Source organism: Pecten maximus, chromosome 9 (assembly GCF_902652985.1).
Source record: "Pecten maximus chromosome 9, xPecMax1.1, whole genome shotgun sequence".
NCBI classification, from domain to species: Eukaryota; Metazoa; Mollusca; class Bivalvia; order Pectinida; family Pectinidae; genus Pecten; species Pecten maximus.
The window spans coordinates 14,071,253-14,131,600 of record NC_047023.1 but is presented as its reverse complement, the minus strand read 5'-3'; the positions used below and the strand labels follow the sequence as shown (position 1 = coordinate 14,131,600).

At 37.6% G+C, this 60,348-nt stretch overlaps 1 protein-coding gene across 2 annotated transcripts; it reads left to right on the top strand.

Annotated features, from left to right (window-relative positions):
- Positions 1-21,847: 21,847 nt before the first annotated feature.
- Positions 21,848-56,536, top strand: LOC117334176 (acetylcholine receptor subunit alpha-like 1). Of its 2 annotated transcripts, none has more exons than XM_033893648.1 (5): positions 21,848-22,316; positions 38,273-38,317; positions 45,191-45,300; positions 50,076-51,075; positions 55,266-56,536. In XM_033893648.1, exons 1-5 carry the CDS (start codon positions 22,122-22,124, stop codon positions 55,431-55,433), a joined length of 1,518 nt encoding a protein of 505 aa, XP_033749539.1. In that variant the 5' UTR covers positions 21,848-22,121; the 3' UTR covers positions 55,434-56,536. The 2 variants fall into 2 exon arrangements, with proteins under 2 accessions (XP_033749539.1, XP_033749540.1); XM_033893649.1 differs by lacking the exon at positions 45,191-45,300 and adding an exon at positions 43,718-43,827.
- The last annotated feature ends 3,812 nt before the right edge of the window (positions 56,537-60,348 follow it).

Here is a 60,348-nt window from a genome sequence, read left to right as displayed (position 1 = left end):
TATACACAGGAAGTTAGTGTACAGTAAAACATTGGATATACACAGGAAGTATGTGTACTGTAAAACATTGGATATACACAGGAAGTCAGTGTACAGTAAAACATTGGATATACACAGGAAGTCAGTGTACAGTAAAACATTGGATATACACAGGAAGTCAGTGTACAGTAAAACATTGGATATACACAGGAAGTCAGTGTACAGTAAAACATTAGATATACAAAGGAAGTCAGTGTACTGTAAAACATTGGATATACACAGGAAGTATGTGTACTGTAAAACATTGGATATACACAGGAAGTCAGTGTACAGTAAAACATTGGATATACACAGGAAGTCAGTGTACAGTAAAACATTAGATATACACAGGAAGTCAGTGTACTGTAAAACATTGGATATACACAGGAAGTATGTGTACTGTAAAACATTGGATATACACAGGAAGTCAGTGTACAGTAAAACATTGGATATACACAGGAGGTCAGTGTACAGTAAAACATTGGATATACATGTACACAGGAAGTCAGGGTACAGTAAAACATTGGATATACACAGGAGGTCAGTGTACAGTAAAACATTGGATATACATGTACACAGGAAGTCAGTGTACAGTAAAACATTGGATATAAACAGGAAGTCAGTGTACAGTAAAACATTGGATATACACAGGAAGTCAGTGTACAGTAAAACATTGGATATACACAGGAAGTCAGTGTACAGTAAAACATTGGATATACACAGGAAGTCAGTGTACAGTAAAACATTGGATATACACAGGAGGTCAGTGTACAGTAAAACATTAGATATACACAGGAAGTCAGTGTACAGTAAAAAATTAGATATACACAGGAAGTCAGTGTACAGTAAAACATTAGATATACACAGGAAGTCACTGTACAGTAAAACATTGGATATACACAGGAAGTCAGTGTACAGTAAAACATTGGATATACACAGGAAGTCATTGTACAGTAAAACATTGGATATACAAAGGAAGTCAGTGTACAGTAAAACATTGGATATACACAGGAAGTCAGTGTACAGTAAAACATTGGATATACACAGGAAGTATGTGTACAGTAAAACATTGGATATACAAAGGAAGTCAGTGTACAGTAAAACATTGGATATATACAGGAAGTCAGTGTACAGTAAAACATTGGATATACACAGGAAGTATGTGTACTGTAAAACATTGGATATACACAGGAAGTCAGTGTACAGTAAAACATTGGATATACACAGGAAGTCAGTCTACAGTAAAACATTGGATATACACAGGAAGTATGTGTACTGTAAAACATTGGATATACACAGGAAGTCAGTGTACAGTAAAACATTGGATATACACAGGAAGTCAGTGTACAGTAAAACATTGGATATACACAGGAAGTCACTGTACAGTAAAACATTGGATATACACAGGAAGTCAGTGTACAGTAAAACATTGGATATACACAGGAAGTCAGTGTACAGTAAAACATTGGATATACACAGGAGGTCAGTGTACTGTAAAACATTGGATATACACAGGAAGTCAGTGTACAGTAAAACATTGGATATACACAGGAAGTCAGTGTACAGTAAACCATTGGATATACACAGAAAGTCAGTGTACAGTAAAACATTGGATATACACAGGAAGTCATTGTACAGTAAAACATTGGATATACACAGGAAGGCAGTGTACAGTAAAACATTGGATATACAGAGCAAGTCAGTGTACTGTAAAACATTGGATATACACAGGAAGTCAGTGTACTGTAAAACATTGGATATACACAGGAGGTCAGTGTACAGTAAAACATTGGATATACATGTACACAGGAAGTCAGTGTACAGTAAAACATTGGATATACACAGGAAGTCAGTGTACAGTAAAACATTGAATATACACAGGAAGTCATTGTACAGTAAAACATTGGATATACACAGGAGGTCAGTGTACTGTAAAACATTGGATATACACAGGAAGTCAGTGTACAGTAAAACATTGGATATACACAGGAAGTCAGTGTACAGTAAAACACTGGATATACACAGGAAGTTAGTGTACAGTAAAACATTGGATATACACAGGAAGTATGTGTACTGTAAAACATTGGATATACACAGGAAGTCAGTGTACAGTAAAACATTGGATATACACAGGAAGTCAGTGTACAGTAAAACATTGGATATACACAGGAAGTCAGTGTACAGTAAAACATTGGATATACACAGGAAGTCAGTGTACAGTAAAACATTAGATATACACAGGAAGTCAGTGTACTGTAAAACATTGGATATACACAGGAAGTATGTGTACTGTAAAACATTGGATATACACAGGAAGTCAGTGTACAGTAAAACATTGGATATACACAGGAAGTCAGTGTACAGTAAAACATTAGATATACACAGGAAGTCAGTGTACTGTAAAACATTGGATATACACAGGAAGTATGTGTACTGTAAAACATTGGATATACACAGGAAGTCAGTGTACAGTAAAACATTGGATATACACAGGAGGTCAGTGTACAGTAAAACATTGGATATACATGTACACAGGAAGTCAGGGTACAGTAAAACATTGGATATACACAGGAGGTCAGTGTACAGTAAAACATTGGATATACATGTACACAGGAAGTCAGTGTACAGTAAAACATTGGATATAAACAGGAAGTCAGTGTACAGTAAAACATTGGATATACACAGGAAGTCAGTGTACAGTAAAACATTGGATATACACAGGAAGTCAGTGTACAGTAAAACATTGGATATACACAGGAAGTCAGTGTACAGTAAAACATTGGATATACACAGGAAGTCAGTGTACAGTAAAACATTAGATATACACAGGAAGTCAGTGTACAGTAAAACATTAGATATACACAGGAAGTCAGTGTACAGTAAAACATTAGATATACACAGGAAGTCAGTGTACAGTAAAACATTGGATATACACAGGAAGTCAGTGTACAGTAAAACATTGGATATACACAGGAAGTCATTGTACAGTAAAACATTGGATATACAAAGGAAGTCAGTGTACAGTAAAACATTGGATATACACAGGAAGTCAGTGTACAGTAAAACATTGGATATACACAGGAAGTATGTGTACAGTAAAACATTGGATATACAAAGGAAGTCAGTGTACAGTAAAACATTGGATATATACAGGAAGTCAGTGTACAGTAAAACATTGGATATACACAGGAAGTATGTGTACTGTAAAACATTGGATATACACAGGAAGTCAGTGTACAGTAAAACATTGGATATACACAGGAAGTCAGTCTACAGTAAAACATTGGATATACACAGGAAGTATGTGTACTGTAAAACATTGGATATACACAGGAAGTCAGTGTACAGTAAAACATTGGATATACACAGGAAGTCAGTGTACAGTAAAACATTAGATATACACAGGAAGTCAGTGTACTGTAAAACATTGGATATACACAGGAAGTATGTGTACTGTAAAACATTGGATATACACAGGAAGTCAGTGTACAGTAAAACATTGGATATACACAGGAGGTCAGTGTACAGTAAAACATTGGATATACATGTACACAGGAAGTCAGTGTACAGTAAAACACTGGATATACACAGGAAGTCAGTGTACAGTAAAACATTGGATATACACAGGAAGTCAGTGTACAGTAAAACATTGGATATACACAGGAAGTCAGTGTACAGTAAAACATTGGATATACACAGGAAGTCAGTGTACAGTAAAACATTGGATATACACAGGAAGTCAGGGTACAGTAAAACATTGGATATACACAGGAAGTCAGTGTACTGTAAAACATTGGATATACACAGGAAGTCAGGGTACAGTAAAACATTGGATATACACAGGAAGGCAGTGTACAGTAAAACATTGGATATACACAGGAAGTCAGTGTACAGTAAAATATTGGATATACACAGGAAGGCAGTGTACAGTAAAACATTGGATATAGACAGGAAGTCAGTGAAAAGTAAAACATTGGATATACACAGGAAGTCAGTGTACAGTAAAACATTGGATATACACAGGAAGTCAGTCTACAGTAAAACATTGGATATACACAGGAAGTCAGTCTCCAGTAAAACATTGGATATACACAGGAAGTCAGTGTACAGTAAAACATTGGATATACACAGGAAGTCAGTCTCCAGTAAAACATTGGATATACACAGGAAGTCATTGTACAGTAAAACATTGGATATACAAAGGAAGTCAGTGTACAGTAAAACATTGGATATACACAGGAAGTCAGTCTCCAGTAAAACATTGGATATACACAGGAAGTCAGTGTACAGTAAAACATTGGATATACACAGGAAGGCAGTGTACAGTAAAACATTGGATATACACAGGAAGTCAGTCTCCAGTAAAACATTGGATATACACAGGAAGGCAGTGTACAGTAAAACATTGGATATACACAGGAAGTCAGTCTCCAGTAAAACATTGGATATACACAGGAAGTCAGTGTACAGTAAAACATTGGATATACACAGGAAGTCAGTCTCCAGTAAAACATTGGATATACACAGGAAGGCAGTGTACAGTAAAAGATTGGATATACACAGGAAGTCATTGTACAGTAAAACATTGGATATACAAAGGAAGTCAGTGTACAGTAAAACATTGGATATACACAGGAAGTCAGTCTCCAGTAAAACATTGGATATACACAGGAAGTCAGTGTTCAGTAAAACATTGGATATACACAGGAAGTCATTGTACAGTAAAACATTGGATATACAAAGGAAGTCAGTGTACAGTAAAACATTGGATATACACAGGAAGTCAGTGTACTGTAAAACATTGGATATACACAGGAAGTCAGTGTACAGTAAAACATTGGATATACACAGGAAGTCACTGTACAGTAAAACATTGGATATACACAGGAAGTCAGTGTACAGTAAAACATTGGATATACACAGGAAGTCAGTGTACAGTAAAACATTGGATATACACAGGAGGTCAGTGTACTGTAAAACATTGGATATACACAGGAAGTCAGTGTACAGTAAAACATTGGATATACACAGGAAGTCAGTGTACAGTAAAACATTGGATATACATAGAAAGTCAGTGTACAGTAAAACATTGGATATACACAGGAAGTCATTGTACAGTAAAACATTGGATATACACAGGAAGGCAGTGTACAGTAAAACATTGGATATACAGAGCAAGTCAGTGTACTGTAAAACATTGGATATACACAGGAAGTCAGTGTACTGTAAAACATTGGATATACACAGGAGGTCAGTGTACAGTAAAACATTGGATATACATGTACACAGGAAGTCAGTGTACAGTAAAACATTGGATATACACAGGAAGTCAGTGTACAGTAAAACATTGGATATACACAGGAAGTCATTGTACAGTAAAACATTGGATATACACAGGAGGTCAGTGTACTGTAAAACATTGGATATACACAGGAAGTCAGTGTACAGTAAAACATTGGATATACACAGGAAGTCAGTGTACAGTAAAACACTGGATATACACAGGAAGTTAGTGTACAGTAAAACATTGGATATACACAGGAAGTATGTGTACAGTAAAACATTGGATATACAAAGGAAGTCAGTGTACAGTAAAACATTGGATATATACAGGAAGTCAGTGTACAGTAAAACATTGGATATACACAGGAAGTATGTGTACTGTAAAACATTGGATATACACAGGAAGTCAGTGTACAGTAAAACATTGGATATACACAGGAAGTCAGTCTACAGTAAAACATTGGATATACACAGGAAGTCAGTGTACAGTAAAACATTGGATATACACAGGAAGTCAGTGTACAGTAAAACATTAGATATACAAAGGAAGTCAGTGTACTGTAAAACATTGGATATACACAGGAAGTATGTGTACTGTAAAACATTGGATATACACAGGAAGTCAGTGTACAGTAAAACATTGGATATACACAGGAAGTCAGTGTACAGTAAAACATTAGATATACACAGGAAGTCAGTGTACAGTAAAACATTGGATATACACAGGAAGTCAGTGTACAGTAAAACATTGGATATACACAGGAAGTCAGTGTACAGTAAAACATTGGATATACACAGGAGGTCAGTGTACAGTAAAACATTGGATATACATGTACACAGGAAGTCAGTGTACAGTAAAACATTGGATATACACAGGAGGTCAGTGTACAGAAAAACATTGGATATACATGTACACAGGAAGTCAGTGTACAGTAAAACATTGGATATAAGCAGGAAGTCAGTGTACAGTAAAACATTGGATATACACAGGAAGGCAGTGTACAGTAAAACATTGGATATACACAGGAAGTCAGTGTACAGTAAAACATTGGATATACACAGGAAGTCAGTGTACAGTAAAACATTGGATATACACAGGAGGTCAGTGTACAGTAAAACATTAGATATACACAGGAAGTCAGTGTACAGTAAAAAATTAGATATACACAGGAAGTCAGTGTACAGTAAAACATTAGACATACACAGGAAGTCACTGTACAGTAAAACATTGGATATACACAGGAAGTCAGTGTACAGTAAAACATTGGATATACACAGGAAGTCATTGTACAGTAAAACATTGGATATACAAAGGAAGTCAGTGTACAGTAAAACATTGGATATACACAGGAAGTCAGTCTACAGTAAAACATTGGATATACACAGGAAGTCAGTGTACAGTAAAACATTGGATATACACAGGAAGTCAGTGTACAGTAAAACATTAGATATACAAAGGAAGTCAGTGTACTGTAAAACATTGGATATACACAGGAAGTATGTGTACTGTAAAACATTGGATATACACAGGAAGTCAGTGTACAGTAAAACATTGGATATACACAGGAAGTCAGTGTACAGTAAAACATTAGATATACACAGGAAGTCAGTGTACTGTAAAACATTGGATATACACAGGAAGTCAGTGTACAGTAAAACATTGGATATACACAGGAAGTCAGTGTACAGTAAAACATTGGATATACACAGGAGGTCAGTGTACAGTAAAACATTGGATATACATGTACACAGGAAGTCAGTGTACAGTAAAACATTGGATATACACAGGAGGTCAGTGTACAGTAAAACATTGGATATACATGTACACAGGAAGTCAGTGTACAGTAAAACATTGGATATAAGCAGGAAGTCAGTGTACAGTAAAACATTGGATATACACAGGAAGGCAGTGTACAGTAAAACATTGGATATACACAGGAAGTCAGTGTACAGTAAAACATTGGATATACACAGGAAGTCAGTGTACAGTAAAACATTGGATATACACAGGAGGTCAGTGTACAGTAAAACATTAGATATACACAGGAAGTCAGTGTACAGTAAAAAATTAGATATACACAGAAAGTCAGTGTACAGTAAAACATTAGACATACACAGGAAGTCAGTGTACAGTAAAACATTGGATATACACAGGAAGTCAGTGTACAGTAAAACATTGGATATACACAGGAAGTCATTGTACAGTAAAACATTGGATATACAAAGGAAGTCAGTGTACAGTAAAACATTGGATATACACAGGAAGTCAGTGTACTGTAAAACATTGGATATACACAGGAAGTATGTGTACAGTAAAACATTGGATATACAAAGGAAGTCAGTGTACAGTAAAACATTGGATATATACAGGAAGTCAGTGTACAGTAAAACATTGGATATACACAGGAAGTATGTGTACTGTAAAACATTGGATATACACAGGAAGTCAGTGTACAGTAAAACATTAGATATACACAGGAAGTCAGTGTACAGTAAAACATTGGATATACACAGGAAGTATGTGTACTGTAAAACATTGGATATACACAGGAAGTCAGTGTACAGTAAAACATTGGATATACACAGGAAGTCAGTGTACAGTAAAACATTAGATATACACAGGAAGTCAGTGTACTGTAAAACATTGGATATACACAGGAAGTATGTGTACTGTAAAACATTGGATATACACAGGAAGTCAGTGTACAGTAAAACATTGGATATACACAGGAGGTCAGTGTACAGTAAAACATTGGATATACATGTACACAGGAAGTCAGTGTACAGTAAAACATTGGATATACACAGGAGGTCAGTGTACAGTAAAACATTGGATATACATGTACACAGGAAGTCAGTGTACAGTAAAACATTGGATATACACAGGAAGTCAGTGTACAGTAAAACATTAGATATACACAGGAAGTCAGTGTACAGTAAAACATTAGATATACACAGGAAGTCAGTGTACAGTAAAACATTGGATATACACAGGAAGTCAGTGTACAGTAAAACATTGGATATACACAGGAAGTCAGTGTACAGTAAAACATTAGATAAACACAGGCGGTCAGTGTAGAGTAAAACATTGGATATACACAGGAAGTCAGTGTACAGAAAAACATTGGATATAAACAGGAAGTCAATGTACAATAAAACACTGGATATACACAGGAAGTCAGTGTACAGTAAAAGATTGGATATACACAGGAAGTCAGTGTACAGTAAAACATTGGATATAGACAGGAAGTCAGTGAAAAGTAAAACATTGGGTATACACAGGAAGTCAGTGTACAGTAAAACATTAGATATAAACAGGAAGTCAGTGTACAGAAAAACATTGGATATACACAGGAAGACATCGTACAGTAAAACATTGGATATACACAGGAAGCCAGTGTACAGTAAAACATTGGATATACACAGGAAGTCAGTGTACAGTAAAACATTGGATATACACAGGAAGCCAGTGTACAGTAAAGCATTGGATATACACAGGAAGTCAGTGTACAGTAAAGCATTGGATATACACAGGAAGTCAGTGTACTGTAAAACATTGGATATACACAGGAAGTATGTGTACAGTAAAACATTGGATATACAAAGGAAGTCAGTGTACAGTAAAACATTGGATATATACAGGAAGTCAGTGTACAGTAAAACATTGGATATACACAGGAAGTATGTGTACTGTAAAACATTGGATATACACAGGAAGTCAGTGTACAGTAAAACATTAGATATACACAGGAAGTCAGTCTACAGTAAAACATTGGATATACACAGGAAGTATGTGTACTGTAAAACATTGGATATACACAGGAAGTCAGTGTACAGTAAAACATTGGATATACACAGGAAGTCAGTGTACAGTAAAACATTAGATATACACAGGAAGTCAGTGTACTGTAAAACATTGGATATACACAGGAAGTATGTGTACTGTAAAACATTGGATATACACAGGAAGTCAGTGTACAGTAAAACATTGGATATACACAGGAGGTCAGTGTACAGTAAAACATTGGATATACATGTACACAGGAAGTCAGTGTACAGTAAAACATTGGATATACACAGGAGGTCAGTGTACAGTAAAACATTGGATATACATGTACACAGGAAGTCAGTGTACAGTAAAACATTGGATATACACAGGAAGTCAGTGTACAGTAAAACATTAGATATACACAGGAAGTCAGTGTACAGTAAAACATTAGATATACACAGGAAGTCAGTGTACAGTAAAACATTGGATATACACAGGAAGTCAGTGTACAGTAAAACATTGGATATACACAGGAAGTCAGTGTACAGTAAAACATTAGATAAACACAGGCGGTCAGTGTAGAGTAAAACATTGGATATACACAGGAAGTCAGTGTACAGAAAAACATTGGATATAAACAGGAAGTCAATGTACAATAAAACACTGGATATACACAGGAAGTCAGTGTACAGTAAAAGATTGGATATACACAGGAAGTCAGTGTACAGTAAAACATTGGATATAGACAGGAAGTCAGTGAAAAGTAAAACATTGGGTATACACAGGAAGTCAGTGTACAGTAAAACATTAGATATAAACAGGAAGTCAGTGTACAGAAAAACATTGGATATACACAGGAAGACATCGTACAGTAAAACATTGGATATACACAGGAAGCCAGTGTACAGTAAAACATTGGATATACACAGGAAGTCAGTGTACAGTAAAACATTGGATATACACAGGAAGCCAGTGTACAGTAAAGCATTGGATATACACAGGAAGTCAGTGTACAGTAAAGCATTGGATATACACAGGAAGTCAGTGTACAGTAAAACATTGGATGGATATACACAGGAAGTCAGTGTACAGTAAAACATTGGATATACACAGGAAGTCAGTGTACAGTAAAACATTGGATATACACAGGAAGTCAGTGTACAGTAAAACATTGGATATACACAGGAAGTCAGTGTACAGTAAAACATTGGATATACACAGGAAGCCAGTGTACAGTAAAACATTGGATATACACAGGAAGTCAGTGTACAGTAAAACATTGGATATACACAGGAAGTCAGTGTACAGTAAAACATTGGATATACATGTACACAGGAAGTCAGTGTACAGTAAAACATTGGATATACACAGGAAGTCAGTGTACAGTAAAACATTGGATATACACAGGAAGTCATTGTACAGTAAAACATTGGATATACACAGGACGTCAGTGTACAGTAAAACATTGGATATACACAGGAAGTCAGTGTACAGTAAAACATTGGATATACACAGGAAGTCAGTGTACAGTAAAACATTGGATATACACAGAAAGCAAGTGTACAGTAAAACATTGGATATACACAGGAAGTATGTGTACAGTAAAACATTGGATATACAAAGGAAGTCAGTGTACAGTAAAACATTGGATATATACAGGAAGTCAGTGTACAGTAAAACATTGGATATACACAGGAAGTATGTGTACAGTAAAACATTGGATATACACAGGAAGTCAGTGTACAGTAAAACATTGGATATACACAGGAAGTCAGTGTACAGTAAAACATTGGATATACACAGGAAGTCAGTGTACAGTAAAACATTGGATATACACAGGAAGTCAGTGTACAGTAAAACATTAGATATACAAAGGAAGTCAGTGTACTGTAAAACATTGGATATACACAGGAAGTATGTGTACTGTAAAACATTGGATATACACAGGAAGTCAGTGTACAGTAAAACATTGGATATACACAGGAAGTCAGTGTACAGTAAAACATTAGATATACACAGGAAGTCAGTGTACAGTAAAACATTGGATATACACAGGAAGTATGTGTACTGTAAAACATTGGATATACACAGGAAGTCAGTGTACAGTAAAACATTGGATATACACAGGAGGTCAGTGTACAGTAAAACATTGGATATACATGTACACAGGAAGTCAGTGTACAGTAAAACATTGGATATACACAGGAGGTCAGTGTACAGTAAAACATTGGATACACATGTACACAGGAAGTCAGTGTACAGTAAAACATTGGATATAAACAGGAAGTCAGTGTACAGTAAAATATTGGATATACACAGGAAGGCAGTGTACGGTAAAACATTGGATATACACAGGAAGTCAGTGTACAGTAAAACATTGGATATACACAGGAAGTCAGTGTACAGTAAAACATTTGATATACACAGGAGGTCAGTGTACAGTAAAACATTAGATATACACAGGAAGTCAGTGTACAGTAAAAAATTAGATATACACAGGAAGTCAGTGTACAGTAAAACATTAGATATACACAGGAAGTCAGTGTACAGTAAAACATTGGATATACACAGGAAGTATGTGTACAGTAAAACATTGGATATACACAGGAAGTCAGTGTACAGTAAAACATTGGATATACACAGGAAGTCAGTGTACAGTAAAACATTAGATATACACAGGAAGTCAGTGTACTGTAAAACATTGGATATACACAGGAAGTATGTGTACTGTAAAACATTGGATATACACAGGAAGTCAGTGTACAGTAAAACATTGGATATACACAGGAGGTCAGTGTACAGTAAAACATTGGATATACATGTACACAGGAAGTCAGTGTACAGTAAAACATTGGATATACACAGGAGGTCAGTGTACAGTAAAACATTGGATATACATGTACACAGGAAGTCAGTGTACAGTAAAACATTGGATATAAACAGGAAGTCAGTGTACAGTAAAACATTGGATATACACAGGAAGTCAGTGTACAGTAAAACATTGGATATACACAGGAAGTCAGTGTACAGTAAAACATTGGATATACACAGGAAGTCAGTGTACAGTAAAACATTGGATATACACAGGAAGTCAGTGTACAGTAAAACATTAGATATACACAGGAAGTCAGTGTACAGTAAAACATTAGATATACACAGGAAGTCAGTGTACAGTAAAACATTAGATATACACAGGAAGTCAGTGTACAGTAAAACATTGGATATACACAGGAAGTCAGTGTACAGTAAAACATTGGATATACACAGGAAGTCAGTGTACAGTAAAACATTAGATAAACACAGGCGGTCAGTGTAGAGTAAAACATTGGATATACACAGGAAGTCAGTGTACAGAAAAACATTGGATATAAACAGGAAGTCAATGTACAATAAAACACTGGATATACACAGGAAGTCAGTGTACAGTAAAAGATTGGATATACACAGGAAGTCAGTGTACAGTAAAACATTGGATATAGACAGGAAGTCAGTGAAAAGTAAAACATTGGGTATACACAGGAAGTCAGTGTACAGTAAAACATTAGATATAAACAGGAAGTCAGTGTACAGAAAAACATTGGATATACACAGGAAGACATCGTACAGTAAAACATTGGATATACACAGGAAGCCAGTGTACAGTAAAACATTGGATATACACAGGAAGTCAGTGTACAGTAAAACATTGGATATACACAGGAAGCCAGTGTACAGTAAAGCATTGGATATACACAGGAAGTCAGTGTACAGTAAAGCATTGGATATACACAGGAAGTCAGTGTACAGTAAAACATTGGATGGATATACACAGGAAGTCAGTGTACAGTAAAACATTGGATATACACAGGAAGCCAGTGTACAGTAAAACATTGGATATATACAGGAAGTCAGTGTACAGTAAAACATTGGATATACACAGGAAGTATGTGTACTGTAAAACATTGGATATACACAGGAAGTCAGTGTACAGTAAAACATTAGATATACACAGGAAGTCAGTCTACAGTAAAACATTGGATATACACAGGAAGTATGTGTACTGTAAAACATTGGATATACACAGGAAGTCAGTGTACAGTAAAACATTGGATATACACAGGAAGTCAGTGTACAGTAAAACATTAGATATACACAGGAAGTCAGTGTACTGTAAAACATTGGATATACACAGGAAGTATGTGTACTGTAAAACATTGGATATACACAGGAAGTCAGTGTACAGTAAAACATTGGATATACACAGGAGGTCAGTGTACAGTAAAACATTGGATATACATGTACACAGGAAGTCAGTGTACAGTAAAACATTGGATATACACAGGAGGTCAGTGTACAGTAAAACATTGGATATACATGTACACAGGAAGTCAGTGTACAGTAAAACATTGGATATACACAGGAAGTCAGTGTACAGTAAAAAATTAGATATACACAGGAAGTCAGTGTACAGTAAAACATTAGATATACACAGGAAGTCACTGTACAGTAAAACATTGGATATACACAGGAAGTCAGTGTACAGTAAAACATTGGATATACACAGGAAGTCAGTGTACAGAAAAACATTGGATATAAACAGGAAGTCAATGTACAATAAAACACTGGATATACACAGGAAGTCAGTGTACAGTAAAAGATTGGATATACACAGGAAGTCAGTGTACAGTAAAACATTGGATATAGACAGGAAGTCAGTGAAAAGTAAAACATTGGGTATACACAGGAAGTCAGTGTACAGTAAAACATTAGATATAAACAGGAAGTCAGTGTACAGAAAAACATTGGATATACACAGGAAGACATCGTACAGTAAAACATTGGATATACACAGGAAGCCAGTGTACAGTAAAACATTGGATATACACAGGAAGTCAGTGTACAGTAAAACATTGGATATACACAGGAAGCCAGTGTACAGTAAAGCATTGGATATACACAGGAAGTCAGTGTACAGTAAAGCATTGGATATACACAGGAAGTCAGTGTACAGTAAAACATTGGATGGATATACACAGGAAGTCAGTGTACAGTAAAACATTGGATATACACAGGAAGTCAGTGTACAGTAAAACATTGGATATACACAGGAAGTCAGTGTACAGTAAAACATTGGATATACACAGGAAGTCAGTGTACAGTAAAACATTGGATATACACAGGAAGCCAGTGTACAGTAAAACATTGGATATACACAGGAAGTCAGTGTACAGTAAAACATTGGATATACACAGGAAGTCAGTGTACAGTAAAACATTGGATATACATGTACACAGGAAGTCAGTGTACAGTAAAACATTGGATATACACAGGAAGTCAGTGTACAGTAAAACATTGGATATACACAGGAAGTCATTGTACAGTAAAACATTGGATATACACAGGAAGTCAGTGTACAGTAAAACATTGGATATACACAGGAAGTCAGTGTACAGTAAAACATTGGATATACACAGGAAGTCAGTGTACAGTAAAACATTGGATATACACAGGAAGTATGTGTACAGTAAAACATTGGATATACACAGGAAGTATGTGTACAGTAAAACATTGGATATACAAAGGAAGTCAGTGTACAGTAAAACATTGGATATACACAGGAAGTCAGTGTACAGTAAAACATTGGATATACACAGGAAGTATGTGTACAGTAAAACATTGGATATACACAGGAAGTCAGTGTACAGTAAAACATTGGATATACACAGGAAGTCAGTGTACAGTAAAACATTGGATATACACAGGAAGTCAGTGTACAGTAAAACATTGGATATACACAGGAAGTCAGTGTACAGTAAAACATTAGATATACAAAGGAAGTCAGTGTACTGTAAAACATTGGATATACACAGGAAGTATGTGTACAGTAAAACATTGGATATACACAGGAAGTCAGTGTACAGTAAAACATTGGATATACACAGGAAGTCAGTGTACAGTAAAACATTAGATATACACAGGAAGTCAGTGTACAGTAAAACATTGGATATACACAGGAAGTATGTGTACAGTAAAACATTGGATATACACAGGAAGTCAGTGTACAGTAAAACATTGGATATACACAGGAGGTCAGTGTACAGTAAAACATTGGATATACATGTACACAGGAAGTCAGTGTACAGTAAAACATTGGATATACACAGGAGGTCAGTGTACAGTAAAACATTGGATACACATGTACACAGGAAGTCAGTGTACAGTAAAACATTGGATATAAACAGGAAGTCAGTGTACAGTAAAATATTGGATATACACAGGAAGGCAGTGTACGGTAAAACATTGGATATACACAGGAAGTCAGTGTACAGTAAAACATTGGATATACACAGGAAGTCAGTGTACAGTAAAACATTTGATATACACAGGAGGTCAGTGTACAGTAAAACATTAGATATACACAGGAAGTCAGTGTACAGTAAAAAATTAGATATACACAGGAAGTCAGTGTACAGTAAAACATTAGATATACACAGGAAGTCAGTGTACAGTAAAACATTGGATATACACAGGAAGTATGTGTACTGTAAAACATTGGATATACACAGGAAGTCAGTGTACAGTAAAACATTGGATATACACAGGAAGTCAGTGTACAGTAAAACATTAGATATACACAGGAAGTCAGTGTACTGTAAAACATTGGATATACACAGGAAGTATGTGTACTGTAAAACATTGGATATACACAGGAAGTCAGTGTACAGTAAAACATTGGATATACACAGGAGGTCAGTGTACAGTAAAACATTGGATATACATGTACACAGGAAGTCAGTGTACAGTAAAACATTGGATATACACAGGAGGTCAGTGTACAGTAAAACATTGGATATACATGTACACAGGAAGTCAGTGTACAGTAAAACATTGGATATAAACAGGAAGTCAGTGTACAGTAAAACATTGGATATACACAGGAAGTCAGTGTACAGTAAAACATTGGATATACACAGGAAGTCAGTGTACAGTAAAACATTGGATATACACAGGAAGTCAGTGTACAGTAAAACATTGGATATACACAGGAAGTCAGTGTACAGTAAAACATTAGATATACACAGGAAGTCAGTGTACAGTAAAACATTAGATATACACAGGAAGTCAGTGTACAGTAAAACATTAGATATACACAGGAAGTCAGTGTACAGTAAAACATTGGATATACACAGGAAGTCAGTGTACAGTAAAACATTGGATATACACAGGAAGTCAGTGTACAGTAAAACATTAGATAAACACAGGCGGTCAGTGTAGAGTAAAACATTGGATATACACAGGAAGTCAGTGTACAGAAAAACATTGGATATAAACAGGAAGTCAATGTACAATAAAACACTGGATATACACAGGAAGTCAGTGTACAGTAAAAGATTGGATATACACAGGAAGTCAGTGTACAGTAAAACATTGGATATACACAGGAAGTCAGTGTACAGTAAAACATTGGATATACACAGGAAGTCAGTGTACAGTAAAACATTAGATATAAACAGGAAGTCAGTGTACAGAAAAACATTGGATATACACAGGAAGACATCGTACAGTAAAACATTGGATATACACAGGAAGCCAGTGTACAGTAAAACATTGGATATACACAGGAAGTCAGTGTACAGTAAAACATTGGATATACACAGGAAGCCAGTGTACAGTAAAGCATTGGATATACACAGGAAGTCAGTGTACAGTAAAGCATTGGATATACACAGGAAGTCAGTGTACAGTAAAACATTGGATGGATATACACAGGAAGTCAGTGTACAGTAAAACATTGGATATACACAGGAAGTCAGTGTACAGTAAAACATTGGATATACACAGGAAGTCAGTGTACAGTAAAACATTGGATATACACAGGAAGTCAGTGTACAGTAAAACATTGGATATACACAGGAAGCCAGTGTACAGTAAAGCATTGGATATACACAGGAAGTCAGTGTACAGTAAAGCATTGGATATACACAGGAAGTCAGTGTACAGTAAAACATTGGATATACATGTACACAGGAAGTCAGTGTACAGTAAAACATTGGATATACACAGGAAGTCAGTGTACAGTTAAACATTGGATATACACAGGAGGTCATTGTACAGTAAAACATTGGATATACACAGGAGGTCAGTGTACTGTAAAACATTGGATATACACAGGAAGTCAGTGTACAGTAAAACATTGGATATACACAGGAAGTCAGTGTACAGTAAAACACTGGATATACACAGGAAGTTAGTGTACAGTAAAACATTGGATATACACAGGAAGTCAGTGTACAGTAAAACATTAGATATACAAAGGAAGTCAGTGTACTGTAAAACATTGGATATACACAGGAAGTATGTGTACTGTAAAACATTGGATATACACAGGAAGTCAGTGTACAGTAAAACATTGGATATACACAGGAAGTCAGTGTACAGTAAAACATTAGATATACACAGGAAGTCAGTGTACTGTAAAACATTGGATATACACAGGAAGTATGTGTACTGTAAAACATTGGATATACACAGGAAGTCAGTGTACAGTAAAACATTGGATATACACAGGAGGTCAGTGTACAGTAAAACATTGGATATACATGTACACAGGAAGTCAGTGTACAGTAAAACATTGGATATACACAGGAGGTCAGTGTACAGTAAAACATTGGATACACATGTACACAGGAAGTCAGTGTACAGTAAAACATTGGATATAAACAGGAAGTCAGTGTACAGTAAAACATTGGATATACACAGGAAGGCAGTGTACAGTAAAACATTGGATATACACAGGAAGTCAGTGTACAGTAAAACATTGGATATACACAGGAAGTCAGTGTACAGTAAAACATTGGATATACACAGGAGGTCAGTGTACAGTAAAACATTAGATATACACAGGAAGTCAGTGTACAGTAAAAAATTAGATATACACAGGAAGTCAGTGTACAGTAAAACATTAGATATACACAGGAAGTCAGTGTACAGTAAAACATTGGATATACACAGGAAGTCAGTGTACAGTAAAACATTGGATATACACAGGAAGTCATTGTACAGTAAAACATTGGATATACAAAGGAAGTCAGTGTACAGTAAAACATTGGATATACACAGGAAGTCAGTGTACAGTAAAACATTGGATATACACAGGAAGTATGTGTACAGTAAAACATTGGATATACAAAGGAAGTCAGTGTACAGTAAAACATTGGATATATACAGGAAGTCAGTGTACAGTAAAACATTGGATATACACAGGAAGTATGTGTACTGTAAAACATTGGATATACACAGGAAGTCAGTGTACAGTAAAACATTGGATATACACAGGAAGTCAGTCTACAGTAAAACATTGGATATACACAGGAAGTATGTGTACTGTAAAACATTGGATATACACAGGAAGTCAGTGTACAGTAAAACATTGGATATACACAGGAAGTCAGTGTACAGTAAAACATTAGATATACACAGGAAGTCAGTGTACAGTAAAACATTGGATATACACAGGAAGTATGTGTACTGTAAAACATTGGATATACACAGGAAGTCAGTGTACAGTAAAACATTGGATATACACAGGAGGTCAGTGTACAGTAAAACATTGGATATACATGTACACAGGAAGTCAGTGTACAGTAAAACATTGGATATACACAGGAGGTCAGTGTACAGTAAAACATTGGATATACATGTACACAGGAAGTCAGTGTACAGTAAAACATTGGATATAAACAGGAAGTCAGTGTACAGTAAAACATTGGATATACACAGGAAGGCAGTGTACAGTAAAACATTGGATATACACAGGAAGTCAGTGTACAGTAAAACATTGGATATACACAGGAAGTCAGTGTACAGTAAAACATTGGATATACACAGGAGGTCAGTGTACAGTAAAACATTAGATATACACAGGAAGTCAGTGTACAGTAAAAAATTAGATATACACAGGAAGTCAGTGTACAGTAAAACATTAGATATACACAGGAAGTCACTGTACAGTAAAACATTGGATATACACAGGAAGTTAGTGTACAGTAAAACATTGGATATACACAGGAAGTCAGTGTACAGTAAAACATTAAATAAACACAGGCGGTCAGTGTAGAGTAAAACATTGGATATACACAGGAAGTCAGTGTACAGAAAAACATTGGATATAAACAGGAAGTCAATGTACAATAAAACACTGGATATACACAGGAAGTCAGTGTACAGTAAAAGATTGGATATACACAGGAAGTCAGTGTACAGTAAAACATTGGATATAGACAGGAAGTCAGTGAAAAGTAAAACATTGGGTATACACAGGAAGTCATTGTACAGTAAAACATTAGATATAAACAGGAAGTCAGTGTACAGAAAACATTGGATATACACAGGAAGACATCGTACAGTAAAACATTGGATATACACAGGAAGCCAGTGTACAGTAAAACATTGGATATACACAGGAAGTCAGTGTACAGTAAAACATTGGATATACACAGGAAGCCAGTGTACAGTAAAGCATTGGATATACACAGGAAGTCAGTGTACAGTAAAGCATTGGATATACACAGGAAGTCAGTGTACAGTAAAACATTGGATGGATATACACAGGAAGTCAGTGTACAGTAAAACATTGGATATACACAGGAAGCCAGTGTACAGTAAAACATTGGATATACACAGGAAGTCAGTGTACAGTAAAACATTGGATATACACAGGAAGTCAGTGTACAGTAAAACATTGGATATACACAGGAAGCCAGTGTACAGTAAAGCATTGGATATACACAGGAAGTCAGTGTACAGTAAAGCATTGGATATACACAGGAAGTCAGTGTACAGTAAAACATTGGATGGATATACACAGGAAGTCAGTGTACAGTAAAACATTGGATATACACAGGAAGTCAGTGTACAGTAAAACATTGGATATACACAGGAAGTCAGTGTACAGTAAAACATTGGATATACACAGGAAGTCAGTGTACAGTAAAACATTGGATATACACAGGAAGTCAGTGTACAGTAAAACATTGGATATACACAGGAAGTCAGTGTACAGTAAAACATTGGATATACACAGGAAGTCAGTGTACAGTAAAACATTGGATATACACAGAAAGTCAGTGTACAGTAAAACATTGGATATACACAGGAAGTCAGTGTACAGTAAAACATTGGATATACACAGGAAGTCAGTGTACAGTAAAACATTGGATATACACAGGAAGTCAGTGTACAGTAAAACATTGGATATACACAGGAAGTCAGTGTACAGTAAAACATTGGATATACACAGGAAGTCAATGTACAGTAAAACATTGGATATACACAGGAAGTCAGTGTACAGTAAACATTGGATATACACAGGAAGTCAGTGTACAGTAAAACATTGGATATACACAGGAAGTCAGTGTACAGTAAAACATTGGATATACACAGAAAGTCAGTGTACAGTAAAACAATGGATATACACAGAAAGTCAGTGTACAGTAAAACATTAGATATACACAGGAAGTCAGTGTACAGTAAAACATTGGATATACACAGGAAGTCAGTGTACAGTAAAACATTGGATATACACAGGAAGTCAGTGTACAGTAAAACAATGGATATACACAGAAAGTCAGTGTACAGTAAAACATTGGATATACACAGGAAGTCAGTGTACAGTAAAACAATGGATATACACAGAAAGTCAGTGTACAGTAAAATATTGCCTCTTAACAGGACGTCGGTACCATGTCTTTGTCATGTGTAAGTAAAATGAATCACTACTAATGTTATCTGCTTTTAATTTGCTTGATACGAATTATACATTATGTTAACTCTGATAAACATGTATATATGGACTATCGTTTAGAAAATCGTGCCAAGCCCCTGTGACACGAACGATTTCAAAATTTCTTCTCTGAATAAGTTGTCCCTTTCTGTTTGCTTACCTGAAATCATTGTCATTATAACGGGGAATAGTCATTTAGTTTAAACCATTTTCCTCCAAATAAGACAATGTATAATAACTTGATCCTGATTGGTACAAGCATTTTCACTGGCTTCATTTTTTTTCATCAACCCATAACGTAAAATGTAACGTCGCCGTTTGTAACGTCGCTTTTGATTGGCTGATATAATGGCGTAATAATTTCGAAAAGAAAAGAATTCAACTATAAAAGTAAACTTTCACATGGATTGTTTACAATAGATTGAATTATAAGGATAAACGTGTATATGTTTTATGCTCTATGTAGATATAACACAAAAAGCTGAGTGTATTTATTAGAGTACACCCCGTTTATGTGTTTTGGCCCATAACATGACAAATATATTCAAGTTAATCTTTAATGATATCATTTCTAGAGTTTTCAATGAAAATTGGGTGAATCTGGAGTCAGCTAGTAATCGTTACATGTTAGATATATGTATGCGATAAATCGCAATGAAGTCACTGGAAAGTTACGTAAACAATGAACACTTGCATGGTCACACGTTGTTATATATCCCATCCATCGGGCTTGCCTAATTGGACATGTCTCCTAATATCCCAACCCATGTCTCCTCACACGTAAAATCAATAAAAACGTGTTGATTTATTTTATTAGCGGGCATTCATCTCGCCTCCAGGGTAACCCTTTCGACGCGTCAAATGGCTATGCACATACCGCTCTACGCCTTTACGATATTTCTTTTGTAAATATCTTTTTTTTCTCTCCAAAGGAAGAAACTGATTCCCACGTAATATTGTCTGCTTCCCCTTTCCATGTTTCTCCATCCGCCGCTACCAGATGGCGCTGATCAATACATACAGAGCCATGCGTACGGCGGTGAACTCTTGCATACTTTCGTAAATGGAGTATACATATTATCGGACTGTTGATTGTAACAGCCGGTAGCACGCGCGAGAGAGAGCGAGAGCAACACAGCATACATTGAGCCCTATCGTACAACAGAAGAAATCAATCTAATGCGAATAGACAGGAGACCTAATGTTCACCGAAACTTCTGACAAATGGCAACTTCATGATTTGACTGGAAAGTGTATGCTAGTGAGATTGAACTATTAAGAGGGAGCAGCATGTTGTGGTTGTATGTGCCGGGGTGTTGGCTGTTGGCCTTCCTCATGCCTACCTGGTGTAGTGACGATGCCAAAAGACTGTATCACGATCTATTGGTGGAGAGACACTATAACAAACTCATCCGACCGGTCAGTAATAGTTCGGACAAACTTGTGGTGAAGATGGGCATACGATTGTCCCAGCTGATTGACGTGGTAAGTATTAAGAGTGTACGGTGTGTAGGTTCGGGGCGCTGTTACCTCATCACCAAGTGTTTACACTAGATCTCAGGTGGGCTACTGCACGTGGTACTGATACTTGCTAACGATATCCTGCTCCCAGCGCGCTACTAATACTACACGTGTATTACACGTTTGTACAAATACACAATGTGTGCATATAGGCTTTATACACATTTGTAGATGGAATTTAAATGTGTACGTATCTACTTGTAGGTTTGACCCCTCCAGTCAAAATAAAACACGCAATCATCTGTAGTACTCTAATCTTGTTGTCAACATTCCTTCTATCTAGATGGCGCCACGGAAAAAAAGACAATAACTACTTAGTTTCGTAAGAGATAATCCCACTTTCAATTTACCTATATAATACACTACGTCATACTAGCAGTAAATAGTTTTTGAAAACAAATTTGGTGTGTGACAAATAAAAATGTAATTGTCTTAAATAAATGGAATTTGGATCTAGAATTACATGTAGGATGACCTAGCATTGATACTTGTGTCAATTTAGCAATACGATGTATTTTCGTGTTTACGAAGCTATGCCTTTATCAATAACATATAATAGGATTTAAATGTTTATATTGCCTGTTAAGTAAAGTTAATTTGGAATTTAAACAAAATAGCATTGATGACAGATGTTTTGTTTCTAATAATTTAATAGCTAGCTGAACATGCCTATTCACCCCCTGTTGTAGTACACTGAACTTTAAATCCCATTATCAAACCAGTTATAAGCAATGTTTCTCATTGTCCTGCAGGCCCAATTGTAATACCGTTCCCACACACGTCTCCCAACAAAACCTGATGTCTCGAACCCCCTCCCCTTACATAACCCAACGTCTCCTATTCCCTCCTCCCCACATGTCCTGATGTCCCCTATTCCCCCTCCTACATATCCTGAATACCCTTGTCTCCTTCCCCTCTCCCTTCATGCACCAATATCTCATTGTTCCCTCTTCCCTGCATGTTATCATATCTCCTGTCCCCTCCCCCTATATACCCTAATCTCCCGATCATCTACCCTACATACCCTAATATTTCCCGATTCTCTCCCCTACATGTACTTACATATCCTGATCCTCCCCGCTGCCTGCCCAAATCTCTCCCCGTCTTCTCCCATATATACCCTAATTTCTCCCGATCATCTCCCCCTACATACCATAATCACTCCCCGTCCTCTCCCCTACATGTCCCAATATCTCCCCGTCCTCTCCCCTACATGTCCCAATATCTCCCCGTCCTCTCCCCTACATGTCCCAATATCTCCCCGTCCTCTCCCCTACATGTCCCAATATCTCCCGATCCTCTCACCTACATGTCCCAATATTTCCCCGTCCTCTCCTCTCCCCTACATGTCCCAATATTTCCCCGATCCTCTCCCCTACATGTCCCAATATCTCCCGATCCTCTCCCCTACATGTCCCAATATCTCCCCGTCCTCTCCCCTACATGTCCAAATATCTCCCCGTCCTCTCCCCTACATGTCCCAATATCTCCCCGTCCTCTCCCCTACATGTCTCAATATCTCCCGATCTTCTCCCCTACATGTCCCAATATCTCCCGATCCTCCCCCCCCCCCCCCCCCCCCCCCCCCCCCCCTGCATGCCCTGATATATCCCGATCCCCTCTCCTTAATGGCCTAACGCCACCTTTCACCTCGCCTTACTACATATCCTGACCGAGCCTATCCAGCCTCCTCCTTCATGCTTGACGTCTCTTGTCCCTCCTTTCCATAACTCTCTTACACGCCCTCGTGTTGCTCAAACTCCTTCATCTTCTTCTCGAAAACCTTACCGTTTCCATGGAAACGCGTTACTGGACAACTTCCGGTAGGAATAAACTGTAATTCTATCGTAAACTGTTAATCTTTTCATTTGACTGACATTTACCTATTACAACATGTTTCCTTTGTATTTGAAGGCTTCGGTCTATACAAAATCAGTGTGGAAATCGCATCTTTAAGTTCAAACTGTGGCGTTATGAATAACAAATCCTATCGTGTATAATTGCCTTCGTTGCCTTGGTAACGAAAAACAAGGATACGTGCTTCCGCTGATTAAATTAGTCCATAATTGGCTTTGTTATGTGTGGTTAAGATACATATGTGGAATTTCGTAGCTAGAGCGCTTATTGACATTAACACCAGCAAATGAAAAACAAATAATATCGAAAGAATATAGAAATTTCGGTCGTTTCTTATCTGACTTTTTATACTTTTATTTATGATTATTGTTATCTGAAAGAAATTTGAAACTATTCTTTTCAAGGTCAAAAGATATAGCATACAGTATAATAGGAGATTCCGAAATTCTCTTTACTAGAAATATGATTCAATGGAAACCTTTTGGATCTTAAACAAAAGATTATTTTAAATGAATAATTCGCTGCAAAATATATAAAGATGACTCCTGGGCCTAGTTCCAATTTTTCATATCTTGAAGGACAATACATTTCAAATATCACTTATTGAAAAATTAACTTTACTTGCACTTTTTAAAGTCTTTATCGAAATTTCTTTTAAAGTCAAGACCTTGCTTCAGGTCATTATTCTATCAGTGATAAATAACCTATTATACGAGAGCATTGTAAAACAATGGTATCCATGACGACGCGATGTGTAAGATTTCGTGTCAGGGGAAGATAAAATGTCCAGATTTAGACATATTTCTGATTCAAATTCAATAACACGGTGGTATAGATATGGACTGAATAGGGACGATAGGAATTCCCATTGGATCATCCAGTTCACCGGAGAAGATTGTGTTCTGGAATAGGCGATCGCGTACAAACCTGGCCGTACCTATATAAACATGCTACTATTTACATATTGGGAGGGGGTAAATTTGTACAGTATTTTGAAACATAATCTGATACAGTGTTGGACATCATTGTATACAGAAGGGAGATCAATCGGTTGAGAATAAATAAATCAATAAATAAATAAATAGTCGCCTCTTACTCTTCATGCAATGACAACAGGTGTAATACCTGTGCTTAACCTGCAATATGTATACACTAAAATCCATAACATTATCAAATATATGTTTTTATTGATTCTCCTTAAATCAATAGTATATTAGGTGATTATTTAGTATGAACATTTTAAACTAAATATCACATCTTGAGATGTAGACATTTGTACGTTTCTGTATGAATACTGAGTACAGTACTATACTCGATACGGAGTCTTGTTTTTCTTATTACATCATGGTTTACGATATTCTAATTATTTTGAATTGCACTAAAAAATTATTAAAATCTACAAAGTACAAGGCGATGTAGCCAACTTTTCCTGAAAACATGTTTTTAATTTAGCAGATTCCAGATAAATTTAGCACTTTAAAAAATCGTTATCATTGACGACGATTGAAAGGGACATTATACACTGAATGTCATACCGAGAATTGGTCCAGACCTATATAGGAATGGTAGTCTCTTATACTCCCAGACAGAATGTAGATACGTTGTCGTATATCATGTAAGCATCCATAAACACAATATGTATTTATAAAACCCAGACGTATAGATGTATTATTAGAGAATATTTTAAACGGAGTTATCATGCTGAATCTAAACCGTCATGTCGTTGGAACTTACATTCTCGATGCAATGAGATCAGTAAAAAACATTTTTTTTTAGAAAATCAGTCGATATTTGAACCATATATTATGATCGTAATTCCCCATTTGTATTGATTATGGCGGTAATGTGTTACTAACGACCGTACTGAATTACTTTGACACATATTACGTATCATTATCTTCACTCTTGGTGTGAGCATATTTCTCACAATTTCTTTAGTCAAACTTGTGCGTTCCTCGGGTGCAGAGTTTTTTCTATAGCATTACTTGTCAGATCTTTGATTTTTCAGACTAAAATTACTAGGCATATATTGCCAGAGAAATTCGGCTCATACTCCCAATCGTCCAAGTCAAAATGGGTTACAGGCAACAAAAAGCTAGCTCATTAAAACACCTTGAAATACAGTTTCTACACTTGATGCAATCAATTGAAATTTATACTGTTGTATGGGTGAATTACCGATGATACATTAACGGTAGCGGTCTCACACGGAGTAATATATGTATATAACATAAAATAACGACTTGGGATTACGTTTTGTCAATTTATTTCAATCATTCTTTCCGACATAAACGTGTTTGAAAAATTTTCACGGTAAAAATATCAACCATTTGATACCCATAATGATATAAGCGAACGGTGCCCGATGTCGGAGATCTTGTACGTAGTGACAGCTACCCACAGCTTCTTCATTTAGGTAAGCATAAATGATTCCATGAAGAACTCATTGACACCTCGACAAAGGCCTATACATTGAACTGTACCTAGTTGAACATATCCTGGCATCGCATGTTTAAAACGTTACCGGGCTGCGATCTCATTATGAGATAAGAATCACCCTGTTGTTCTGTACTCACTGTAGGCACGAAGAAGAAGACTTATGTTCTATGCAGAAAAGTGGCTTAAACTTTCGTGTCAACTGTAAAGTGGCACGAACGGTACCAACTCCAGCTGCTGGACTCGTTACAAACATCTAGGGCCCATGTTTCTACATTATACTGTTTCTTAGTGTCCAACATTTCATTGCCTCGTTTTTGGCGTAACGGTTAGGCATCCGCCCATAAAGGTTATGTGTTATGTCCTCCGAACCTGACCAGGAAGGTTACGGGTTTTATCCCCTTACCGAGACTAAGAAGGTTACGGATTTTGACCCTTGACCCTTACCGGGAAGGTTACGGATTTTGTCTCCTGACCGAGATCATGAAGTTTGTGGGCTATGTCCCCGTATCGAGACCATGAAGATTGTGACCCCTTACCGAGACCATGAAGTTTGTGTCCCCATACCGAGACCATGAAGTTTGTGTCCCCGTACCGAGACCATGAAGTTTGTGTCCCCGTACCGAGACCATGAAGGTTACGGGTTTTATCCCCTGACCGAGACCATGAAGTTTGTGACTCCGTACCGAGACCATGAAGTGTGTGACCCCGTACCGAGACCATGAAGTTTGTGGGCTATGTCCCCGTACCGAGACCATGAAGGTTGTGTCCCCGTACCGAGACCATGAAGTTTGTGTCCCCGTACCGAGACCATGAAGTTTGTGTCCCCGTACCGAGACCATGAAGTTTGTGTCTCCGTACCGAGACCATGAAGTTTGTGACCCCGTACCGAGACCAGGAAGGTTACGGGTATCGCAATGTCCCCTCACTGAGATCAGGTCGGATTGGTTTTCTCCCTTGATATCTTACTGCTCTTTGCTTGTCGTTGGGCTTTAAAGTTGATGGTATAATGCCAGTATAAAGTTAACTTGACTTTGGGTCACTTTGAATCCCGAACAACCTCAACCTTCATCTTATAAGTTTTGTTACACCTGTGACGTCACGCCGTTTATTGTTGTCTCGCTTCTCGGTAAGAAAAGAAAAGAAAGAAAAAAAGGCTCTATTGATTCTTAAATATTTTGTAAATAAAATTGCATTATTTTTCTTTCTGGAAAAAACATTTGTCTACGTATCACCAACTAGGTCGTTATTTATCGCATACGGTAGATAATTGGTAGACCAGTTGGTATCAAATGTAACTGAATCATTTCCCCATAACGACCTATTGGATCAGTGCTTCATTGCCGGACACGGAATTATATAGCGATTTTATTTGAAATTCATATTTAATCAATGTTACAAAGTGACTAATAATTTCATAAGTCATATCTCCCTGAAAAACAATACAGTTTGTACTTTCGTGGGAGTTTTATTTGGCACTCGATCTTAATTCACGCCTTCCTCGCCGATACTACACGTACAGAGTATAATGTTTTATGATATATCATTTGTTATTCCGTAAAATTTTCCTCTTTAAGTAAAAAACGAAATGACAATTATCCCGGAATGATTAGGAGTGGTTATAGTCATAAAAACATGTTCTGTAACATCCTGTCGGCATTTCGTATCTCTAAATCTTAAAATTACAGTTTAATATTGTACATTTATACATTTTTACTTTGATAAAACTGAGCTTGTAGACGCGTTATTTTCAGAGTAAAAGCCTCATGCTGTTGTTGTCATTGCGGAAACATAGACAAGAGCGCAGGAGCATGCGTAGTGCAATCACTTCCGGTTTCTGGTATAAGCAACATACAGACCAGAGTATCTTTGAAATCATGTCACGAACGTTAATTTCGGAAACCTCAAATCGGATGACCAACTCACTAATCAGGATTCCCAATCGTATTACCGTGGAGTTTTCCTGTGACCCCGGAAAGTGACTACTATACACACCTGCTTTCACAGATATCACTGTTACGCGTTTTGCTGGATGGGGGATGTGTCGCCCTGGTCACATTCCATTGGTCTAGTTTCTCACAGGTCCCGGATTCGATCTTTTAAGTATCATTTAAAATATTTACATCTGCACACTGGGAACGCCTTTGCAAACAGGGCCGGGTGAGATGACCAAATTAAAGTAATTCTTGGTTCTTTCGGATTGAGTCAGTAGGCCGTGGGGAATAGTTCATTAGGTTGGTCGCAACACCGACGGTAAGGATATTTGACTGTTAGCAAATAACAAAAAAAACTGTTTTGTTTACCGAATAACTAAACATAATCAGATAAAGGCCATTTAAAAATGAGATCTAGAAGACAGTCTGATATATAACAAAACCGTCCTGAAGCAGACGTCGGCAATCACGATCAGAAAGACGCATCATCATAATCATTTGAATGCTTGGTCGCTTTCTGATTACAATGCCAGTCACAAATTTTGACTGTTGGCCGGCTTGTTCCGATTTTCTTGCAATTTTTTCCAGGTAAGAGTTGAAAATACTTAATGTACATTGTACATTAAGCATACAGAGATAGTCTGGTTTTGTTGAAATGTAAAATGTAAAATGCAAGTCAACAGTGGCGGAAGATACACACAGCCAAACATAAACCATTGTCATCAAAATACTTTTTGAAATTTACAGAAACGTTTGCTAATGTTTCAAAGAATATATGACAAAATTCAAACAGAGAGCAGTAATCATATAAACATATAGACTGGCTTTATCAGGTGTAATGTTAAAGACCTAATGCAAGTTATGGCCAATTGATGCAGGAGAAAAACAAGGAAGTGAGAAAAAAAAACATCCAAAAGTGTAATATGTGCAGCAAATATATTTGTATAGGCCTCTTGTTCCTCAGTTGATGCTTCCCCGCCTTTGCACTAAGAAGGTCATGCTTGACCAAGGCAATCCAAAACATAAAAAAGGTTTTGGCTACTCTGTGCTAGGTGTTCATCTTTAAAAATGTTTGCGGTATGGACTGGGTCACCCGTTGTCGATATTATGTCACCGAATTGGTTTACGTTAACATGTCCGCGTGTGATCTTTCAATGTGATAACGCTATAAATGCGCCATCAGTGGCCCAATCATCCTTTGGTACCGTCCTAAGCAAAATATACCAACCAATAACCATTCTGAATCCCCAGAGGAAGACAAAAATATCTTCTAATTCTTCAGTTGGACCTCACATAAATCGTTCCTTCAGTCCTCAAGCCACAATATCTCTTTATCGTCATGCTGACCTTATCTCCATTGCCTACCACAATATACTATTTACAGGTCACGAATTTTAGAAAAATACCATAGATTAAACGAGCCAATCAGCCTCGAGAATATAAAATTAGCAACGGAATATTTTCGACCATCAGCCCGGCTGGTTTTTAAAGCGTGGCAGGGTGTCTTACGGGATAATGTTTAAGACGTAAAATAACAGCTTCGTTATCTATCATTCACCACTAAAGATAACCGCGGAGACACGCTGTTTTTATGAAGCTACCCAATAGATTCAGTGTATGATCTCCAGGATAGCACAATATATTTGTGTTCCGATTAACTAAAGTTATACCATTTTTCATTGTTTTATAAAGCTTAACGAGCATTTCACGACGTGATACAAATGTATAGATGGTATACTACACCGAAAAATATACATCCATCTGTCGGTCCAGGCCGATCTTAGTGACGTAGTGCGTCAATGAACAAAATCGTTTTACCAGAGCAATTAATTCCCTACACTTGATCTACCCTAGCATGTCGTCGGACCAGGAAAGGAGATACCATTCGGGCACTGCATGTGCACAGGAGGCGAGTTATGTGGGCATTACCTGCATAATTAGGAATTGGATTTTTTTTGTTGGGTTTTCTTGAGGACATTAAGTCCCCACATTAAATATTCGGCAATATCTGCAGTGTTTACTTTGTCTTTTCCTTGACAGCGCTTATCTTGGAGTTTGGAGTCCTCCAAGGTAACGAGTGTCGCGGGCTTTATCCTCTAAACAAAACCAATATTTGTATGGATTTGGTACATACCGCTTTCTTGTCAGCGTTCAACTTTAAATGAGTTGGCAGCATTAGTATAACGTTACTGTTTTCAAGTTATATTTCCGTGTGATAGCACTATTAAATAACACACATCAGTAGCCTCGTCATCCATGATTGGTGTCTTGATATGAATTTGGGGCCGCGGTGGCCGAGTGGCTAACTTTATCACAAGCCTACCTCATCTGGGTTGCCAGTTCAAAACCTACGTGGGGCAGTTGCCAAGTACTGACCGTAGGCCAGTGTTTTTTTCTCCGGGTACTCCGGCTTTCCTCCACCTCCAAAACCTGGCACGCCCTTAAATGACCCTGGATGTTAATAGGACATTAAACAAAATAAACCAAACCAAACCAAACATATGAATTTACTTCCACTGATTCTGGGACAAAAAAGAAAACGAACAAACCAATGACCATTGCTTATAGATAAAACGTCATCTTTAAAGGAGGTTATACCTGAGCTCACATGCATGGCTTAGTACTTGTCAAAGGTATCAAAAACGAAATTTTCGGGGGCATAGTTATGTACGTAAAGTGGACCCAATTGCATTTCTGCTAGAATGTGATAATCCCTTTGAGAATACGTGAATAGGATTTTATATAAATTCCAACACATAATGGCTTCATTTTATTTATAATAGACACAATCGAGCAGACGGAATTGCATAAGCATTTGTCAACGATAGTAGACAACAATAAGATTTGTATGTAATAAATCTACAGTATATTGTTGTTTTTGCTTTGAAGCCAAATAACTGTACAGTGCATTTCATGTTAAAACATTTCTCCCTTTATCCATTAACACATCAATCCAGTTGTCTTCGTATGTCAAATGATGTAGAACAAATTACCAATTCCATTATTGAATGAAACAATTCACTATGTTCCCATGTCATGATTAACGCTAAACATGGAAGCCGTAGTCAGTCGTACATAGGGCATATAAATAATGCCGAACCAAATCTACGCTTCAATTGGCTTGTAATTCTCTAGGAATCGTTTTAGACTTGTCGTTTGTTGTCGATGTGAAGCGACTATGCGACCGTTACAGTTGCAAATGGCGTAAAAATGTCCACAGTGCCCTGGGAGATATTGCGGCAATAAAGGGCAGAACGGCGTACCAATAAACACGTCAGTTCACGCGTTCCAATACGCTCAAAGCACGTGCTTGCGCACGATACCGCTTAGGTTTATTATAACTGGGCGTTATTTATTTCTTGAGATTGTAAACGAATTGAAGCCAGATCGAGTTTACGGCTGTGTGCTTCACAACCATGGGAGGTACACACCGAGCACTTGTCTCGATCATGGTTATTAGATCTACCAATCTTAGGCCATGCAATGAATGCATCATTCGTTTGCAATAATTGCCAGGTCTGTTCTAGCTTTTATAGAACACTTGTTGTTACAAAGTTTTATCGAGTGCTTTCTACTCGAGCGAAACACCAACAGGTTTAAATCACTACTGTTCTCGCTATACAATAAATGTTTCGTATCAAGGACACCAGCAGTACCCATTGGTATCTGTAATTAAAATAGAAACCATTAACGCCAGTGTAATTAAATACAATTTTCGCTCTTAATTTGTAGTTGTTCTAGCTTGAAAAACGTAGCTTTAAATCAAATAGATTAAAAATAACAAATTAAAAATACAGTTTTGAGGAGATAGCTTTTGACGATGTTCATCTGGACAATGGAATATTATCATAAACTCACTTCTAATTTTAAATATCCAAGGAAGAAACCATCAAGGCGGAGAGATATCACATGGCGTCAAATAGATTTCAAGACGCGAGATATAAAAAGGAGGAAATGCGAATAAGATGTATTTTTATCGAAATATGTTAAGCAGGGAGTGGTTTTGAAGAACGAGAGACTCGAGACGTCTTGGTGCAAATGAGGGATGGCTACGTGTCCGTTATCCTTGACATAAAACATGAAATTCAGTTGTTGGCGTAAGGCGTCAGTGTTTGATTCGGTTTTAGTGTTCTATAACAAATTGTATTACCGTCAAATCAATGTGGATGTTTAATTCGAAGCCAAACGACAACCACTATGGAATCCATTCAATGAGTTACACCGGTATCATATGGTACGCTATAGAGATACGACATACAGTGTAAACCACAGTGTTCATTACCTATGTCCAGTGTGTGATTTCGCGTGCGAGATATGAATCGCACGTGAATGGATTCATACAGGAATGCATGACGTCTCCATTGACACCACTTCAACAATCAACGGTTATGTGTCATTAAACGGCAGCCAAATTGAATTCTTGATCTGATTATTGGCCAGCGGTGTCAAACAGACGCTTGTAATGAAGTAGGCTGTGGAGAATATCGGCGGAACATTGATCACTAATAATTGTTTGATAAACGAGACCATAAATATGTCTATAAGATCATCGTTACAGGCGCGCTTGCATGAACCACGCCATCAACGCTAACCAACCAAGAGTCAACAATTGGTCAGCATTGATCAAACATTGACCATCACACGCCAAACGTTTTGCAGATTGATAAAACTGACCAACACCACAGATTCGAGCTGGTCAGTGACCTTGATGAGTTATTCTGATACGGTAACCGGAAACCAATTTTTTATTGTGTCAGGTTTTTTACACAAACGACACGCACTTTGCCAAAGATGCGAATTACTGACGAATGGTTTAAAACCGATCCGCTGATTGGTCGTAATTTAGATATACAGTCATGAAGATATATAAATAAAATTCGAATTACGAAAGCATCATACGTTGCATGTGTTTGAATATGTATATCAGAAATGACCTGTATATTCCATATATATAAAGAAATATTTCATTTGCCGATTGGGAATCACGTGCCAACAGTCCTATCTTTTTGTTCGTGTTCAACAAGAAGCTGTTACACAGTATCCTTACTGAAAGTTTTGGACTGTTGGCCAGCTTCTATCACGTGATTTCGTTTTTCACAAACATGATATTGTTGATAAATGGCGATACAGTCTGTCGGTACATTAGTTTTGTGTTGTTTCTCCTACATGCATGTCCATCAAATGCCCAGAACCAGTTCCATGCCTGTAAATATGATTTATTTTAAAGACCACCATTTCTTCGCTTCCGTCAAATTTACAGCATTTATTAGCAATTGTATGTTCTGGACGAAACCTGATTACTTGCGGTATAAATGTTGCTCCCTTTATTACATCAACGTTTGGTAAAGTTTGTCGAGTGAGTTGCACTAGTTAAACAAGAAATCACCGAAATGAGTTTTTCTATTTTACGTTGTCAATTCTTATCACGTATTTATTTTGTATTTATATGTATTTTGGAAATGTAACATTTCCGTAAATATGATTTTGACGGCAAACAAAAAAGACCTTTTGATAACATGATCAGTAGGCCTACAGCTATTTATCTATTTGATTTTAAGCTTGTGGTTTTAAATATTTTTTGCATAATCATTCAAAATAATAATAATACAAATGACGAGAGGAGGTCTGGAAGCGATATGACCTATACATAATTGAGGTCATTTGTAATATCCATTTGTTTTCCGTGAATTAACTGAAATGGATAGTAGACCGTGCCCATGGTAACGCATTTTGGCAACGCGGACCCAGCCCACAGACGGATGGCCTTATTCCACGCCAACTCTCCGGTAATTACACGTCTGAAAAGGCGATGGTGACGTCAAGCACACTAGCAATTAGCCGTTAGGTTAATGATATTAGATGGGAAAAGTCACGGAAGAAAGCATCGATACCGTTTACGGCAGTGTTAGATAGGTTCGCACGTGCGGCATGTGCTGGACGACAGAATGGTGTGAGATTCCAGATAGGTAAAGAATCACCAATTGTATCGACATTGATCACAAGGACAACACGTCGCCTAGAAACGTAAGGTAACTGTGTCGACTATATCGAGTCATTGTTCAGTTACATTTCCAGATCAAGTAATCCTACAGGACATTAGGTAACAGAATGGCGACACTGTTGCAGTGGTGACGTCATTCGGGTCCGCTAAAATGACCCCTGAAGAACACAGACTATGCATGTCTTTTGAGATTGTCTTGCATCAACCCTGAATGCTGTAATAAGCGGTGAAACGTTCATTTTACTAAATTAATCAACATGAAACCTTTTAAAAGTCTGGTACCTTCTTGAGTAGGAATTCCTTCTTCAGCGTGTGCGCATCTTTATTGCGCATGCTATTTCATAATGGAGATGGTTACTTCGGCTTAAGCAACAAGAGTCAATAGTGCCATTGTCAGAAGCACATTGGACAGTGTTTACCTGTATCTTTGGTTTTTACCGACCAAAGGATATATTTGCTCTTGACGCTGAAAGTCTCCGCGTCTTAAATTGGCAATACGTACGTCACACGATAGAAATAAACCAGTGAAAAATCTACAGGGTTACCCACTACCGGGCTTTTGTGAGCGGAGCGGACCAGTTGTTCCGAAAATGCATTGAGTTATTTAGATGTACACGTATTAACAAAGGCGAACTTAAAACCTTACGCCGTACAAATGACAGTCCGTTTTAAAACACTTCCAGATAAGAAAGTAATCATTCATATTTTGGTTGGGTAAGAAGCCTACAATTTCCATCTTCTGTTAGGCATCCTTGATGGACGTGGGAAAGACATCCTAATTTATTTGTCAGTGGATACACCACCCGCGAATCAACTCATTACGGACATCCGGCATGGGCCACGATATGACACTCGTATTAGCAATCAATTCGCGAAACTTCTAGCTGACATTGATTAAGAAAAATACGAACTCATCAGAATTCGACCAACATGCATGCTTCAAACCAGACTCGACCTAGGGCATGGTCACTGCTCAGTCGTATCGACTGGCCAGACCCGATGGGTTCATAAACAGAAACATTCGTCTGTCAGTATGCATTTATCTTATCGAACAGTCAAACATGCATTAAATCAAGTTACAAGGTTTCCCATGGAATATGGAACGTTTTTGGCCTCGCAGGCGCTTGTCTGTCACAGTTTGCAGTACTTATAAATCTCAGTCGTTTAGGCGCTTGATCTAGTAGGTGTGATTGGTCAAAGCGGAAGTGATGCGCACAACTTTATTGGGGTTACCATAAAGCTTGATTTAATTTTGTCGGACAGTTGTGTCCGACCAATGATTGGATACTTTGTAAACCACAGTTATATCGTTAGTATGATAGACGACTGGTTCACATGTGGTTGGCCATACTTACAGTGGATATATGGCGTACACAGAGAGGGGAATAATCTAATGTAAACAATATAATTACAACCATCCAATAGCAGTGAATACAATTCAGACCAGTGCCTTCCATGAAAAACTACAAGATTCGGGTTTCTTTTGATGAGAGCCTATTTTTTCGTAAATACGCGAAAATAATTTGTAATTAAAATACATTAGAAAATGTTAGAAGTTCTATTGACAAATTGTTATTCAATCCTCTGGCTTAAGTGTTGCCATCGTTATTACAGAGTTAACATAAGAGTCAAGGTCATTTTGGTACAGATTTCTGGGACATCATTGGTGGCCGGCTCATTGACACTGGTAGCGCTCTATCAGACTAACCGGAATTGCTTTGATCAAATTTCCATAAAAAAACGACAATGATTATCCTGGCCTTCATGTAAACATGGTCGGGATCAGTAGGGAGCCAGTTTCATTAATCCAGGGTCGCAGTTCGAGTGTTTTATAACAATGTCATATGCCTTTGTATGGTCCGCAAGTCTTCTCATTTGGAAGCAAGGATCTGCTTAAGTGCGCTGTATACACGGGACGGTGTTGGCTGTAGGCGACCGAGCTGTATTACACTTTCCTTGATTGCGACTGGTAGAATTAATGATGTCGATCTTTGGAAATTCCTGGAATGAGTTTTACTGACTCATTCCGTGAGCCAAGGAAATGTTCATTGGTCAGGTCTCAGACTTCGAATTCCGAATAGGATCATGTGGCACATTACTGGGGGAGTTTCCGGTCACTTTATAGCTGTAGTCTGTCCCTTAGTGTTGTGTAAGTGATGGCTGTCAGTCCCTCCCGTTCTAAAACCCCGACCTGTCACTCCACACAGTCATCTTAAGCATTAGAGCCCAAGGTCACCTAATGAGCACTCCAATGTCAAACATTCACACTGTGATTCAATCATAGAACCGGGCAGACAATTCACGTGATTTTCTCATATCTCTTTTATAGTCACATATAACAACGTGGTTGAGTATTGTGCATTAAAAAACGTTATGCCGCAGCGAGTGCCTAAAATATACAGGTGATCAACACGAAATTCGACTAATTAGGGTAACACTGTCGAAATAGATAAACCACTTCTTACCTCATTTGGAAACAGTTGATTACAATTCGACAATATATACAAATTAATGCAAATGATTAATTTGGCGCTAGACGTTGTAGTCTTTGCCGCAATAACCTTGGAGAAATGCTGCGTTATATAGTATTATTATATAGGTCACATGGGGTCAGGGCAACATTCGATTTTGGCATTATTATTAAAATATGGCTACTTACTCTTAATTGCAACGGTTGATACAGTTACACGCAGATCCTGTACAAACACATGTATATAAGTTGGCCCACCAGAGTTTCACCACCTTCAGATTGAATTCAAGCGTCATTACGGCGATTGGTTGGTATTTCTGCGAGATAGGTTAAGATAAACCAAGGAATTGCCAAAAAAAGGTATTTGATTTTTCTATTATGTGATTGGTGAAATCTTGGACGTACTGGTGTCATACGTGATATAATATCAAGATACAATAGCAATGTAAGAAATTATTTCATTATAATCTTACTTATCGAAAAGCTCAAAATATCAATGCTAAAATTTGAACAAAGTTTAAAAGATCATAATGATATCTACGCTTCTTGAAAACTCTTATGCTTGATGACGTATACTTTGTTGAGAGTTTGTTGAGCTATCACATTCGACATGACTAACACCCTCCAATCATATCTAAGGAGGGAAATATTTGACTAAATTCGATTGGATGCTGCACGCTGCTCTTACCCAATAAGAGTACGGCTTTTGACAAATGCAAAATGATTCAGACCTGATAAAATCAAAGGTGTTTGAAAATGTTGACTGTTTAATATTTTTCTCCTGATAATGAACATGTGATAACTGTCGGGTATGTAGACTGGCCCGCTGTCTTTAAAATATTAAAGTTATGCATAACTTTAATTTTATGATATTGGCCTCTAGGATAGGTCTGATTCTAGAAAAACCAAATTTTCAAATTAGGGGAGATAATCTAGTATTATAATTTAGCAAAGCAATTCTTAAAAGCGGCTCCATGCTGGTCTATCGGGTATGCTGTATTTATTTCATTAACATTTTTGTATTATTATATTATTTTTTATTGTATTACAATGTATTTGTTTTTTTTATTGCATAAGACTTATTTGGATAAAATGTGTATCATTTCAGGGGATTGCTGATTAATTATCAAAAACAAACACAAATGTGCAATTAATCATTTATCTTCGAAAACATCAAACATACTGTTTAACATTCAATAATACAATATTTATTTTTTTTCAGGACGAGAAAAACCAAATAATGACAACAAATGTCTGGCTACGTCAGGTAAGACATCCAATGATTAGAGTTATGTGCCTTTTAGATCCATCTTGAAATAAGGAGGGCGAATTGTCATTATTTTCGTAAGTGCATTCAAATCAAACTGCGAGAACATGCGTTGTTTTGCATACATATGTAAGGGTAATTGACATTATATAAAACAACGGCTATAACTGTCGGTTGTAACTATCTCACTATTTCAAACATTTAGATGAGTTACAACGATAACACATTGTAGATTCAACTCGATAACATTTGATTTAAACCATGCATTCTCCAAGGCCTATCGAATCTGAGTGCGCCTGGCCCATAGACTTACCCGTCGCTCCCGAGCATGGAACCCGTCGCCATCGGAGAAACGGAAGCCTCTCGCCGTTTGGGCATCTGATGGACGTTGTATTCCCTATCGCCACTATTTTATACGTAATATAAGTCATAAATGTTTATATCGCCGATACGATCAGCAGACATGTGTTAAATCACATTTAAAGTACAGAATCGCCTGTTTTACGGACGCCACGGTAACGATACCCCGGCCAATGATAGATGATGCGCTCCCTAATTCAGATTGATTGATTCTCTGTAGTGTTTGACCAAAGCAATTGTACTAAGTCCGGATTCCGCGCGCCGTATCCTGTATTATACTCGCCGTAGACGGATGCGGCTACAGCTCTGGCTGTGGGAGACTCGCTATCAGAGAGAGCAGTTCTATACCGATGTCTGTAACAGATCACTCGAACAACGTTCATGGCCAACCTGTCATCGATGAAAGCTAAACAAAACGGCGCCTGATCGATGAGTATACGTACAAGATAAACTTTGTCGTCTTTGATGTGTTTTATGGTCGAAGGTAGATCTTGAACAAAAACAGTAACATACTTAGACACCCAGGTCATAATAGTCTTTATATACATTTTTTTACAAATGGCATCAGTATAGTCCGTCTTGAAAATTTCGCAAATTGTTGATTAATGTAGCCTTGTGAATACGTATTTGTGGTTGTTAACATGAATAACAAATCCCTGTATATATATTTGCTAATGTAAAAATGATATTGATTCTCGGAAGTTGTCACCTTTAATAGAATATCCATGTCAAAGAATAGCAATACGCAGTGTACATGTCTTTAAATTGAATTGCATTGGTGTGCTGCATTGGTCGTGTGCTAACATATTTGCTGTGTGTTACTTAAGACGCTGCTTAGTTAGAAGTATCGACAAACGTCTGCTTAGCTAGGGTACATCTTTCTCAAGCTTAATTACGTAATTCCATTTTTGAAAATGTACCATTTGAAATCCAAACGGTGGTATCGTGTGTCCTCGCGTACTGAGATTATATGTAAGAGGAGACTGTGACACAGGACTGGAGAGCTCACCATTACTGTTCTCTCAGTAACATGTAATCAGTATCCTCAAGTCTTCTTACTGTCGAATTATTTACGGTGGGTGACGTATGCCGGGATATGTAACCAACACGCGATGTACGAGCACGCTGCACGTGCATTCTAAGGTATAATAATGCAACAGCACGCGATTTGTCAGTTTTAGAAAAGCAAACATATTTCGTATAATAACTAAGTGCAAAAAACACTTTCATTGATTTCTGAACAAATTGTTTCATACATTTTTTTCACGTATGATATAGTATTTTGTTAGAGGAACAATGTACTTGTATATTTTACGGACCATGTATTCCGGATATGTGTTTCCTTTATTATGTATACGTTTTCTATGTTATGGAGGCAAGTTATGGGCAGTATCCATTCAAAATGGGAAATTGGCGTCAATGAAGAATTGTTTGGTCAAAATACTTAGTTAAGTTGATAAGTTACTATATATATATAAGTAATGGCACACCGGCATTTTTCGATTTTGTTGTTGTTGTTGTTGTTTATTTTTCTTTTTTGTAATTAATTTTTCTTTTCATTTTTTTCTTATTTTCTATGAGCCAAAACAATCCTGGATCCGTTTATAAAGTCAATACCTAATCAACTTCAATATAAGATATCATTTTAAGATATCATTTTTCTGTAATATTTTCATTTCATTAAAACCTCTCTATATTTTTGTTAATATATAGATATGAAACTTCATCAAGTGAAACATCATAATCCCTCATGAAATTTTAAGTAATGACGTAAAGTATGTAATAGACATCTAAAAAGAGAACGTGAATCAACCGTGCGCGCGCCGAATCACATCCCCGGATGAAAAATAGAAAACCATGGGTTTGTTTATCTAATGGCGAGAAGTTTTACTTCCAATTTATGGTGGATTTCAACGTTAACTTATCTTAAATGCGAGTCGTAGATGATGTTGTGATTTTGCCGAATCCTTTCCTTTGCCTTCGCGGCAGCAACCAATAAATCTGATCAACTTCAGGCTTCTGGTGCGGGGCTTTAGTTGCCAGTCCGCCATTCTCCAAAACAAACCTATTTGCGCATAAGTGCATGTCATATTTTCTGCATCTCATTTACATATAGAGAATGGAGCACCGCATTGGAGATTCAATCAGTGGATAGTTTTAATTCCAATTAGAAAGAACAACGGTATAGGTTATCATTAGGGTAAATACTTTACCATTGAACACATTTTTATATTTTTTTTCAAAATTTACATGCTACGAAAATATAGAGAGGCTTTAATCGAGTTAAACTTAAATAATCTATTCAACACGGTGTTTTGATATTTATCTAAAACGTTACATTTGAATGTTTAGTTTACATTCCTGGATTGCATTGACAATTGTCCCTCCTTTTCGATGTTCGATGCGAACATGTATGTAAACAATTTACGTTTAAGCAAACGCAGCTTATCTACAAAATATGCGTGACAATTATAATTCGTATGTAAATATTGTGAGGTTATATGTGTCATATTTATATCATTAAGGCGATGTCCCTTTCGGCTTTAAAACGTGTGTGTTCATTATGTTGTGACGGAAGTCTTGTTGTCGGAGACTTGCGATAAACCGGAAGTTTAATTCAACGATTGAAAATCAAGTAATTGATGTAAATGATAATTCATATTCTCGTTATACCGAGGGAACACCGCACGTGCTGGTGAGGTGCCATATTAAGTGCACGTGCGTGTAATATATTGGATGCCTGGCCTATATGTAAGAGCGCCAGTGGTATGTGTTTTGTGGGAAATTATACGGGTTAATTACATATACATATGTAGGTCTGTGCGGCAAGTTATATACACATATGGTTTATGGTCTGTGCATGTTGGTGTGGGTACTGCTGACTGGCGGACGTGTCTGTCACGTGACTCTTGGTCTGGTGTCACTGGACGATTTGGGTGCCAGGTACTTTTGGTATCTGGCTTTTTACCATTAAATCCATATATATTGTATGTTGTTGATACTTAGGTTGAGTGGATTCATATATAGGTTGGTTACCTATACGGGGACTAGGAGATATAGCCATTGTAGCTCGTTAGCCTGTGGGTCTAGATTGTTATACTACAGAACAACATTAAATGTAACTACAGTTATCTGTAGTAACTTTATAGGAATGTATTTTACTGTTTATATCGGAGCCTGTTTTGAAGAATTATACTAAATCTATATTGGCTTAATTTTGTTACTAGAACACGGTATAAAGTAACATTTTACGGGAATATCTAGTTTATATCGGCTATGTTATGTTACTAGACCACGGTATATAGTAACATTGTACGAGTATATCTAGTTTATATCGGCTATGTTATGTTACTAGACCACGGTATATAGTAACATTGTACGAGTATATCTAGTTTATATCGGCTATGTTATGTTACTATAACACGGTATAAAGTAACATTGTACGAGTATATCTAGTTTATATCGGCTATGTTATGTTACTAGACCATGGTATATAGTAACATTGTACGAGTATATCTAGTTTATATCGGCTATGTTATGTTACTAGACCACGGTATATAGTAACATTGTACGAGTATATCTAGTTTATAACAGCTATATTATGTTAGTAGAACACGGTATATCTAGTTTGGATCGGCTACATTTCATTATAAATGTACCTGAGAAGAATGTGCTTTCTATAAATAGCTGCCTAATTAATTAATGCTTTATATGCATTGGCTTTGAAATGCAAGATATTATATTACTGCAATATAACAACAAAACCTCGATATACTGCCATCAGTTTCCAGCAGAATTCTACCATTACAAGGGGTTTGGCGATATACGAGTTAACCAGACACGCGAAGCTAACAGGGAATAGAATATATATGTATATAGAAAAATAATAACGTGTTCCATGCTGTTGTATATAATTCGACATGATGAGCTCATTTGTTTTGGATGGAAATTTCAAAGTTATTTGATTGGGAATTCCTGTCGTTAATTAATGAGACGGGTACAGCAATTGTTAAGAAGGCTGACGGCAAGATAGCATTAAAAAAATGGCGCTATATCGAGGTTTTACTTTATAAAATGTTTATGCATACTTAATGCTTTAATTATCAGACCAGACAAAGCACAAACAACCTGGTGTGTAGGATTTTGAAATTATTGCAATATAATTATGCTTTGCTACGGTGGCTGGGAAAGGGCATCATAAAATTAATACTGTGGACATTGTGGTATTGGAAAACCATATCATATGATGTTATTGTTTCGTTCATAGGAAATGATATTCCTTTCGTATGCACCAATGATTGTTTCGATAGATCGTAATATTATTTCGTGTGACTGCAATATTTTTATGATGCCCTTTCCCTGACGTCGTACTTAATTGCTTTGACGTGACGTCTCTGTGTCCGACCATAATCACCAAAAATACCCTGGTGACGTCACTACTATCCTCGTTTTGTGTGACGTCACTGTCCTGATTTGAGACCCTTCATGGTTTGTGTAACACTTAACATTACGAATTTTAAAAATTTTTGATCATAAACCTAAAGAATCAAAACTTTCGTTTGTAAGTTCCTTTTTTGAATTGTTTTATATCACGAAATTCCAAATTAAATAAAATCCAAAAACCGAAGGAAGCTTAAGTTTCCATCTGACGTCTGTATCAAAAGCTCAATAGCAATAGCTTCCTAGTTAGTTTTCTATTCGGACAACTTGTTACTTTTTCAATGGAAAATTCTGATTTTTACATCCTTTCCATTTTCTGTCCCAAAAAAAATATCCCCAGGCTTTGTTTTCACTTAAACACTTAATGATTGGTTATTTCCCCTAACTTTACTTCCTCCCCTGGTGTGGGGCGTGGGTATTCCCCTAACTTTACTTCCTCCCCTGGTGTGGGGCGTGGGTATTCCCCTAACTTTACTCCCTCCCCTGGTGTTGGGCGTGAGTATTCCCCTTACTTTACTTCCTCCCCTGGTGTGGGGCGGACATAGTGACGTCATAGCTTAATACCTAACCCGCTTTGTCCTCTCTCCCCGTACTAACCAGGAGTGGTATGATTACAAACTAAGCTGGCCGAAGGCTGAATATGGAGGGGTGGACCGGCTCTACGTCCCCTCAAAACAAATATGGCTACCGGACATCGTCCTGTACAATAAGTAGGTAGAGGTTGGTACTGTTCGGTGTAGTGGTGAGCATGTCAGTCCTCCAATATACCGCACAGACACACACGTAGTCCTTATAAGACTGAAAAAAATCTAAGTTACTGTACATATAACATGTTTAGGTAATTGCCTTCAGTTTAAAATTCATCCCTCAAATATACATACGCATACGTATGTTGAGTCAAAAAAGATGAAGAACAAGGATATTTAGATTTATGTCTTTTTAACATCCGGGCCTCCAAATGACCGTGATGACTGGCGGTTATTGGAGGACATTTGTGTTGTGTGTTGAGGCCTGGGACCATACAGTGACCAGGTAACGTAGGGCAGTTCTTGCCTTGAATCATACTGTCATCTGGTGACGTATTATATCTACCCTGGTGTTGGACCATACAGTAATCAGGTAACGTATGCTATCTGTTATGACGTTTGATCTTCTGCGCTGGTCTGGGACCATACATTGACCAGGAAACATAAGATATCTGCCCTGGTCTGGAACCATACTGTAATAAGGTAACATAATATATCTGCCCTAGCCCGGGACCTTACACTGACCAGGACTCATAGGATATCTGCCCTGGCCCGAGACCATACACTGACCAGGAAACATAAGATATCTGCCCTGGCCTGAGACCATACACTGACCAGGAAACATAATATATCTGCCCTAGCCCGGGACCATACAGTGACCAGGAATCAAAGGATATCTGCCCTGGCCGGGGACCATACAGTGAACAGGAATCATAGGATATCTGCCCTGGCCGTGGACCATACATTGACAAGGAACCATACGATATCTGCCTGGGACCATGCTGTAATAAGGTAGCATAGGATACCTGCCCTGGCCTTGGACCATACAGTGATAAGGTAATGTAAAATATCTGTCCAGGCCTAGGATTTAAACAAGATTAAATGGATTTTTGGTAATTTTCCTTTCAATTGCACATCCAGACGGTGTGAAAACACAAAAAGTAACGAGATGTTGATGGCTTGAGTCGTGCCAGGACAGAGCTTTGGTCCGGTGTCTGTCGAGTCGTAAACTCAGTTGTTAAAGGTAAGACATCACAGGTTTACCATCACTCATAACACCTCCCTTCAACGCTCTCTGGTAGTGTGGGCCTTTGGTTCTCTTATCGTATGACGATAAACTAACATGAATCGGTACGGGACGGTAGGAACGAGGCACGGGTACCGTATATACTCTACAACGCACTCCAATATAGTCTACCACTTCTTGGTCTTCTTACTTCCTGCATTACACGAGCATGCGCATGGGGCGTGGAGCAGGTCTGTACTAACACCAGGAAAACCATATTTTGCATTATGATTTTTTAGTTCAATTATTTGTTTCTAAAAGTGGTGGTATGACGCCAGTCTGGTTTGGAACCCGACCGAGTACGCAAACATAACAAAATTGGAAGTGCCTTCTCCTAAAATATGGACGCCCGACATTGTCCTCTTTAACAAGTAAGTGCGCATGTACCGGAAGTGAGGTTATCTTCCTTCCCTGTTCATGTCTTTTAGTTAATCTGATGTTTCGTTGTGTGTTGTAAAGATGGTTCATAAATTGTTGATGATTTTCTATATGTATTGAAGATGTCTCAAACAACAATTTTGACACTCTAATCGGTGATTAATTCTTAAAAGAAATAGTCACGTTGATCGTACTAGAGACAAATCTTTCAGTATCTGTTAAAAAATGTCATAAGTAGAACAGGTCATTTCTCACACAAAGTAATTATAATACATACATATGAAGTGAATCTAAACCTATTATTATTATTATTATACTATGAGACATATTGAAGAATCAATAATACAAATTTGGCACGCGTTTTTATTTTCGGTTAGGAGAGAATTTTACGACACGACAGTCTCAACTGATCTCTGTGAAGTATTTATTTGATATCCTGATGTTTTGTATACAATACTCGTTTAACATGACTTTATTTTCCTTTACAGGTTTAGATAAAGTTTATATCGTAAACTTCACCATGTTTTACTGTTTCACAATGAATTTCGTCTACAGTAGATCTAGTACCACACCAGAGAATCCCAATTCCTCTATATCGAATGACGTACATTGACAATGAAATCTTAATGGTTTTTAGATTGAATGATTACATACAAGTTTATTTCTGTTCGATTGTCTCACGTTCAGTATGTTAAGTGCACATTACTTTATAATAGCTATTGTTTTTTTTTCTTTTGAAGGATTGCAGTGACTGTCACGTTACAAGCTAGTTAAGCACGTGCCGCCTCGTGCGTCATGTAAATGTTGGACTTATTTTTCAGACAAACTATCCCTAAACGAGGGATAGTCGAGAGCATACTGGAATACACAAAGCAATTACTCTCCAAAATGTCTTTTTTTCTGCCCACGCCTAAATTTAATTCACATTGTTACTCGTTACTGCTAATAATGTCACAAATTATCTCCCCTAGTTCAGAAGTATGTCACCAGATGGCGGTTCACATCTCACCCATTGTTGCATGGTAACGGCGCACACAAACTCCTTTATTTTTTTGCAAATGGAAACTAATCAAACCTGAAGATTCCAACAAATTACTTTCATGATGAAAATATCGATATCTTTATTTGTACAGAGGAATTGATCGACAATATAACGAAGTTGAAGACAAGTTTCCCGTAAACTGTTCTACACCCATAGTAATATGCTTCCCCAGCTCAGATTCCGTGCAGACCCCCTCCCCCCCTCCTTGGCCCCTCTGTACCCCCTCCCTTAGGACAGATCTAATCGATACCAATGCATGTCTCATTCTATTCACTTTATTGAGTATCTTAATGAAAAGCTGTTGGAATAAATCTTTGTCACCCGCGGTTACATAATTGGCCTCGCCGAAAAGCCGGGACATATTGTATCTCGGCAAAACTGACGACTAAGAATATTGACAAGCCTAATGTACGCCAAACACACAAAAACCAATATCTCTTCCTTGCGCTTCAAAAGCTGCCGAACTGGCGTTTTTTCCCTTGTAAAGGAACGACGCCCTGTTAAAATCGAAAAGAGAAGTAGGAATTGTTGCCTTCTCGCCTATGGGGTGTTGATTCGGATATTTGTCACGTATCGACGGGAAATCTCAATTTCCTAGTGCCAATTACAATGACAAGATAGAATCTTCATGAACCTGTTCCCAATATGACACCATTTTGTTTATGTAGAGTGGTAGAAAAGGCGGATAAATGAACAATGGGCCATCAACATAAGCAAACTTAAATACGAAAATTCAACACAAATTTAAATATAAAAATTTCAGTCAAACTTAAATATTAAAATTTAACACAAACTTAAGTATCAAAATTTAACACAAACTTGATTATCAAAATTTAGAGCAAACTTAAATGTCAAAATTTAGCACAAACTTAAATGTCAAAATTCAACACAAACTTAACTATCAAGATTCAACACAAACTTGAATATCAAAATTGATCACAAACTGAAATATCAAAATTTAACACAAACTTTAGTATCAAAATTCGATACAAACTTACATATCAAAATTTAGCACAAACTTAAATGTCAAAATTCAACAGAAACTTAACTATCAAGATTCAACAGAAACTTAAATATCAAAATTCAACACAAACTTAATATTACAAATTGAAATATCAAAATCTAACACAAACCTTAACACTACAAATTGAAAAATCAGAATTTAACACAAACAGAAATATCAAAATTTAAAACAAATGTAAATATCGAAATTTAATCGTTCAAACTGTACTGAATCTATACGAAAGTTACAACACAATCTATATCATATGTTGTCATAACGCTTAAGTATCAAATGCAAAAATAAGTTCTAAATACATACATTACTAAGTAAACAGTGCATTGTGTAATCAATACAATATTGTAATAAATACCATAATGGAATTAATATCATAATGTACTAAATTCCATAATATAATAGATACCATAATGTACTAAATACCGTAATAAATACCATATTGTAATTAATATCATAATGTACTAAATTCCATAATATAATAGATACCATAATGTACTAAATACCGTAATAAATACCATAATGGAATTAATATCATAATGTACTAAATTCCATAATATAATAAATACCATAATGTACTAAATACCGTAATAAATACCATATTATAATTAATATCATAATGTACTAAATAAAAAAAATGTACTAAATATCATAATGTAAAAATACCGTTATGTAACCAATACCATAATGTACTAAATATCATAATGTACATTGTAATTAATACCATAATGTAATTAATATCATAATGTACTAAATAAAAAAATGTACTAAATATCATAATGTAAAAATACCGTTATGTAACCAATACCATAATGTACTAAATACCATAATGTGCATTGTAATTAATACCATAATGTACTAAATATCATAATGTACATTGTAATTAATACCATAATGTACTTAATACCATAGTGTAATTAATATCATAATGTGCTAAATAACATAATGTAATAAATACAACATGTGAAAAAAATACCATAATGTTCTAAATACCATAATGTACTAAATATCATAATGTGGTTAATACCATAATGTAGTCTATACCATAAAGTAATCAATACCATAATTTAATAAGTACAATGATGTAATTAATAACATAATATACCAAATGCAATGATGTACTAAATATTATTATGTACTGAATTCGTCAATGTAATAAATAGCTCCTTGTACTATATATCATAGTATCATAGAGCAAATTCTGTGAAGTACTAAATATGGTTACATTACAGTACTCAGTAGTTTTTTTAAACATGTTTATTGTCCCAAAGTTGAACAGAGGATTAGGTATAAGTTTTTTCAACTTATTAACGCCTTTGCCCTCTTATAAAATTCATATATTGATATTTACAAGATAGCATTTTCCAAGATATACAAATCATAATATACAATTAATACATTTTACTTAAAACCTGTTGCTGGATTTGATGAAGATTTTAACGTGTCTAAAAAAACTTCTGTGTTAATGAATATAAACAATGTCATGATTCCACTTAAATAGTTCCATGTTTCCACCTAAACAGTTCCATGTTTCCACCTAAACAGTTCCATGTTTCCACCTAAACAGTGTCACGATTCCACCTAAACAGTTCCATGATTCCACCTAAATCGTGTCATGATTCCACCTAAATAGTGCCCTGCTTCCAACTAAACAGTGTCATGATTCCACCTAAACAGTGTCATGCTTCCAACTAAACAGTGTCATGATTCCACCCAAATAGTGTCATGATTCCACTTAAATAGTGTCATGATTTCACCTAAACAGTGTCATGATTCCACCAAAACAGTGTCATGATTCCACCTAAACAGTGTCATGATTCCACCTAGACAGTGTCATGATTCCACCTTAACAGTGTCATGATTCCACCTAGACAGTGTCATGATTCCACCTAGACAGTGTCATGATTCCACCTTAACAGTGTCATGATTCCACCTAGACAGTGTCATGATTCCACCTTAACAGTGTCATGATTCCACCTAAATAGTTCCATGTTTCCACCTTAACAGTGTCATGATTCCACTTAAATAGTGTCATGATTCCACCTAAACAGTGTCATGATTCTACCTAGACAGTGTCATGATTCCACCTAAACAGTGTCATGATTCTACTTAAAGAAAAGAGTGGCATGATTCCACCTTAATAGTGCCATGATTCCACCTAAATAGTTCCATGTTTCCACCTTAACAGTGTCATGATTCCACTTAAATAGTGTCATGATTCCACCTAAACAGTGTCATGATTCTACCTAGACAGTGTCATGATTCCACCTTAACAGTGTCATGATTCCACCTAAATAGTTCCATGTTTCCACCTTAACAGTGTCATGATTCCACTTAAATAGTGTCATGATTCCACCTAAACAGTGTCATGATTCTACCTAGACAGTGTCATGATTCCACCTTAACAGTGTCATGATTCCACTTAAAGAAAAGAGTGGCATGATTTCACCTTAACAGTACCATAATTCAACCAAAATAGTGGCATGATTCCACCTAAACAGTGTCATGATTCCACTTAAAGAAAAGAGTGGCATGATTTCACCTTAACAGTGTCATGATTCCACCTAAATAGTGTCATGATTCCACCTAAACACTGTCATGATTCCACCTAAACAGTGTCATGGTTTTATCTCGCGTTTCAAAAGGTTACATTCACAAATAATGAGATAAGTTTCCTGTTGATTTGGTTACAAATGACCTTGCCCTTTCAGTGCTGACGGCCACTATGAAGTGACCCTGATGACGAAGGCCACACTACACCCAAACGGTAAAGTGGTGTGGGAGCCCCCGGCCATCTACAAGTCTTCCTGTCAGATAGACGTGGAGTTCTTCCCCTTTGATATTCAGCAATGTAGCATGAAGTTTGGATCCTGGACGTACGACGGCGACCAGGTCGACATCATCCACATGTGCTCTGACGAGGCCATGGATCGAAAGTTGATTACAGAGGGAATAGACCTGAGAGATTTTTATCCAAGTGTAGAATGGGACATCCTAGAAGGGACTGCCCGGAAGAACGTCCGCCGATATCCCTGCTGTCCCGAGCCCTACCCGGACATCACATTTAACATCACGATGAGACGGAAGACACTTTTCCACACGGTCAACCTCATCATTCCCTGCGTCTCCATCTCATTCCTTACCGTTCTTGTATTTTACTTGCCCTCAGACAGCGGAGAGAAAATTACTTTGTGTATATCCATTTTGCTCTCGCTCACTGTGTTTTTCCTACTACTGGCGGAAATTATCCCGCCTACCTCCATAGTGGTGCCCTTGATCGGCAAGTACCTCCTCTTCACCATGATACTGGTCACCTTATCCATCCTCGTTACCGTCATAGTCCTCAATGTACATTTCCGGTCGCCCTCCACACACACGATGTCGCCATGGGTGCGGAGAGTATTTCTCAACATACTTCCACGTCTGCTGATCATGCGCAGACCATCCACTGACCGAGAAGGAACACAGTCACGTGTTTCTGTAAGAACTTGGAACGGAGTGGAAGTGAGAAATTCTTACCAGGAACAAATACGTAACACTATAGATGGGGAGGACATTCGGTTTATCCGCCACGGTTTAGAAGAGCTAGTGGCTGCTTCGGAAACTGACTCCTGCCACAGAAGGAAGCCCGTCCCAATGGAGATACAAAACGCTGTGGACAGTGTTTTTTTCATCGCAGAACATTTAAAGTCTGAGGACCAGGAGAATTCAGTAAGTATATTCTTATTAGTCTGTTTATGTATGCGGAAATTGTCGAGACTCCATTAACTACGATACATGATGTACAATTAACCTAATATAAACTAATTAGAACCACAGCTTTTCGTAATAAAACGATACTGAAGCAAAAATTCCGATTTTTTTTGTGAAGGATATACTAAACCTATATTACACTTGAAGAATGTGAAGATAATCCGTTTGAGAACACTTGGAATATAGAAATAGGTTAATGAAAGACATACGCATATAAAAATGCACGCTCATACGCATATAAACACGCGCTCACTGATACACAGTCACGTCATGAAATATATACATTGTTCTTGAAAGCTTAGATCTCCCACATATAACAAGTGTACCTACAGTGAAATATATTGGTCACATAAAAATCTCGCAGAATTAAATTGCTAAAATCTATTAACTAGCGGTAAGATATAGCATGTCATGTGGTAAACGAAAATAGCAAGAACGGTTTATATAAAATAAACGGGCCTGACCTGGTCACGCGTACTCTTGCGTGTTATTGTGATGCTAAGCGTTTGTGCGATGTGGATTGCGGACAGTTCTGTGTGTAATTGGCGCGCGTGACACTGCACTTTGTCTAGCTGTTCTATTTCCCATTTTTCAACTCCAAATCGATTTCTTAAAATTGAAGAGGAAAACAACTTTGAGGATAAATATCCCTTTTCAATCGAACTAGCGTCCGTGTCACTCGATTCACATTTTATTTATATTCATCCTGCATTCTGCCAATTGTCGGCTAATGGGGCATTTCATTTTTGCATTTGCTTTTTTCGGCCTCCGAACCGTTGAAATTGAACAAAATTGATTTAATGCCGGTCCGTTGAGGTGAAACACTCGATTAATCTATTTGTAGGGCAAAGACAAGTTCTCCAGAAAGTACGCATGCGCCGTATTCAAATATCTTCTATAGGGTTAAACATCACTGAATTATTCAAAGAAAAAGTCCACTTAACTCAACAGTATGTTTAATGTAGATATACAATGTACTAAAAAGGTTCCTGTTGCTCTGCTGGTAAACGGTTTACTTGTTACTCGACTCGAAGATTGCAGATGACGTACAAACTATAGTCATATCGCCAGTCACCTTCTTCATCATCATTCGCGTATTTTTGCGAATTCGAATGTAGACTAGTCAGTGCCCCCAATCATTATGAAAATTATATCGAAAATGAAAATGCATTTCTTTATTTATTATATGTATCGAAGACATAAACAACCACCACTGTAGTTTTAATCGAAACGTTCAATCCGCAAGTGTTTCGAGTTTTTGTGAGGTGCGTGGCAGTGATGTGCTCGGGGAATACATGCCCTGTTGATAGGCGCACTTTTGATCTGGTTAACCAAATATAGCTTCGTACTTTAATACATCTGCAAGGATTCGAAGTTTCCAATATAATACATATAACCACGTGGTAAATTCTGGACTGTTGAACCAATAAATCAATGTTTCTCCGTTTCTGTCTTATCTCTGCATGTTTAATGCATGTATATTCCATATGTATCGCAGTACAACCAACACTAGCACTCATTTCTTCCATTCCAATCCACAGCGTATATGCAAGTTTTATTTCATAATCCATATTAGGTATTTATTGACAATAATTTGGTCGGATGATTTATCAGTGAAAAATCACAGAGAGACGGGCAAATCTAAAAAGTATGCCAAAATGGCGTGTACGTGCATATTTGTGATGAACATTGCGATAATTCCGAATGACGGCATGTATGCGAGGCGAGTTTAACGACTGCTCTCCGATACTGGCGATCAGTTTTGTAAATTGTTACAAAGATACAGCGGTATACAGGATTACAAGCGCCCCTCCGACCTAGTCAGTAGCAGGTTTCGGTCATATTTGTGTCGATGTACATGCCTTTAAACGTTCAAATGTCATTAAGAATAATATGTTTCGACGTTAACTAACATACTTATTACCAACACGGCTGCCAATCATTATCCTTTGCTGTTTGTTTGTGTTTCATCTGCCATACGTAAATGTAAGTGTTCACTAGCCGAAAACTGCCGAAACATCATTCGGATATTTTCGGACCTTTCCGTCAATTTCCGAGGTGTCCCCGATTTCTCGAAGATATAGGCTTGACTCTTTGGCCATGAGTTGTAAAACTCAATACATATTATGGCATTGTGTATGTGAGCACATCCTGCCTGTACAAGAAGCGCTATTCCTGAGTACGTGGCGTTGTGGGATTGTATATATTTTGCTGATCATCAGAACTATTTGAATGACATATTTTGTATTGAAGTACAATGGAAATGAGCAGTATAGAACCATACTGTCAATTTACAGAGCAAATATACTCGTACATTAGTATGACAAGTTCGAAAATATCACTCACTCGAAATAACTTGGGGGTAGAAAAAAGCTATCATCAACTTTATATGTGTCCTGTGTATGTCCTGCTGTCCGTACCTGATGTGTGTCCTGTCGTCCGTACCTTATGAGTGTCATGTTGTACGTTCCCTATATGCGTCCTGTTGTCCGTACCCAGTGTGTGTCCTGTTGTCTGTACCTTGTGTGTGTCATGTTGTCCGTACCTAGTGTGTGTCCTGTTGTCCGTACCTAGTGTGTGTCATGTTGTCCGTACCTTATGTGTGTCCTGTTGTCCGTACCTTGTGTGTGTCCTGTTGTCCGTACCTTATATGTGTCCTGTTGTCCATACCTTATGTGTCCTGTTGTCCATACCTTATGTGTGTCCTGTTGTCCGTACCTTATGAGTGTCATGTTGTACGTTCCCTATATGCGTCCTGTTGTCCGTACCCAGTGTGTGTCCTGTTGTCTGTACCTTGTGTGTGTCATGTTGTCCGTACCTAGTGTGTGTCCTGTTGTCCGTACCTAGTGTGTGTCATGTTGTCCGTACCTTATGTGTGTCCTGTTGTCCGTACCTTGTGTGTGTCCTGTTGTCCGTTCCTTATATGTGTCCTGTTGTCCATACCTTATGTGTCCTGTTGTCCATACCTTATGTGTGTCCTGTTGTCCGTACCTTATATGTGTCCTTTTGTCCGTACCTTATGTGTGTTCTGTTGTCCGTACCTTATGTGTCCTTTTGTCCGTACCTTATATGTGTCCTGTTGTCGATACCTTATGTGTGTCCTGTTGTCCATACCTTATGTGTGTCTTGTTGTCCGTACCTTATGTGTGTCCTGTTGTCCGTACCTTATGTGTGTCATGTTGTCCGTACCCAGTGTGTGTCCTGTTGTCCGTACCTTATACGTGTCCTTTTGTCCGTACCTTATGTTTGTCCTTTTGTCCGTACCTTATAGGTGTCTTTTTGTCCCTACCTTATGTGTGTCCTGTTGTCCGTACCTAGTGTGTGTCCTGTTGTCCGTACCCAGTGTGTGTCCTGTTGTTCGTACCTTATGTGTGTCCTGTTGTCCGTACCTTATATGTGTCCTGTTGTCCGTACCTTATGTGTGTCCTGTTGTGCGTACCTTATGTGTGTCCTGTTTTTGTGTGTCCTGTTGTCCGTACGTTATATGTGTCCTGTTTTCCGTACCTTAAATGTGTCCTGTTGTCCGTACCTTATGTGTGTCCTGTTGTCCGTACCTTATATGTGTCCTGTTGTCCGTACCTTATGTGTGTCCTGTTGTCCGTACCCAGTGTGTGTCCTGTTGTCCGTACCTTATGTATATCCTGTTGTCCGTACCTTATGTGTGTCCTGTTGTCCGTACCTTATATGTGTCCTGTTGCCCGTACGTTATATGTGTCCTGTTGTCCGTACCTTATGTGTGTCCTGTTGTCCGTACCTTATGTGTGTCCTGTTGTTCGTACCTTTTGTGTCCTGTTGTCCGTACCTTATGTGTGTCCTGTTGGTCGTACGTTATATGTGTCCTGTTGTCCGTACCTTATGTGTGTCCTGTTGTCCGTACCTTATGTGTATCCTGTTGTTCGTACCTTTTGTGTCCTGTTGTCCGTACCTTATGTGTGTCCTGTTGTCCGTACCTTATGTGTGTCATGTTGTCCATACCTTATGTGTATCCTGTTGTTCGTACCTTTTGTGTCCTGTTGTCCGTACCTTATGTGTGTCCTGTTGTCCGTACGTTATATGTGTCCTGTTGTCCGTACCTTATGTGTGTCCTGTTGTCCGTACCCAATGTGTGTCCTGTTGTCCATGCCTAATGTGTGTTGTACATTCTACAGATAAAGGAGGACTGGAAATATGTTGCTATGGTTTTGGACCGACTGTTCCTGTGGATCTTCACCACGGCCTGTGTAGTAGGGACGTTCGGGATCATCCTTCAGGCGCCGACTATTTATGACGCCAGGATGCCTCTGAAACCCCAAGACGCGTGCTTCCTGCCATCTTAATGATGACGTCATCGTCTGAAGGTCCATGTCTGTGATAGTGACGTGGATGTGAATTATGTGTGCACGTGTGTGTGCAACTATGGGGTTATATAGAGCCCTCTAGTGACTGCAAATGATCGTAGTGAAATTGTGACAAATGCATGTGTATGATCTGACGAAAGTAGTGTATAAATATTTGTTTTATTTGTTGTATAAACATTTGTTTTATTTATTGTCTTTCATATTTGGTTTTGCGATACTGTAGTTAGCTGACGGTGACCACGTTCCAATATATTTCTGGTTTTGGGAACAAGTTTTCTTTCCAAGATAAAGTTATGTTTTATAAATTTGAATACTAGGTGGCACAATAGCGTCAACATGGTACATTGTTCCATTTCAGCAATCGAAGAAATATTTCTTAGTCTATATACAACAAATACATACGTCGGTAATTGCGTCTTGAATAAACATAGCTCATTTATAGCTCTGGTTGTCCTGGCATAATATATAGATATAATTCAGCGTACAGCCGGAATTGCGAGTCCGGGACGTGTCACTTTTTATAGTTTCCCTGATTAGACAGCTGTCTTTGTAGCGGGATTTGTTTTCTTCTCTATTTTCTAAAAAGAAACTGATAGACCTCAAGAATTCGGTATCTAATATCATCTTTATTGTTAGCGATTTCCGCAATGAATATTTCATATCACAAAAAAGTGCCTGAGTGCTTCTTCCTGTTTCTTGTTTTAGTGTACCAGACGGTATGAACGTTGGTTGAGTCAGTCGAGGGATGATAACCTTAGATGTAGAGGTGTCTAGTGATTCCTAAAACCTGGTGAAAACATGCCACGTTAGTTTAGTATATGACAAAGTGTTAACGTGTCAAATCAATTAATGTTCAGAGTTTAAAGTTATAATTCTACTTTGATTCTTGGGGTATGACGTGTCGAGAAAAGGCGCGAAATTCTGTAGTTTATAATGGCGACTATTTTAACCACAGGAACAGTTGTTGTTTAAAACCCCTTATAGGAACAGTGTATGTCTGGTTTAACACCTCATCTGATGTTGTTTGTTGTTGTTTAAATCTTGTTTACATTGAAAATCTAAATAGTTTACAAAATCACAAACTGTTTTGAGTTGTTTTTTTTATTTACGTTCATTGAACCTAACCATCACATTACCATACAGATCGAGTATAAAATACTGATGAACAAACAGATTTGGCACCGCTTTCATGCAAATGTGGTCTTCATATCGCACATGTTTCTTAGCAAAGGGGGGCAACCATAGTGAAGGATGTAGGCGAGGCGGTGGAGACCAACACTGTTAACAAACTGGTCAGAGTCAAAAGGATGATTTCCTACTGTCTTCAAGTTCAAGGTCGCACGATTATTTTGCCATCATTCCAATACTCTGGGTAATCCCAATAACCTGTGTACAGAGAACACTACCAGTATACCGTTAGGGACTGCGTTCATGAACTCTTGAACTCTAGTTTTGGGAATGATATGTTTAACTGAATCTTGTGAAAGCTATATCTGGAAGAGTCAGTTATCTTTTCTAAACAAAAATGTCTGTTTTGAATTATTAAAACTATTGCTGTTAAAAATGGCAATGGAAATTTAAACCCATGTTCAAATTGTTTGATAATATTTACCTACACTGATTAAAATGACCGGTGAACTTATTCCGTGTCGATGCCTTTGTCGTCAGTCCGTCGTATATGTACGGTAAATTCTCAGACTAAACCTGTTGGTTTTTATTTTAAATTGCAATGCCAATTCTGGGTGGATTTTTTCCTTTTTCTCTTTCCTTTTTCGATTGGAGGAAACATATGGCGCGGCACAGTCACGCTGATTTGGTATCCAACACCTGTACACACATGCTAAGATTTTGCATAAATCAATGCATAGAAAAATATTTTACATATCATTCTTCACAGTTTTTATATTGGACACCGTTATATACTATTTGAAAGTTATTATTTTCAAACAAAAATTAAGCCGTAAGACACCAAATGCATTTATTTATTAATTTATTTTCAAAAATGCCTTGGTGATTGTGATTACTAGCTAAAAGTACACATGAAATAAAGGAGTATCTGTATTGTGTTGATATAATTTCAAAAGTATATCAAATGTAATAAGCCCAACAAAGTAAGCCACCTACGCGGTCAACAGTCGATAGGACAGAACACGGCTAGTCATAGAATAACGGCGTCACAGTGACAACATAGAGACAACACCGACATTGAGACAACACACGAGTTCAAAACTTGATAGTAGAGACAACACGACAAATACAACACAACACAGTGACAACACGACACAGAGACAACACAACATTAAGGCAACAGTGACAACACATAGAAACAACATAGTGACAACACGACATTGAGACAACACCCGATTTCAAAAATTGATAGAGACAACAAGCAGAGACAACACGACGAAGACAACACGACACAGACATCATTACACACAGACAACACGACACAGCCAGCACGACTCAAAGACAACACGACTCAAAGACAACACGACTCAAAGACAACACGACTCAAAGACAACACGACACAGACATCATTACACACAGACAACACCAATCAAAGACAACACGACACATAGACAACAAACGATGTCAAAACTCGATTGAGGCAGCACAAAGAGACAACACTACACAGAGACAACACAACACAAACAACATTACGCACAGACAACACCACGCACAGACACCACCACGCACAGACAACACCACACACAGACAACACACGATCTCAAAACTCGATAGAGACAACACGACAGAAACAGCACGACACAGAGACAACACGACACAGACATTACGACACAGAGGCAAAACTCGATAGAGACAACACGGGGCCAAATCTCGATTAAGACAACACGACAAATACAGCACAGCACAGAGACAACACGGCATACTCAGCACTACAGAGACAACACGACATTAAGGCAACACAGTGACAACACATAGAGACAACAAAGTGACAACACGACATTGAGACAACACACGATTTCAAAATTGATAGAGACAACAAGCAGAGACAACACGACGAAGACAACACGACACAGACATCATTACACACAGACAACACGACACAGAGACAACACGACACAGAGACGACACAGACAACACTATACAGAGACAACACTACACAGAGACAACAAACTAGGTCAAAACTCGATTGAGGCAGCACACAGAGACAACACTACACAGACACAACATGATACACAGACAACACGATTCAATGACAGCACCACACACAGACAACACCACACACAAATAACACACACGAGCTCAAAACTCGATAGACACAGCACGACAGAAACAGCACGACACAGAGACAACACGACACACAGACAACACGACACTGACATTACGACACAGAGACAATACTCGATAGAGACAACACACGGGGTCAAATCTCCATTAAGACAACACGGCAGAGACAGCACGACACAGATACAACACGACAGAGACAACAAGACACAGACAACACGACGGAGACAACACGACACAAAGACCACACTCGAGGTTAAAACTCCATAGAGACAACTCCCGGGATCAAATCTCGAGTGAGACTACACGACAAAGAGACAACAAACGAGGTCAAAACTCGATTGAGACAACACGACTGAGACAACACGACACAGAGACAGCACGACACAGAAAAAAAACACACGAGGTCAAAACTCGATAGAGACAACACACGGGGTCAAAGCTCGACAGACGTAACACGACGCAGAGACAACACGACACAGAAACAGCACGACACAGAGACAACACATGAGGTTAAAACTTGAAATAAACAAAACGCAGAAACAATACGACAGAGACAACACATGAGGTCAAAACTCGATAGGAAATGACACGGCCAGTCGGTTAAAATTGGTATCACTAAAGGACAACACGATTAGACAACACACGGGGTCAATAGGACAGGACAAGCTCATCCAAGATAAACAAAAATGGTGTCACAGTGACAACACCGGAGGTTAAAACTCGAGATAGGACACGGCCAGCCAAGATAAAAAAAAATGGTGTCACATATACAGTGACAACATCGAAGGTTAAAACTCGATAGGACAGGATACGGCCAGCCAAGGTAAAAAAGATGGTGTGCCAGTGATAATACAGTGACATCACCGGAGGTCAAAACTCGGGATAGAACATGTTCAGGACATGGTCAGTCAAGATAAAAAAAAATGGTGTCACAGTGTCAACACAGTGTAAACACAGTGACATCACCGGAGGTCAAAACTCGGGATAGGACATGTTCAGGACATGGTCAGTCAAGGTAAAAAAAATGGTGTCACAGTGTCAACACAGTGTTGACACAGTGTCAACACAGTGACGACACTGGAGGTTAAGGCTCGATAGGACAGGACACAGTCAGTTATAGATAAAAACTAACATCACCGGAGGTAAAAACTGGGGATAGGATAGGACATGGTCAGCCTAGATAGATAAATAGGTGACAGTGACATCACCAGAGGTCAATACTTGATGGGTAAAACACAGCCAGTTATCGTAAAATAAAAATGGTGTCATGGCGGCAACACACAATAACAAACCCCAACAGGACCTATCTGCAGTATCAGAAGGATATTTGTACCTTAATAACGCCATTAATGAATCCCCTTTTAAACAACACATTGAAGTTATCCTGCCATTCATATTTAAATGAAACGAAATCGTCCACGTATTTACCAGTTTGCGTTATCCATATAAGTCCATGTATTACGGGGTTAATGATAATAAGTGATAATTTGTCCAAATTTTATTGGGTTATCTGTAACTCGTATTAAACATGATTATGTATGTATGGGGTTAGTTGTAAATAATCTTGATTTGGGTATATATTTGATTATCTACATGAACACCATGATTGGAAAACACTCATGTTCTTAAGCAACCCGACTTT

What these genes read in the sequence shown, in the direction of transcription:
- LOC117334176 (XM_033893648.1), top strand. Translation starts at nt 22,122, where the DNA reads ATGTTGTGGTTGTATGTGCCGGGGTGTTGGCTGTTGGCCTTCCTCATG. An exon ending in TGTCCCAGCTGATTGACGTG is followed by an intron (nt 22,317 to 38,272) that starts GTAAGTATTAAG and finishes ATTTTTTTTCAG; the next exon opens with GACGAGAAAAACCAAATAAT. An exon ending in GACATTGTCCTCTTTAACAA is followed by an intron (nt 45,301 to 50,075) that starts GTAAGTGCGCAT and finishes TTGCCCTTTCAG; the next exon opens with TGCTGACGGCCACTATGAAG.